Source organism: Trematomus bernacchii, unplaced genomic scaffold (genome assembly GCF_902827165.1).
Source record: "Trematomus bernacchii unplaced genomic scaffold, fTreBer1.1, whole genome shotgun sequence".
Taxonomy (NCBI): Eukaryota; Metazoa; Chordata; class Actinopteri; order Perciformes; family Nototheniidae; genus Trematomus; species Trematomus bernacchii.
The window spans coordinates 1,912,594-1,984,682 of NW_022987772.1; the positions used below are offsets into that span (position 1 = coordinate 1,912,594).

Here is a 72,089-nt window from a genome sequence, read left to right on the forward strand (position 1 = left end):
AAGCTTACCCTTCATATTTCCACTTGTTATAAATAAGCCTCTGTTTTAAGGAAGGAGCTGTAAACACTTTATGTAACTAATTAAATAAACCCTCCACCTTATTTTACACTTCATACTGTACAGGTCATAAACAGTGTGCAAAATATCTTATCTGTCGTCTCCTTGAACTGTCAGAGGCGGAAACAGAGAGAAAAGTCATCTCTAATCTCACTCTGAAAAGGACATTTCCAGAGCTCAATAAAGACATTACAGCATGACTGATTCCCAAAGAAGTTTAGTCATACCCACAAAGGGATACTTTCCTTTGAAATACCTGCACATTAAATGTATAACATATCTGTAATGCATCTGTAACAAAATCATTTCCCAAATTGGGATTAATAAAGTATATATCTTTGGAATTATTAAAGTTTATTACATGGTTTAGTTGAATACTCGATTCTGATTGGTCAATTCAGAACACGTGACACGTTGTTAATCCAGTAGTACAGACCGCTGTAAAGGATCTATTGACCGTTGTTAAGGACGCTCACATCTGCAGAAAGAAGTCCAGTGGATTTAACTGTATTTGACATGTAAAAATGTGTCTTTGACTGTGTACATATTTGCACACATATTTTAATATTTTATATACATTTGTTTTTATATTTGGGATTGTGGGAACCAGTATTTCGATCTCTCTGTCTGTACACACAAACTGAAAGATTGACAATAAAGTTGACTTTGACTTTGACATTCACCGGATCATAGTTTAACATATTTCACTGTTAATAAGTGTTTATTCCTATTTAACTTTTCTTGGTGTATATTCCTTGTGTAATATCTGTGCTTCTTATTAATCTGTTGCTGCCTTGTCACTTGAACTTGACACATTATTAAAGTCCATTTTATTTGATCTTAAATGTTAAAAACAGACGAGCAGTCACCAGCTTCTGTTCCCGCCTAAAAAAAACATGATATTTTTTTCACAGAGAAAAGTAGAGACAGTCTTTGTGAACCTTTCTGATTTATTTCTCCTTTGATATTTCACTTGGCAGACATTTAGAGCATCATGTAGAGAAATTATTTATAATCTACTCATCAAGATCTAAAAAAATAGACAAGAAAAAGCGTAATAAAAAACTAAAATAGAAACTTTTATCCTAAAACTGAAGGTCTATAAGTCTTTAATGCATTATAAACATAGGTATAATATGTGATAATCTGCTTAAAGCACTGTTTAATGAAAGCTTTAAGCACTCATAAATATTCAAAATAGTTTAAAACAAGATTAATAACACGTCATTTTAAAACTGACTCACACGGTCAATATTATAAAACCATTCATATTTCTTTAAAAGGTATTTTAAGGTAAGATATTTACTATATTTTCCTTTAATTCTCGTAGTTGTTATACACAATGCAGTATAATGTGATTTAAATGTAATCTAAGAAGGCATTAGGTGCTTCAAGTAAAGTTAAACATAATTAAGGTTTCTGCGTTGTTCTTGTGTGGATTCAATTATATTTTGTCCACTTTAATTAACATTACATTACATGTCACTTGTTAGACGCTTTTATCCAAAACGACTTACATACTCAATACTGTGGACAATCCCCACAGGAGCAATTTGGGGTGAAGTGTCTCAGGGACACAACGACATGCTGACTGCAGTGGGGTTTGAACCTGTGCTCCCCTGATCCAAACACCAACGCACTAGCTCACTGCGCCACACGCCTCAATTAAACCACCAAATGACTACTTAGTGTATCTGATTATCTAATTTTAATGCTTTATTAAACAACTGATGTCGATGAGTGACCAGAAATTATGAATAATTATAAAACAGGTTCTCTCAAGTTCTTATAAAATGATTTATCATGAATATTGTTATACATATTAATGAGTGCTTATAGCTGTGATAATTAAGTGGTAAAAGCTGGCATAATAATGCATTAAAGAGACATTATGAGAAGTGCACTTTCCCCGCTGTGGGACTAATAATGATTTCTGATTCTGAACAATAAAAGCAGTCGATTTAAAAAATACATGAAGTTAACATCCTATTATTAAAATGATCCTTAATCACAGTCACAGGCTTCAGGCACATTAATGCAAATAAACGTACATAAAGTGGCTGAATGCTCATGTTTATGGTATAAATGCATTGCAAACATCATAGTAAGCGGCAAAATATAATCTGAAGTATAAAAGAAAAAGACATGCCGTTCTGAGAATAAAGAAATGTGAAAAAACGGAAAAAACGGAAATGTTGACTTTAATTACATTTATTATGTCAACAGAGTTCACATAACTGTATTAGGTTAGTTTAAAACAATAATATAAAGTTTAATTAATAGAACACTTTAAAGTGCACCTATCATGCTATTTTTAGGCAATAGCATAGGTCTCAGATAATATATAAAAATATATTAAAAAACATGTCTATGAAGTGTTTTGCTCAAAATACCAAACAGATCACCCATTCTAGCCATGCCTCATATCCCTCTATTTCACTTCCTGTTTCAAAAGTGCTGATTTGGGTATAAAGCTTTAAAATAAATAAAAATTGATAACAATTTAAAAAGGAGGGGTCTGAGCTCATGCGGGACCCGGCAGCTACTGTCTAAACTAAATGCTGCCGTGATGAAACGCCATATCATGGATTATCAAGGATTACTTCTGAAACAGTATGGAGCTCAAAGGCTTTCTCTCTTGCCGGTTATACCACAAGGTGAGTTCCTTTTTATTTCCTGCTTCTTCACACACATGCTCTCCAGTACAGGTTAGCTCTGAGTGTTAGCGATGCTAATGTAAACACCGACCATATTACGTCCAAAACAGTCGGGCATTGTTTCTGATAGCAACTTTCTGATAGGGCCGTGGGTCCACATTTCAGATATTACGTCATATCGGACGCAAATCTGGATCAGCTCCGTTGTTCCCCCGTTTTTAGAGATGTGGGTACGGAGGAAAAGAGAGAGGGTTTTATTTTCTGACGCTGCGTGAGTTCCCCGACACACCGGGGACACATGTTTATGTATAAAAGACATAAAAAAATCAATTTTGCATGATAGGTCCCCTTTAACATTATTGATTTCAACTAACCTAATACAGTTATGTGAACTCTGTTGACATAATACATTTAATTAAAGTCAATATATCCGTTTTTTCCGTGTAGAAAAATGTATTAAAATGCCTTTTTCTCTGACAATCACACACTAGAGGTGCGAGTGTGTATCTATTTCCAGCTCTGATATATAATGATGTGTTTCCTCCAGCACTGACGTGGATGACCGGTGACGTAATTGTCCTTTTTTTGCGCAACGGTTACCAAGAAAAAGATGATTATAGTGATTATCATTCATTGCGTGTCCCTGTGTGTCATTTTGATGATTCCTCTGTACACCACTTCATCACAGGAGCTTTATTCTCCGTCACCCATTTGATGTTGGCCCTGGTTTTCTCGATCGCCTGCTCCAACGCCAAGGTGGCCGAGCCAAATCCAACATGGAGGTTGTCTTCTTTAAATTTCATCAGCTGGAGGAAGAAGAAGAAAACAAAGATGTTGAGAAAAACTGAATTTCTGCACTTATTTATCCTAATTTAGGATAATGGGGTCCTAACATATGGGACAAAAAACAAGTCAGTAACAAGAAACTAAAAGAAAACAAAATCACAATACAACCACTAGACTACTGCTATCACAACACAACAATTAAAGATACAAATTCAGACACATCCACAACAAGAGGCCATGAATAAATAGCAATACAAAAATAAATAAATACAAACATAGTGTTTTGTAATTCATCGAAAAAAGACAAAGCATTTTTAAACATTTAAAATAAGTTAAGAGTTGTATATTCGGTGGTAAGTTATTCCAGTCTGAAGGAGCTTTGAACTTAAATGATCTTAAACTGTTTTGGATACTGAGGGAGTTGAATTATCGTGTGAAGTTTCTCAAATTATATGTTATAGCTGCGTGAGCTTCATACCTCCTGTAACTCAAACTCTGTGGAGAACCTCCTGGTGATGCCGCTGATGAGATTAGAGAAGGAAAAAGATCCTTTTCCGTACCTAATAAGGAAAAGGAAAGAGGTAGTTAACTTTGTGATTTAATCGTGCTGATCAGCAGAAGGAAATCATTCAAATCCTGCCGTTGCCCTCCGTCTGGGACACAAGATAAACATCTGAAGGGAGGACTCTGCAAATAACTCAGGTGGAGAGAGAGAGAGAGAGAGAGAGTAGAGAGATGAGAGAGAGAGAAGAGTAGAGAGAATAGATGGCTAGAGAGAGTGCGAGAGGAAGATAGAGGAGATAGGATGTATGATAAGAACGATTCTAAGAGGGTCCGAGGCGATGATCTTCTCTCTTCCTCGAGATCTCTCTGACCGCGCATATCTCTCTATCTCTCTGACTGCTCTACGCTCATCTCTTCCTCCTCCAGCTCTACTTCTCGCTGTCACCTCTCATCTTGCTCTTCGCTGCGTATCTCTCCTCTCTCTCTCTCTTCTCTCCTCTGCTACGCTCTCGTCGCTGCTCTCTCTCTCTCTAACCTCGCTCTGCTCATCTCTGGCGGAGTTTATCCTCCGACCAATCACCCCTGAATCTTACATGTTGAAAATGTAGCTCCATCTCCCTCTGACGAAGTTCCAGGCGAGCGGCATCCCCACCACGTTTTCCTGCGATGCTCTCCGGTGGTCGAGGTGGCGTCCTGCTTGCGGATTTTCATTGGATCTAAGGTGTACTCCAGATACCTGGATCAATAAAAAAACATCAGGAGCATGAAATAAAGAGTGACACAGTTGTTAGTGTTTGGGCTAACTGTTATCCTGTCGATAGTCAATACAGCTTTTAATTAAGAATTCAGACGGCATGGTGGCTTGAATAAACTGAAACATGTATTATGTCACTAAACTGCACATAACTGTATTAGGTTAGTTGAAAGCCCCTAACCCTAATATTAAGTTCAACCTATTCAAACTGTAACCCTAACCCTAATACACTTAATTCAAGTCAATGTTTCAGATGTTTTTAATGAATGTTCACAGGGCGTAAGTCGCCCGATTGGTAACGTTTAAGTTTGCCTTTTGAATTGCCACAGAACAACCACTAATGGATGTTTCAAATGCAAAAGTAATTTCTGTGCATTTTATTGTCTTGATGACAGATTATAAAAGAACAACAGTTTTTTTTCTTGTCCTTTTTCTTGCCTCGTGCTAACCCGATGGTAAAAAACCATACGCCTTATACTTATTCGATTAACTTGAATTACACTAGAATAAAAGGAAGATTTACTATAAACCGAAAAGCAATCAAATAAATGGATAACTATTAGATAATATAAGTCCGTATATGGCTTCGTCAAATGTCTTGCTCCCGAAAAATGTATAGGAGTATACCATCATTAGGCTTTAAGCTGTATGTGATTTCCAAATACCCGCATTGAACCGATTATAATTACTCTTTATAATCTCTTTTTCAAGACTCATTTTGGGAAATAGGGGAAACGGCCCCTTTGCGGATTGCAGAATGCTTTTCTCTGACTGTTTACATTTTTAAGGCGGTCTTTTCGGGCTCGCCATCTTCTAACGTTACACTCAGTGACACCATTTTTCTTTGCTGCTCGACAGTTGTTTGATGACTTCGTTGATCACCATTATCTTAAAATTGGCATCGTAACTTCGCCTCTCTTGTTTATTAACTTGCCTACTTTTGATCCACTTTGTTGGAGTTGGTCTCTGTGTTTCTCCATCTCTATCTCTCCTGTTGTACTGTTACTTTAAGACGGTGTCTCACTTGGGGAAACACTCGTTTGGCGCCATCAGTTGTGACTGTGTAATTACATCAAATATCTAGACCCCAAATATAAGTATTTTTCAGATTTATTTACAGGAAAAGAAACCCGTCTTATATTCGGGTCAATACGGTACTGAGGAAATATATATTTAATATTTGGATTCTCCAACGTACCTGTTTAAAAGCCAGGGAGCTTTGGTGCAGGCCATGGCGGCACGAAGTCTGGAGGCTTCAGATGCTAAAGTGGCGTTCTTGAACATTTTCCAGGCAAAATCCCACTCCTCCACACCTCCGCGAGCTATAGCATGGCAGTAAACTGTGCTCTTCAAGTTGGGATGGATCCTAGTCAACATTTACAGTAGGTAAAAATAACCAGAAGATTATTCAAAAGAATGAATCTTGAACACAATGATAAGAATGCTACTGCTAACGTTTGTATAGTTGTTTACCTAGCTAACTGGGACAAATATACACAAACTATACAAACAATTTTTAACCATGCTATACGGCTTTTGGGAAGGCAATGTTTGGCTGTTAGTCTGGCTAAAATGTGCATGAATTGCCATGAAATTTGGTCCCCAGACATTAGTAATCCCCTGGCTTTTCATCTACACAAAAACAAAGGCTACATAACTACATTGCTAGCTACATGCTGCTAAAGTCCGTAGTAGAGTCGTTTCAATAGCTAGCTAGGACGAATTAAGACAAACAGCCAAATGTGTTCATATATGAGATCCTAAAATAGATGTAAGTGGTCGTTACTCACGGGTTTAATTGTGGATTTTCCATCCACTCTCCATACCATCTTTGGATTAGCTCCCTGCAGCCCTTCACCCCCATACTGCATGCCATTCCAATAGCATTGATCTCATTATACCTGAGAAGGGAAATGGTAAAAAAAACCTGCAATATAGCACGACCAAACCCAATGTTCCTGAGACAAAAAATGTAATATTGCATTGAATTAAATTGTGTCACCAACGGTAAGTCACCTGCTTCTAAAAAAATACATCTTCTGGTGCACGAATTCTTACTGGTCAGTGTGTCCTGTTGGTACTTTGGTCCAGTTAGCTGTAATCTTCTTGAAGTACTCAAACAATGGTTCGACTTGTCGCTTGAAGTATGGCTAAAATGAAGATATATGAGCAACTGTTTGAGGTCCATTTGATTTACACTTTGTCTTTTTACATTTCTACTGCTAGCTTCAGAATGAGAAGAATAGAGTGGTGCAGTGATGACCTATTTTATAACTTAGCATTGCAAGGGCATCTTTGACAAAAAGCCGATGGGATTTTTCCATTGGATTTCGGAATATTGCAGAAAATAAGATCTATGGCCAACATAGCTTTATGATACTTACACATTTTAATTAGCAGGATAATATCCACATATTAACAACACTTGAACGGGTTTTGAAGCGTAATTGCAAATATCCAAATGTAAGAAGCCAACGTTAGGCTTTAATAAAACGACATCACGGTCACATGACTTCACGTCACCACCGATAAGCTAAAGGCGGCTAACGTTAGGCTATAAAGGAACTGCAGCGCGGTCACATGACTTCACGTCACCACGGCTAAGCTAAAGGCGGCTAATGTTGGGCTATAAAGGAACTACAGCACGGTCACATGACTTCACGTCACCACCGCTAAGCTAAAGGCGGCTAATGTTGGGCTATAAAGGAACTACAGCACGGTCACATGACTTCAGGTCACCACCGCTAAGCTAAAGGCAGCTAATGTTGGGCTATAAAGGAACTACAGCACGGTCACATTAATTCACGTCACCACCGCTAAGCTAAAGGCGGCTAATGTTGGGCTATAAAGGAACTACAGCACGGTCACATGACTTCACGTCACCACCGCTAAGCTAAAGGCGGCTAATGTTGGGCTATAAAGGAACTACAGCACGGTCACATGACTTCAGGTCACCACCGCTAAGCTAAAGGCGGCTAATGTTGGGCTATAAAGGAACTACAGCACGGTCACATTAATTCACGTCACCACCGCTAAGCTAAAGGCGGCTAATGTTGGGCGTGATGACGTTTTAGTCGTCTCATTTAGACACAAACGCCGTTTTTATGTCACATAATAACTTCATATATTCACCACCACTTACTGAGGCATTTTATGTTATAGAACAAAACGTGATAATCTCTTCAGTTTATGTTAACCATTGACCTTATTTCAGGCTAAACACATTCAACAAATCATTGACTTACATAAGAGGGAACCGGGGGTGGTAAATGCTAACTCATTTCGGGTATTTAAGCAGTTTTACCTGTAAAGCTCCATAGACCTCCGTGCGGTCGAACATGAGGATGTAGTAGTTGAGGTTTCTCAGGGCCGACTCCCAGGGGATGTATTCTGTTTCATTGGACAGGTATTTGGTCGTTCTCAGGGCCAATGTTGTATCGATTATCTTGGCCCTACACAAAGGAAACATTATTTGCAGACACAGAATGTGTAAAGGATTTAATATTTTAAATACTTAGTAGTCTTTACCTTGCTAGGTTGAATGCATCATCGATGATCTGTGCTCTGTTGATGATTGATAAAGCCTGAAAAATAAACATGTTCTAATTCAACAGAAAACCAAGCCCACATGTAAACAGAACAGTCACTAGTTCTAAAAAACTTGTAAACATGCTTATACTATAGTCTTTGTGTCTGCAGTTTCAGAAATCACATTTTACAGGAACATCATTTGAGACCGTTACATCCAGAATGGAATATGCCAAAACCCTACCCTGGCACATTTTTTATTAAAAATAACCAATAAAACCTCCATTTGTGGAACAGGAAATTACTAGATACAGTCAATAAAGTTAAATTGTGTTTCATAAAGCATTTTTTCATTTCATCCAGACGTTGCCCTCTGACCATCTCTGTGCTATAGGTCCATTATCCTTCGTTGAACAATACTTTGAATATGATTTGTTTGTTTTTATGTTTGGGTTATACTGTAGTGCTACTGTATGTTAAGCCCAGCATCCATTTTCATATACAAATGCCAAAAATATTGAGTGTGTGAGTCAGTAACTGTTTTTAAAATATAAATTGTACATCCAAGTACAACTACTGCTTAGTTGACCAATCATTTAGTTCAATTGACAGAAAATGAATCACCAACTATAGGAATAATTGATTGATTGTCCCAGAAATGTTTCTTACAAAGTGGTGGAAAATGCTGTTTTCAGTCTCATATATAAGAATACTTGATGGTCTTTTATGTTGTAAATCAAATTTAACTGACAAAACAATACTTTTTTTCTACTATTTAACTGATATAGACCAATAAAGTAAACTAGAAAACTATCCGCAGATTAATCGATAACAAACATACAATATTTGTCTTTCTGTTTCGAGGTGATGTATAAGTGGTCACAAAGACAACTGTCAATGCATTGAATAAAACATTTTTGCTCACCTGATGGTTGGTGTTGAGCAAGGTGAGGAGACGATCCCAGTTTTCCGGATCATAGTTGACCCTAAAGTACCCGGAAACATTAGTGTTGGCCAGAACCCAGTCCTCTCCTGAAACTCGCATCATCTCATGGGTGTCTGGTGGAAAATATGAAAGATAGATACTCAGATGTTCAGTTCTTCCCATGACCAGTGGTTTGAGTCCAAGAATCTGGTAGGAAGTTCTTCTCAAATCTAACATAGAAGTATGTATTACAACCATATTACCTGTCTTTTGAAGGAGCCAGTACTGTTGCTGCTCTACGCTTGTCTTCATCCATTTGATCGGGACAAACCATGTGTAACTGGACGGAAACAAAGATAAAGACAGTCAGTTTTTAGTCGTGCGAAATGTCTTTTGGGATGGCAATGTTTGGCAGTTAGTCTGGCTAAAATGTGCATGAATTGTCACGATATTTGGTACAGATATGCATGTTCCCTAGAGGATTAATCCTACTGACATTGATACTCCTCTGGCTTTTCATCTAGAACTTTTTTGAGTGAAATATGGTGCAAATGATGTGTCATATCAGCATGTTAGCATACCCACTCTGGCATTTCATTTTTAGGAGTAGAGGACTGTTTTCACACTCTGCCTGGAGCAATAACTAAAAAAAGCTGTACCTTGTTATTTCCAACCAAATCAATTGGTTTATATATAATTAATTAAATGAGATTGACGTCAGTGTAGGGAAGAGTTTGGGGTCCAACACTCTTACTTTTACCCAGAAGATAGCTTTATGCCAGAAATTATATATATTTCTCAGTAAGGCAAGGCAAGGCAAGGCAAGTTTATTTATATAGCACCTTTCAACACAAGGCAATTCAAAGTGCTTTACAAAAATGGAAGACATTCAGAAAATGGCATTTAAAATCAGTAGTTTTAAAGTAATACAACGTTGACTTTTTCAAAACCTAACCGTCTAGTTTTTGGAGTTAACCTCACCAAGTTGTTTCCGGTAAAGACAAAGAAAAGGAAAACATTTATTTTGAAAAGACTGAATGCGTGTTGCTGCATATTCCCAGGAAAACAAACACAAATTTAAGGGAATTTCATTTTGTATACAAACTATTTGACAAGGAAATGAAGGAGTACAGTACCAGTTTGTGCTTAAGCCAGTAGTGGTAGACTATAATCCAAATGATGGATACTACGTGAATTAATCTCTTAAATTATACTTTGAACTAGCAGGATAAAGGTTGAATGGTGTTGGGAAAATACTGATTGTAATCTTCCAATATGAGAGTAACATGATAACAAAGGTATCCCAACTGTAGCTGAAAAAGTCGGAATTTTTTTAAAAAGTCCGATTTTTGAGATTTTGAGAAAAAGCCAACATTTTGAGAAAAAACTCAGTATTTTGTTCATGACGGGATGTATGATTACCTACAAGAACCGGTATTCCTCCATCTTGTGACTGTGTAACTCCCTCTCTTGTATACCAGCATGTGAAGGACACTGTTCAGGAACTAGTTCTAGTACCAAATGCTCTGTATGTGATGACTACTTCCATTCTTGAGAGGATCATAAATACATGGATCCTGATATTGAAGCTCAAGCCGGTGAGCAGTGATATATTTCTAACAAATGGATTCCTACTTGAACTGAGAGGGTCTCTCCACCACAGAGTCAGGATCCACCAGGAAGTGCTTCTGGGTAACACTTCCTGTCCGAGTGTCGATGGTGACGACAGGGAAGCCCATCTGAAGAGTCCAGCGGTTCATAATGTCGTGGACGGTGTGAGGAATAACGATACTGGGTGTGTTTTCAACTGCCTGACAATAAACAGAGAATCACAGGAACTGGGATGAGGGCTTGCCTTTTTCAGAAAAGTTAGAAAGATAATCACGGATTTGAACTTGATTCAAGATTTCAAAGGTTTTATTGTCACATAAGCTACAGTGTAGGAATAGCAATTCTTCTGACCTGAGCTCCTCCAACAATGCAACATATATCATAAAATAAGAAAATAAAAATAGTGCAAAAAGTCTATACATGTAAATAGAATATGATATGTACAAGAACATAATTTAAAATTAAATATTGTATATTAAGACGAAATTAAATACGGTTTATTGCGGTGATAACTATTTATATAAATAGGTAAACACAAACCATTCTGAAAAACATGAATAATGTCTCTTGACAACCGTAGCATTGTCAACAATGAGCTACAAACTTATTTCGATGAAAACAAGCAGATACGTGCCGTCAGGAGCGTTTCAAGACACTCTGGGTTAGAAGACACCTGCCCAAACCGTCTGTGGGTTTCCCCTTCCCAAGTAGCATGGGGACCCTTTTTCTGGAGATGTCATTGCAGTGTGTTTTACATAGCCATTTATTTCCATGTGGTCATTGCTGTGGACCGATGTGATTAACCCCCCCCCTACTGGTCTGGGGTCCCAAGCAGTTGCCTGCCTTGCCTGTTGGACGACTTTTATCTGCAGCCGAGTGAACAGGGACCGTCTACAAAGTGCGAGGCAGAAAAGTTCTACCAAATGAGGTTTTGTTTGGTACCTCCTATTTCCAAGTATATCAAAAACTTGGGTACATATACTTTGTTAATTTCCACCACTGCACATGTGTGACTATACCGTTTTTTTTAAACACACTGACCTGCTGCAGATGGTCCCACAGGTCTGTGTACACCGTGTTGCTGAAGGCAAACGTGTTCAGGTAAGACTGAGAAGAGAAAACAGTTATTATGAGCAGGTCAAGCATCAACAGTGCTATAATTAAGATGCTAAAGCTGCATTAGACCAGTGGTTCCCAACCTTTTGTGAGTTTTGCGGTGATTGCAACCCCCCTCCCTTCACATGCAAACACATTGTTCATTCATAAACTGTCTGCAATAATTTAGGGCAGCAAGATTTTGAGAAAATTACTTTTTGACAGATATTGCAATTGGGATATTATATATGGCTCACATTTTTTAAAGAAATTATCACTTTTGCATCATTACTGTTATTATCATTGAAAAATATAGGAGTTTTCCGTACCAAACAAATACTTTTTCCTAAAATTGCACGTCAATTTGGATGTTGCACCATCCCGTTTTGCAATTTGGCTAAATTTCTATTAATTGTGCAGATCTACAATTCTTGCAAGTGGTTTAATGCCTTTTTTCGAATAAACATTTGGCATATAAAGCAGTTACTGTGGGCCTTATCGTTCAGCACATATTACTTGTAGAGGCAATATAATGTATAAGCTACTCCCCATTCTAAAATATGTTTTACTTTTTATTATTAGATTTGTCTCCACAACCATCTGGTGTGGAAATAATTTTTCGGGAACCACTTTATTAGATCACATGTTTTAAAATCATTGTGCTATTAGTCAGAGTCTACAGCATAGAGGAAGTCACGAATCATTTAAAGATACATCAGACTCACACACACACACACTTCTGTCAGATTAACAGTAAGGATGTGGTTTGATTCATCATACCCTCAAACTCTGTCAATTTTCCACACACAGACATAAACACACACACACATGTCTGTCAGAGTAACAGTAACTAAGGATGTGGTTTGATTCATCATACCCTCAAACTCTGTCAAACTCCCCACACGTGACTGTGTAAATAGATGTAGGTCCCCACAAGTATAGTAATGCTAGGCCACACACACCCACCCACCCACACACACACACACACACATACACACACACACACACACACACACACACACCTGTCAGAATAACAGTAAGGATGTGGTTTGATTTATCATACCCACAAACTCTTTCAATATGACACACACTTACACATAGAGACATAAACACACACATACATAAACACACACAGACATAAACACACACAGAGACATAAACACACACACACTTCTGTCAGAGTAACAGTAACTAAGGATGTTGTTGGATTCATCATACCCACAAACTCTGTCAATATTACACAAACACACACACGTCACACACACACACACTTCTGTCAGATTAACAGTAACTAAGGATGCTATTTGATTTATCATACCCACAAACTATTTCAATATGAAACCCACTCACACACAGACATAAACACATGCTCACACAAAGCACACACACAAACACTCCCAGTGGAAGTAGTTCATGAATAAGCAGTCTTATTACAGTTTACACTCACACTGAGTCCTTTGGCGAACACCGGCTCAGTGAGAAACTCTGAGAGCATCCTGAGCACCGCGGCTCCCTGAGAGACACAACAAATAACCAGTGAAGAAGTGGCTGGTTTAAATTCTTATAACAACCAGAGGTGGGAAGTAGTGGAGTACAAATACTTTGTTGTTGTACTTAAGTACATTTTTCTGGTACTCCACTACTTATTTTTCTGACGACTTTTTACTTTGACTTCTTACATTTTGAACACAAATACCTGAACTTTCTACTTCTTACATGTTGAACACAAATACCTGTACTTTCTACTTCTTACATGTTGAACACAAATACCTGTACTTTCTACTTCTTACATGTTGAACACAAATACCTGTACTTTCTACTTCTTACATTTTGAACACAAATACCTGAACTTTCTACTTCTTACATTTTGAACACAAATACCTGTACTTTCTACTTCTTACATTTTGAACACAAATACCTGAACTTTCTACTTCTTACATTTTGAACACAAATACCTGAACTTTCTACTTCTTACATGTTGAACACAAATACCTGTACTTTCTACTTCTTACATGTTGAACACAAATACCTGAACTTTCTACTTCTTACATTTTGAACACAAATACCTGAACTTTCTACTTCTTACATTTTGAACACAAATACCTGAACTTTCTACTTCTTACATTTTGAACACAAATACCTGTACTTTCTACTTCTTACATTTTGAACACAAATACCTGAACTTTCTACTTCTTACATTATTAACACAAATACCTGTACTTTCTACTTCTTACATGTTGCACACAAATACCTATACTTTCTACTTCTTACATTTCCCAAACAGGCTGGTTCCTTTAGTTTGAATGTGTGTTTGGTGGCGTGATCATTATTATTTAGAGTCATTGCGTGCCTATTGATTTGAACACGATCCGTGTATCCATCATTTCCTGGTCTTCTCTAAAGAAGAGGGACCAATGAAAACGTTGTCATGTTGCCGTTGTTCAGCATGGAAACATTCATTAGCTAACAATGACATTATTGTTCTGTTAATATAAAGGGAGGTCAGGTACTCTTTAAAACAGCTGCTAGTTATGGGTACTTTTTACTTAGGTACATTTCAAAGCCCTCTTTACTTTGACTTGAGTAAAGAAGTTTAGTCAGTACTTCTACTTTTACCAGAGTATGTTTAAACACGAGTATCTGTACTTCTACTTGAGTAAAGGATGTGTGTACTGTTTACATGGAGTCAGAGGAGCAGACCTTGCTGTAGGAGATGGTGTTGAACATCTCGCTGATCTGAGCCGGGGTGTTGACCTCCTCTTCTCTGCGGGACAGAGGGTGAGAGGAGGCGAGAGCGTCCACAGCGAACACTTTTTGGACATCAGACAGGACGATGTGATCTTTCTGTAGACAGAGAGAGACAGAGAAACTTTATAGATGCTATGAGACTTTTACAGATAGAGATGAGTAAGGGGGCTATTAGTTAGTCTTTGAAATGAACCGTGCGTATAAAAAACATTATTTTAAAAAAGAGAGAAGGTGGTAGATTTAGCTGTTAGCAATTTCCATCTGCAGTCCCTGGGAAGGTACACACATAATCAACATACAGTATACATAAAAAAGCATAGATAGTCTCTATTAAACATCCACAAATAAGGGCCAGATTAAAGCATGAATCAACATATAACTACACATTTATCAGTATTACATTCCAAGTTCATTCATTTGACGCTTTTAACCAACCATAGAGTTACAACTCATTATTTCTGACATAATAATAATAATACATTTCATTTGTATAGCACACTTTAAAAACAACGTCATCTCAAGGTGCTTCACAATGCTATGAGGAGAAGATAGAAGTTATCTAAGGAGCATATTGAATAAAATATTGTAATCTAAAAAAGGTTAAGAGCATAAAAGGTTAGAATAAAGAAATACAAATAAAGGACAGTCAGTAAAAACATGTCTGTGAGCTGTTTATCATCTTGTCTGTCTTTAATAGTAAATTCTCTCTGTGTTTGAAGGTGTTAAATGTTCTCACAATGTTCCAGGTGGGCTCTGCGTAGTCCGCCCCGAGGTATTCAACGAACGACGCAAAGCCCTCGTTCAGCCACAGGTCGTTCCACCACTGCAGAGTCACCAGGTTCCCAAACCACTGAAGAGAAGACGGGAAAAACATAAATCAGTTAAGTTTGAGCAGCGCAGGGAGGACCCAAGAGCACACAGACGACGGTTTGAACTGAAAACAACCTTTATTCAAGGCAAGGCAATTTATTTATACAGCACCTTCAAGTGGCAATTCAAAGTGCTTTGGAAAAATGAAAGACATTAACCTGTGAAGCCCCGAGCCTGTTTTTCAGGCCTCAGGCTCGAACATGACATTCCCAGAACAAATGACTATAACTTCACTTCTAAAAGGGGTAAATTAATAATCTTTTTTCTCAAAGTAATGATAAACTTGTGAGTTGGATGTAGGAAAGTCAGAATCAATATAGATGTTTTTATTTTAAAGTAAATTCAGATTGAACATAGTAAAAAACTGTAAATTATAGTGTCCGTCCAAAAATAAACCATTACTTATAGTTAAAACCACCCTTGAATTATGGGATCGGAGACTAAACACTTTAGGAATCCAAACTATAACAAGTAATAAGTACCCTGTATCAAGATTGATGCAAAACAGGTGACATTTGACCTTTTTAGAGAGGTTTAGAAAAAGAAACCCACTTCTGGGGTCATTTGGGTGGATTTTCCATATCTCTGGATCCCATTGGTCGATTTTGATGATTGAAACGTTCCACCTACACGTTACCCATTGAGGAGTGAGAGTGATGCGCACGCAGTTTGCCCAATCCGAAAGCTACGTTACGCTCTGAAAACTATTTATTGCCATAAATATGATGATGGATTATCAGTGATCATTTCAAAGTGACACAGAGACATTGGATTAACCTTCAGCAGCGTTTATATGCGTTGAACACAACCTTTGATCAGAAAACAGCAACGGTTCATATCGTCAGTTAGCTGAGTTTCTTCCCGTTAAGTGGGTATGACACATTCATAGGTTGTTAAATGTTAAGAAGCCCTGAGACACAGTTTCGTGAATATTGTTGTGTTTGCTCCCGCCGGGCTTAACAGGTTTTAAGAGCATTAAGAAACATATTATAATTAAGCAATAGCTCATGACAGGCCGTGGTATATGCTCATTATATCACAGCTAAGGGGCATGGTTCGGCCCGACGCGAAGCGGAGGGTCGACAACCCCCTTAGCTGTGATATAATGAGCATATACCACGGCCTGAAGTGAGCTATTGCTTTTATAAAACGGTTACCAAGTGTGGCAATATGAAAGAAAAATACACACTCTAATTTAAATAGTTTTTATTAGTAAATAATGATGTTCAAAATAAAATAGTCCCTCTGTTGCCTTCTGCACGAAACATAGTGCGAGGTGGTTGCTATGCAACAACACTAACAACAGCTAGCGAACATATTAGACAGAGAGCGTTGATCCATTATTTGGCTATTTATTTACATTAATGTGTATGTTGCCGTTTATTGTGCACCCACTGAAAAACTGTCCAGCATCAGTAGCATGGCTTACGTGGTTACTTGTATAGGCTGAGGTTGTTCTAGGCTGTTGCTTGGCGTGGCGAGAATATTGCTCCACTTTCTCCGGTCCCCGAGATTCGGCTTCCAGTAGCTCTGGAGAGAGCTTTCGCACCTGTGGCCACTAACGGTCATCATTTCTCTGCTTTGTTTCAAGACCCGCATCAGAAAGCTTTTGAATGGTGATACTTTTCCAGTTGGTCTATACCTGCTCTTCACGTAGCTCTGCATGTCGTCGTTTAGGTGCTTTTTGTTCTGGAGATAGGCACTCCTCAATCCACTCCTCCATAGTAAGACCCCCCCCCCCCCCCCCCCCGGAGGTCGAAGTTAATCTTAAATGTTTTTGCGGACCTTTTTGATTACAGATTTGAAAACATCGTTGCTTGCTTTAAAAGTAGCACAATTCATTATGTCAAACCTTGGAAAGTATCTAAATATCCCTGCCCTAATGCCAAAGGAACTGCACACTGAATATGTTTTTGCCGTTTGATGTCTATGTCTGGACCGCTGCGTAAAAAGGAGGGTTTCTGCTCCGTTACTTCTCCGCTGCTTTCTTGTTCCAGTTTGAAAAGCCCAACTGTATACTGTTTATCTCAGACGCGGAGGGATACTGAGTTGTTGTGAAAAGTAACTTACAATTCTACCCGTGGTATACGCTCAGTATACCACGGCTAAGAACCAATCAGATTGCTTGATTTTACTTGTCCGTTTTATAAAATGGCATTTAAAAACACTAATTTAAAAGCAAAGATAATAAAACATGAATAACAAAGGCACATGAATTATTAAAGTGACAGTGCAGTGTGAGATACACACATCTGAAATGTTTAGCTCTGACTCTCAATCATTGCTCACTTTTTAGCAGAAATAGTTTTCTTTGACCTCACTTTCTTTCTACTTTCTTTTTTAACTTATCCTTTAGTTATTTCAAGTGTGTCATGCTAAACGAACGCCCCTTTGGAAATGTTTTATCTGCAACCCAATATTCAGAAAATTCAACGGATCCTGGCCGTATCTGTGCAGCATATCAAATGTATTTTCTCCCAGACATTCATGTGGCTTGCTGGTTTTGGACCCCGTCCCCATCTGTAATCTGCCTTTTGCATTTTGAAACACACATATCTTTTTCCAAAAAGCATGACCCAAGTTACTCAAAAGAAATAGCTTCATTTTGGGACTTATCAGCCAACGATTGAGCGATCTCGTTTCTAAATACTATTACTATTAATACAATTATGACAATAAAACCTTTGAATCTTTGAACAAATAAATAGCTTTGGAGGTGAGAAGTACTTTTACATGAACTGTCCAGAGGAAATTCCCAAACTCATATTTCCACATCCCTTCTGATGACAGGCGTTCAACACATTTCTGTGTGCACTGAATGAATGTTTCCCCAGGCGAGGGTCTATCATCGAGTGCTTTGGCTCATCGTGTGTTTACACAAGCTGTATTTACTTTACACCAAATTAATGTCCTACGATTACGATTTTTTCTCATGATTATAAAAACTGAAACACATAATATAAGATAAGAATAAGATAAGAAGTACTTTACTGATGCCAATTTAGGAAATGTTTGCGTTGCAGCAGCATCAAAAGACAAGGCGTTGTTCAGTACAAATTCAAAGACTAGAAATAAACATTCCAAAATGTTAACATCTCAATTAAATAGAAATCTGAGGAATGGAATATTAGATTGGATATAAATGTAAAATGTACAGTGTGATTTTAAAGATCTCCTATCATGCTATTTTAACCATAAGGACCCAACGTGACACGGGTGTCACATGACCTTTAAATGTTCTGGAAAGTTCCTTATTCAGCTTTAGCCTTTATTTTATCTCATGAAGTCCCTATGTGACACACCGTGAACAGTCTGGTGGGTCATGGTCCAGGACATTTTGTGTTCCCATGACAACATGTCCAAGATGTCCATGTGCCAGACTAACACATGTGACCGAACTAGCTACGTTTCAAAAGCTTTTTTTTTGTTGCTAAAGGTCAAATTCAAGCCATTTAAGAATGAAAATGCTTACATAACATGTCCTTTATTACACTTAACATGTTGTGGAAACATTTATTGATCAAATTGATATGAAACAAATGAGACAAACATCTGACTGATGTCACATCGGGACTTTAACCCTAAACTTTCACAGTAAACCCGGAGTCACATATATGCACAATTAGAAATATTATTAGGATCTGCTCAGTTAATTTAGCTGATTCAATTATATTGAGTTGATATGTTCTTATTCTTCAATTCAAAGAATGTTCAAACTAATTTAAACCAAAAAATCATCCTCATTAATTAAGTTAAAAATAAGAGTTATTTTACCTTTAAAGCCCAATGTGACATATATGTCACATTTCAGATATTTGACACTAGGGGGGGTTACTTGTCAGAAATGTGTTCTAGGTGGTCTCTTTAGTCTAAATTATGTTCCCCTTAATTGTCCCAAAAGTAGAAATGGGTCTGGGTTCTTATGGGTTAAGGCATATATTATAGGTCTCAGATATATAAAAATATATAAAAACATGTCTATGATGTGTTTTGCTCAAAATACAAACAGATCATGCATTTGAGACATCCCTCATATCCCTCTATTCCAGCCCTGTTAAGGCCCGGACACACCAATCTGACAACAAAGAACTGACACAGACGGACTCCGACTGTTGCGTCGCCTCGCGTCTCTGCGTTTTGGCCATGTGTCGCACTGGAACACACCGCAAAGACTTCAGCCGACGGCCAAGATGCACGTACGAACTGCGCATGTGTGAGTGGCAATAACTCTCCTTACCAGCAGGCGGCGGTAGTGTGTATTCGTCATTCAAAAGAGGCAACAACCGGAAGACAGACTGCGTGATACACCGAGAGAAGAAGAGCAGACTGCGTGATATAAACAAATAGTCTGCCAAAAAGGCGTCGGCCCGGCTGAAAAGACCCGACGGTGCGGGACACACCAATCTGAGTAGGGCGTATCGACGCTCATCGTCGGCCTGACGCCCACCGACGCCGATAATCGGCCTGGTGTGTCCGTGCCTTTAGAGAAACGCTGATTTTGGGTCCTTAGCTTGAAAAAAAAAAAGAGGAGGGGGAGCTAATGCCTGCTCAGAATTATACTGCAGATACAGTTAAATGCTGGCGTGATTAAAGGCCAAATCTGGATCAGCTCCGTTGTTCCCCTGTTTTTAGAGATGTGGGTACGGAGGAGAAGAGAGAGGGTTTTGTTTTCTGACACTTTGTGAGTCTCCTGACACACCGGGGACACATATTTATGTATAAAAGACATCAAAAAGTGCATTTTGCATGAAAGAAGACCTTAAAGTCCAGTTGTCTAAGAGAACACGATGACAGGGATGTTATTTTCTTACCATGTGAGCGAGTTCATGTGCGATGACGGTGGTGACTCTCTCTTTGTTTCCAGTGGAGGACATTAAGGGGTCGAACAGCAGGGCCGTCTCTCTGTAGGTCACCAGACCCCAGTTCTCCATCGCCCCGGCGTTAAAGTCAGGGAGAGCGATCTGATCTGGGGAGGACATCAGAAAATACATCAGAAAAAATATCAAAAAATACACCAAATGTCTTGAATGGGCCATCAAAGCCCTGATGTTCATTGTTCTTTCTGTATGTGGTGGTTTTCCCAACTTTTTGCATATTTTTGTCTCTTTTTTTGCTTGTTTTCTTGTCTATATAGTTGTTTTGATTTTCTTTATGGTTTGTATGAGTTTAATGTGTATAAGAACTGTCTCACACAACCATTAGCATGTTTATGGACCCATGGTCTTATTAGGCGCTTTCACTGAAACCTACCAATCAGAGTAGGGGCGGGTCTTCACAGAATACGTTTGGGGAACAAAATCAAGCTTTTTAAAAGGCGAGTGGATTTTGGCAGGCAGTGAGTGCGGACCAACGATTGAACGATAAAAAGAACGGCTCTCACCAAGTACGACTCAGTTCCCCTCGTTCGTACCAAAGAGCCGTTCAAAACAATCGGCTCGTTCGCGACCGACAAATCCCTACTTCACGGCGTATACTTCCACCCGAAGTCCCCGGCCGGAAGTCCCCGGAGTTGGGGCCTGGCTTCAGTCCCCAACTCCTTCCGAGTAAATCACCAGAACGCCGACACCTCCTCATCACTCCACCGCTCCCATGTTTTATTTTGTGTTGCCATAAGTTAGTCTCTCTCCCTTGGTGCGCTGGGCTAATGCTAATGCTAATAATGCTAATGCGAGCAAATAAAATGGCGGCTTAAAAAAGTTTACGGGGCGTGGTTTGCAATTCGTCCAGCCAATCAGAAATTGGAACCTTTTTCTCCCCAGGAAAGTCCCTAACTTGGAGTGAAAAGGTTAGCAAAAACTAGGTTCTAGTTCCAGATCTTTTTGGTGTGAACGCAAAATCCCAGGAACTATTCCTATTCGGAACTATTCCTGGGAAAAGTACTCCGGTGTGAAAGCGGCTAATGATTCACTATTTTGTGTTCCTTGTAATGTTGTTGCTATCTAAAAAACACTAAAATATGATAATTTCTGGAAGTTATTCACTCCAACAATTGTTAAAACGTCCACCAGCAATGCAAGAAAGGTTTATGTCTTTCCATTTGAATTGAAATACATAATGCTTGGCTAAGGGAGATGAGAAAGGTCCTTAATATTTCTTTCTTCACAGGAAAATGTTTGCATTAACATGTTGACATACCTGACTTTGAGAGTGGGTACGATGTGTTGTAGTATTGTTCATAGAAATGAAGGATCGGCCCTGTGACGTTCAGAGCGTAATCTCCCTGTTTGTCTTCTATCGCTTTCCTGCGAGCCCAAATTCGGATCTGCAAAAAAAAGAAAAATAAGATAAGATGGAACTTTATTTATCCCCTTGGGGAAATTCAGGCGTTTATAGCAACAATAGGGTCAGAGTGAAAAACAGGATTTACCCAAGGTACAAATAAAGACAAAGTGATGAAGTAACTGTTGAAACAAGATATCACAGTAAAACATTGAGCATTTGTATGAACATGTTAAATATATTTAAACAGATTCAGGTCCTACTAGCTAGCTTACAGCAGATCTGCAGTAACATCAGAAGGAGTCATGTGATCACATTGTTCAAATAAGACCATAAAACATTTTAGGTGAGTTTCCAACAACAGAGACAGTTGTCCAGCTTTATAATCCTGAACGTCAACAAACGCTCCAGTCCCAGCTGTGTGCGTCAATTTTTATTGTCCCCTGGTGTCCCAGCTGTGTGCGTCACTTTTTATTGTCCCCTGGTGTCCCAGCTGTGTGCGTCACTTTTTATTGTCCCCTGATGTCCCAGCTGTGTGCGTCACTCTTTAGTGTCCCCTGGTCTCCCAGCTGTGTGCGTCACTCTTTAGTGTCCCCTGGTCTCCCAGCTGTGTGCATCACTCTTTAGTGTCCCCTGGTCTCCAAGCTGTGTGCGTCACTCTTTAGTGTCCCCTGGTCTCCCAGCTGTGTGCGTCACTCTTTAGTGTCCCCTGGTCTCCCAGCTGTGTGCGTCACTCTTTAGTGTCCCCTGGTCTCCCAGCTGTGTGCGTCACTTGTTAGTGTCCCCTGGTCTCCCAGCTGTCTGCGTCACTCTTTAGTGTCCCCTGGTCTCCCAGCTGTGTGCGTCACTCTTTAGTGTACCCCAGCTGTGTGCGTCACTCTTTAGTGTCCCCTGGTCTCCCAGCTGTGTGCGTCACTCTTTAGTGTCTCCTGGTCTCCCAGCTGTCTGCGTCACTCTTTAGTGTCCCCTGGTCTCCCAGCTGTGTGCGTCACTCTTTAGTGTCCCCTGGTCTCCCAGCTGTGTGCGTCACTCTTTAGTGTCCCCTGGTCTCCCAGCTGTGTGCGTCACTCTTTAGTGTCCCCTGGTCTCCCAGCTGTGTGCGTCACTCTTTAGTGTCCCCTGGTCTCCGTTGTGTTTTGAGCTTCTTGCAGCGTTTCGTTTATGCAGCGCTTTAAGTAAACGCTGCTCATGTTTCCTCAAGTAGCTGAAGATGTTTCTTCATGAGTTCTGGCACATTTGTGTATTTATATTTGCATCGCTTTTGAAACTGCAGCAGGTTGTAACGAGTTTGCACCTGTCGGCCACCGTAAAAAGCTCTCAGATAAACGTAGTGGAGTCAAAGTATAAAGTGGCATAAAATGGAAAGTACACATAAAGCAACTGGAACGTGAGTGAATGTACTTCCTTACTGAGCACACTTTTCTATATATCTCACCTGCAGGTTGCTGTCTTTACCGATGCTAACGAAGTCACAGACGATGAAGGCCAGCAGGTATGTGGACATCTTCGCCGTGGGCTCGAACGTCGTCACTTTGACGGGAACGCCGTCGATGATGGAGTCTGCAGAGTCTGTTCAGAGAGAGAAATCATCTAGTTAGGTTATGTTGCTGATGTTTGCTCACTTTCAAACATGTCAGATATCTGTACATGTTATACTATCCTATGTACAAGTAACGTCCTGTAGTGTAAGCATATATAACTGCTAAAAACTGCAGTATTTTTGACTATATATCTAACTTGTAACATTTGTTTTATTAAAATTAAAAAAGTTACTTGTACTGTATAAGTTACTTCTTCTTCTTATTTTTAAATAGCATTTCAAATATCCACCATATAACCACCAAAAGTGGCCAAAAGAGCTCATATAAAGGTTGAACTACAGCAAAGCTGCCCTGGGAGAAATGTAGTATAGTTAAGCAAATATACATAGAAAGAAAAAGGTCAGACTAAAATACTGAAATTGATCAAATCGTCATATGTAAATGTTATGACATTGACGATATTTAACGACTTAATTAACTATGCAAATGTGTTTTTAGTTGAACTACAAGGAAGCTACAGCCAAGTGTAGTAGACTTGCTGTACATGTAGTTCACCTCCCAACACTGCGTTCCTATTCTGATCAGATTTTACTCTTTGTTTTATTCCTGAGGAACCAACCGGTCTCGATGCCGTTGGACAGAGCCACGGTTTCTCTCTCGTGAACGATGGTGACGTTGAAGGAAGCTTTCATGGCCGGCTCGTCGAAGCAAGGGAAGGTTTTCCTGGCATACGTAGCCTGCATCTGTGAGGTAGCAACAACTCTGCAAAATGTTCAAATTAAACATTAACAATTCAATTCAAGGTTTTATTGTCATATGCACATCAGTGTAGAAATGGCAATGACATTCTTCTGACCAGAACTCCTCCAACAATGCAACATATACAATAAAATACAACAACAAATAGTGCAAGAAGTCTTTATACATGTAAATAGAATATGATATGTACAAGAACAGAATATGAAATTAAATAGCGTACATTAAGACAACATTAAATACGGTTTACTGCGGTGATTTCGATAAATAAATAATCAACCAAGAGGAACACGGTGTGACAATTAAAGGGGACATTTCCTAAAAAACTCACTTCGTCCGTGAACAAACATGTGGGGTTTAGTACATTTTTGGTAAAACCTTGGATTCAAACATATTCTAGTGATGTCCTTAATATGTTTTTGATCAGCTCATGACCCTGGCTAACTCCTGGCTAGTTAAAAAGTGTGCGTCATTGGTAAAGCTGAGCAGTTAGTGACCTCAGATGACCTCTAATAATTATTAACTGTAAGCGAAAGTAATTTTAACAGGTAAAAAACCACTCCAACAAGAATGGGCAAATTAGCTTTAAATGTGTCATGTTTATTACTGTTGTTACGTTTTAAAGAGGACATATAATGCCCATTTTCAGGTGTATATCAGTATGTGTCTCTATTTTAAAGAGTCCTCTCGAGCTGATGGTGGTGCGAAACTCCCTCTGGAGGGAACACAAGGATTTTAGCCTTTGCAGACCATTTACATGCACTAAAACCCATATGACACACTACAGGAAAGGGAAAACTCGATTTTTTCTGGGAGAGGGCCTTTAAGATACAGGCGCTAAAACAGTGCGTTTCAGACCGAGGGTGAATACAGGTTCAATTAGACTGCCGACATGATCAACTTTTTCTTTTTTGACAATAAAAGCATCTAAACATGTTCTTATAGAAACCTAAAATAGAGGTTTAAAACCCAAAAAAGAGTATTTCATGTCCCTTTCAAATCGTACTTTTAAACTATGATCATGCACCGTTAAGCTTCATCTTTACTCACTTCTTCACTCCGTCATCAGTGTATTCGCTCCTGTAGAAACCCTCCAGGTCGTCTGCCAGCTCGCCCTGAAACTCAGTGTGCAGAACATACATCGCTCCAACACTTAATCTGCGACTCAACTGAAGAACCAAATACTCCGTCTTCACAACGAGCCACGACTTCAGAATCGATGGAGAAGATGCTTCACCCACGGCGCTCAACTTGGCGAGGAACCCATCGAAGTTGGTGAGGTTCAGCTTGTTGGAGTGGATGATGATCAGGTCTGTTTCCTTCACACATTTGAACACCACTGTCGATTCTCCAGTGAAGATATAGAGTCCGTTAGCGTCGGGTTTCAACCGAGGAAACAAGGTGACGTTATAGGAAACAGGAGAAAGGGATTCTGGGAGTCTGTATTTGTCCCACGGCTCTTTTGGGGTGAAAAGTGTAGTAATGGGAACACTGGTGCTGCCTGTTGCTCCATCCTCACTGTTTCCTCCTCGCTTCTTGGCCTTTTCTTTATCTAAGGCGGCGGATAAAGCTATAATTATAACCAGAGCAATGGCCGCCAGCACCAGAAGCCCCAGGCCCACATTTTTACTGACGTGGATGACTTTCGCCATGTTTAAGGCACCTGGCTGCTATATCTTCAGAACGGTTACAGGATGTGTATTTTGTAAATTGTCTAATTTTGTCCTTAGTATGTTTTGTTATGCTTCTTACTTAACATGAAGCTGTGTTTGGCTCTTTTCTCGCTGTAACTAATGTAAATGTCCCCTCTGAGGGACGAATAAAGGTTTTCTGATTCTGATTCTGAGGCTGGAGGAGATTAACTCTCAGGGTTTTCAGTCGGTGTTCGTGCAGCAGGTCTTCTCCCTCCTCAGTTAATAGTTCAGCTATTTACGTGGCAAATAAGACATTTTCAAAACACCTGAGGAGACAGAAAAGAGGGGACACGTTATTTATCAAAGTCAACTTTATTGTCAATCTTTCAGTTTGTGTGCACAGACAGAGAGATTGAAATACCGTTTCCCACAATCCCGAATACAAAAACAAATATATATAAAAATATGTATGCAAATATGTATATACCTATATATACACAATCAACAGACACATTTATACATATGCACACATTAAGACCTAAATAAAAACACAACAATCAATATATACAAAATAACAGTCACTTCAATATCTTTGGGAAAAAAAAAGTGTCTGATGCTGGAACTATTCTGCAACTCAGACAGGGAGGATGCAACCATGAGTGTTGAGATCAACTAGCTTTGTAGCTGTATTGTTAGTGTTAGTGGTGCAATGTCACTACAGTAAGTTCATGCACTCAAGTATTGAACTCTTATTTTGAGGGAAAAGTTTAAAGAAATACAAAGATTTTTACAAAGACAATAATACTCTTACTATCTGTATTATTATTATGTTGCATTGTTGGAGAAGCCTGTGACATACGATTTTCAACAACATAATTACTCTGTAGCTATGTCAGTTTGACAATAAAGAACCTTGAAGATAAGCAAAACACTTCTGAATATTAGTTTTTTGGGGTCCAGCAAGTCACTTCTTGATATCTAAATGAGGAAACATTTCCATTTGGAAGATATTAACCAGGGATTTAATACGTGTTCGACCTTCTTTGAGAAACACCATGCATACATCTTTTTGTAATGATCTTTTTGTCGAAATGTAGTGTCAAACATAACAGCATACAGTAAATGACATAAATCTGTTCCTAGTCCTTTTCAGCAATACACATGCGGACACAAATAACAGATGAAAAAACATTAGAATATATAAACTAAAGAAACATAACATGAAGAAAAGTGACATCAACAAATAGGGAGTATCATATCTTTACCGCAGAGTTAAGAAAACTAAATCAGGCGTATAGGGCATTACATAGTGAGTCCACTGCTCCCAGTATGAAGTAAATTGCTCCAGTTTATGAATGAAAAAGCTGTTCTCTCTTTTCCATTTTATAAATGTTCATCCATCCATTCAGAGTCGAGCTTTCCTTTGATGACCGTTTCCTGGTTAACGCTTTTTTTAGCAGACAATGCGTTCATTTTTGATGAAAACTGCTTTTATTATATTTTAATCTTCTTATTTTTTTAACTGGTTTTTCAATATTTAAATATATATTTATGTACATTTTCCATTTTTAGATTTTTTGCGTATTTAACACGTATTTATTCTGTATTTTTGTTTATATTTTATTTAATAATAATAAATTCGATTTATAAAGCACCTTTCATTGCTAACAGCAATCCCAAGGTGCTACAAGAGGCATAATAAAAAGAAACAAAATAAACAAAAGTTTAATCAAAAGCTTTTTTTAAAAGAAAGGTTTTTAAGCCTTTCTTGAAGGCGTCAGTGGCCTGTGGCGTCCGATGGTTAGATGTGGAGCGGAGGTTGCGTGTGGAGGTTTGATTGATCTTAATTATCAAGATTTGTTATCACTGGTCTTTCGGGCTTTCCTTTGATAACCATTTCCTGGTTAACGCCTTTTTTAGCAGACAATGTGTTCATTTTTAATGACAACTGCTTTTATTTTAACCTTCTTATTTTTTAAACTGGTTTTTCACTATTTAAATATATATAAAAAACGTTTCTATATGAGTTCATTTTCCATATTTAGAGCTAACTTTTTTGCAATTTACATTACATTACATGTTAGACGCTTTTATCCAAAGCGACTTACATACTCAATACTGTGGGCAATCCCCACAGGAGCAGTTTGGGGTGAAGTGTCTCAGGGACACAACGACATGCTGACTGCAGTGGGGTTTGAACCTGTGACCTGATCCGAACACCAACGCACTAGTCCACTGCGCTACACGCCTCCCTACTGACCGTGCAGGTGGAAGATAACAGTCACGATATTATCTAAATTATTTTACAAGGAGGAAGTGTTCAGCCGAGAACAACTTGATTAGAGCAAAGATCACAGTGTGACATTATAGAACTGCCTGATATGCTACAGACCATAAAGGGTCTTTACAATCTCACACAATATAAAAGGTCATAGTAATAAAGTGGTGGCTTCACAGAACTTGTATATCAGTGAGTAATATATATATATATATATATATATATATATATATCTAGTCAAACCAATTCAAAATCTCCATGGCAATCTGTCTTAAAAATGTCTTTGACCTCATCAAACGCGTTCAACAACCCAAAACATTTCGATTTAAAGAAACAAGCTGCAGTTTCAAAAACGATGCACATAAAAACACAAATAGGCCAAAACATGACGGAGAACTTAGTAAATATAAGCTAAAATCCCTCTGTCCCACACACTCAGAGGACTCTTTAAAGTAGAGACTCTACATACTGATATACACCTAAACATCAGCAGGAGAGGACTCTTTAAAGTAGAGACTCTACATACTGATATACACCTGAACATCAGCAGGAGAGGACTCTTTAAAGTAGAGACACTACATACTGATATACACCTGAACATCAGCAGGAGAGGACTCTTTAAAGTAGAGACACTACATACTGATATACACCTGAACATCAGCAGGAGAGGACTCTTTAAAGTAGAGACACTACATACTGATATACACCTGAACATCAGCAGGAGAGGACTCTTTAAAGTAGAGACACTACATACTGATATACACCTGAACATCAGCAGGAGAGGACTCTTTAAAGTAGAGACTCTACATACTGATATACACCTGAACATCAGCAGGAGAGGACTCTTTAAAGTAGAGACACTACATACTGATATACACCTGAACATCAGCAGGAGAGGACTCTTTAAAGTAGAGACACTACATACTGATATACACCTGAACATCAGCAGGAGAGGACTCTTTAAAGTAGAGACACTACATACTGATATACACCTGAACATCAGCAGGAGAGGACTCTTTAAAGTAGAGACACTACATACTGATATACACCTGAACATCAGCAGGAGAGGACTCTTTAAAGTAGAGACACTACATACTGATATACACCTGAACATCAGCAGGAGAGGACTCTTTAAAGTAGAGACACTACATACTGATATACACCTGAACATCAGCAGGAGAGGACTCTTTAAAGTAGAGACACTACATACTGATATACACCTGAACATCAGCAGGAGAGGACTCTTTAAAGTAGAGACACTACATACTGATATACACCTGAACATCAGCAGGAGAGGACTCTTTAAAGTAGAGACACTACATACTGATATACACCTGAACATCAGCAGGAGAGGACTCTTTAAAGTAGAGACACTACATACTGATATACACCTGAACATCAGCAGGAGAGGACTCTTTAAAGTAGAGGCACTACATACTGATATACACCTGAACATCAGCTGGAGAGGACTCTTTAAAGTAGAGACACTACATACTGATATACACCTGAACATCAGCAGGAGAGGACTCTTTAAAGTAGAGACACTACATACTGATATACACCTGAACATCAGCAGGAGAGGACTCTTTAAAGTAGAGACACTACATACTGATATACACCTGAACATCAGCAGGAGAGGACTCTTTAAAGTAGAGACACTACATACTGATATACACCTGAACATCAGCAGGATGTCTTTGTATGTATATATATATATATATATATAAATATATATATATATATATATAGTATTTTATTTAAACATGTTGAGCTTTTAATATCTTTCTCAACTTTGGACCCTGCCTGAGGTCACACACTCATCACGTTGTGAAAACTGAGACATCTTCATAACAATGGAGAAAACGTGATCAGCAAGGGGCCGTTTAAAGTCCACAGCTCACGTTCCTGTGAAGCTGTGATTTAGTAACATTAACATCTCCAGAGTGTGCACTTTGCTAGCTGTGTTTGGTTATACCTTACTTAAAGGTCCCATGGCCATTTCTACTGATCATAATTCCATTGTTGAGGTCTACTAGAATAGATTTACATTGTTCAATGTTCCAAACTCACATTGGTTTCTCAGCATCTCTGTATAGTATGTGTATTCTTTCTCTGTCTTAACCAGCTTGTTGGAGCTCCTGCCCCCCCCTCCCTATGAGCCCACTGTGCTCTGATTGGTCAGCTCGCCCATTCTGATGAGTCCACCACCGTTACAGCGGAACATCAGTGATTATGTGTTACAATGGCGTTAGCGATCCTGCGTGGGGTCTGGGCCGTGTTGGCGGCACATTGCGGGGCTCGCTGCTGTGAGGAGCGGACAGTGTGAGCTGGCTTGCTGGTGTCGCTTCCTGGTTGCTGCGTGCGGTCTGCGAGACGGCGAGACACGGCGTAGCCCGGCCCGAGCACACACACACACCCGCAGCCTGGCTGTGGGTGTGTGTGTGTGCTCGGGTCGCCGTGTCCCGCTGTCTCAGGCTGAGAAATCCGCAGAGCTGCAGCTGAGAAAAATAAGGCCGAGTAAGTGTGTGTGTGTGTGAGGAGCCACACGGATTGGTCCAAATGGACCAATCCGTTACGTCACTTATGCGGCTTTCACACCAGCGCTTTTCCCTTTCTAGCTCCTAGCTAGAGCTTTTCTGGTTCAGCTCCGGTTTCCCTTTTCAGCTCCCGCTCTGTTCACACCGCCCAGCTGCCGCTGCTGCGTCATGACGTCACCGTTTACATCGCTGATTTTCTTCCCAACGGAGCTCACAACAACAACGGGGGGGGACTGCGTCGGGTCGATGATCGTGTTGCTTTTAATCATATGAAGCCAGATTAAATTAAATAACGACTTCTCCAACCTTATACTTTTCTCCAGAGTGCCGTGGTTCATTGTTTATTAATGTGTTTCAGCGGCATTTACCGACCGCTGCAGTGCTGGCTGCTCTTCCACGGGAGTTTATTCTCCCGTTAGCTCCGGGTTAGCTCACACGGCTCTAAAGTATTCACTGTCTGACTGTCACACAAGCAGCTGATACATATCCCCAGTTCCCCTTAAGTGAATGTGTGTCAGTCTGAATTGACGCTGTTTGGCATCACAACGCTGTTATGAAAGTTTCTCTGGTATAACATGGGTGATGTTAGCATAGCAACCGAAGCTAAACTGACTACTTGCTAAACCGTTTTCTACAGGCACATTTTACCGGCGTATTTTTCATTATGATTCTACTTGTGATAGTCGGACATGACAACCTGTGCAGCCAACACACTCTCACTCCCTAAGCGTCCAGGAGCGACGCTTGGTCAGGGTCCCGTGGCGTCCAGGTGTGACGCGCCGAGGCTCCTTCAGCTTCATAAACGGACGCAAAGAGCTTTCAACTGATTGCAATGTATTCCCATCGGCGTCGGTATTTGACGCTTAGGGAAGCACGGCATTCGTTTGTGTCGGAGGCTGTTAAAGGCAATGTGAGCGTCCATTCCCATTGGATAACGGAGAATTGTACACCCGGAAGTAAGTATTCCCCTTACTGTCGATTGATTTGACAGTGATATCTCCACTACTCATCAACTCAAAAACACCAGATTATCCTTGTTAATTAAACGACATTGATAGGTTTTAGTGTGTGTACAATGCTTTTGTCACGTTTTCCCCTTCAATTCTGAGAAACAAGTCGTTTTCTATGAGTTTTGGATGGCCGAAGACATTACATTACCCAAAATCCTCTGTAGCAACCATAGACTGTATACAAAAATTAAATAATACATTATTCAGAGTGTGCTTGCTTTTCTCTTTGAAAGTCATCACATAACGGCATTGTAATACACGTTTCGGCTGCATTAAATATTACATATCTGCCGTAATTAACTCTATGTATAGAGCCCTGATGACAAGACTTCTAGACCAACAGGAACTGCCGCCAAAACTGAAAACTTGATGTGGATCTTAAATATATAAGCAATTAAACAACATCTTACATTTCTTTTCACACAATACGTCTCCTTGCAGTATCAACACTAATTCGGCTGACTTTTATATTTGATCCAATTGGTAGATAGGCTGTATTTACGCCATAACGGTGCACAGCTGATAGAAAGGGACACCTACTGGTTAAAGCACGTTATTGCATTTTATAATTGTATTATTAGATATTAATAGGAGGATGTGCAAAACAGACAAACAAATAAGGCTTTATTTAAACATTAAAGAATACTTTAGGTTAAGGTCTTCTTTTGAATAAGAAAAAAGCTTTGGGGGTATAGAAGATGAATATGGAGGGATGAACCCCTCTTTGATGGTCACACATGCAGAGCACACAGCACACACAGTGACATTTGAATCTACAGATAAATATTAAGCCTGACAAAGAACTTAACGTCTAATATATTGCTTTCCTGCAATGTTAACTATGTTTAAGCACTTATTTTAACTGATATTATACATATGTATACATTATACTCTTAAGATATATGTAGATAGTATAAGAAATGTGCAGAATATGACAGTGTAATGGTGGAGGTACACACATATTGATAGATGTCTTGTAATGCACTGTTGAGGAACCTGCGACCCAAGTTTTTCATTCATTGCATAACTACACCGTAGTTGCGTATATGATATGTCAATAAACCTTAGAAAATCTTGAAATCTTGAAAGGGATGTGCAATAGAGTCATTATGTACAGTCTTTAATTAACTATTAGTAGAGAATAACGACGAGTAAAGAATATACTTTATAGGGATCCTATTAATATCTAATAATAATACAATTATAAAATGCAATAACGTGCTTTAACCAGTAGGTGTCCCTTTCTATCAGCTGTGCACCGTTATGGCATAAATACAGCCTCTCTACCAATTGGATCAAATATAAAAGTCAGCCGAATTAGTGTTGATACTGCAAGGAGACGTATTGTGTGAAAAGAAATGTAAGATGTTGTTTAATTGCTTATATATTTATGATCCACGTCAAGTTTTCATTTTTGGCGGCAGTTCCTGTTTGTCTTGAAGTCTTGTCATCAGGGCAGAGTTAACTACGGCAGATATGTCATATTTAATGCAGCCGAAACGTGTATTACAATGCCGTTATGTGATGACTTTCAAAGAGAAAAGCAAGCACACTCTGAATAATGTATTATTTAATTTTTGTATACAGTCTATGGTTGCTACAGAGGATTTTGGGTAATGTAATGTCTTCGGCCATCCAAAACTCATAGAAAACGACTTGTTTCTCAGAATTGAAGGGGAAAACGTGACAAAAGCATTGAACACACACTAAAACCTATCAATGTCGTTTAATTAACAAGGATAATCTTGTGTTTTTGAGTTGATAAGTAGTGGAGATATCACTGTCAAATCAATCGACAGTAAGGGGAATACTTACTTCCGGGTGTACAATTCTCCGTTATCCAATGGGAATGGACGCTCACATTGCCTTTAACAGCCTCCGACACAAACGAATGCCGTGCTTCCCTAAGCGTCAAATACCGACGCCGATGGGAATACATTGCAATCAGTTGAAAGCTCTTTGCGTCCGTTTATGAAGCTGAAGGAGCCTCGGCGCGTCACAACTGGACGCCACGGGACCCTGACCAAGCGTCGCTCCTGGACGCTTAGGGAGTGAGAGTGTGTTGGTGCAGCCCATGTATTGATTCCATCCGATAGCTGCTATAATAACAAACAAAACGTCTGCCTGCTCTCCACAATGATCAATAACAGCAAACGGATGGTCAAAGTAAGGTACAAATAAACAGAATCACACGAAGCCTGGTTAGTGTTGCCCGACTTTATAAAGTGTGTTTTTTTTTTATAAGTGTGTGGTTGCCTTCTAGTCACTTTGCTCAGCACTACTGCTTGTAGGCAGGCATGACGAGACTCTTCAGTCGACCCATGTTCAGGGGAGGTGGGTTTAGTTTCCTGCACGCCTCGAGAGAGACGTAAGCGACGCCGCGTCATAGCTCCGAAGCTCTTGCCTCTAGACCGACAATTTTTTGGAGCTGGAAGTGAACCGCATTCCGGAGCTATAACGCGGCGCTGCTGCGGTGTGAACAGGAAAAACCGGTACTTTTCCAGCTCCAGCTCCGAGCCGGAGCTGGAAAAGCGCCGTTGTGAAGGGGGCATTAGCCCCTTACGTCACTTGGTACCCGGAAGTCTCCAACGAGGCGTTCTGGGGCAGCATAGACAGGTCTTTTCTGTGTTAGAGTTTTACTCGCTACAGGGTGTACTTTGAGGGTTTGTGACTCTGCAGACCGTTTACATGCAGAAAAACCTTCATAACACACAAGGGGACGGGTAATAACCAGAAAAGCATGACATGGGAGCTTTAATAATTATCAGAGGTGGATTAAAGCAAAAGTAGTAACACAGCGTAGAAATAATCTGTTTTGATTTTTAGTAGAGTGTTCTATAGGTTTTAATGCATGTAAATGGTCTGCAGAGGCTAAAATCCCTCTGTCCCAATCCCCAATCAGGGCCTCCATAAAGGACCTGAGGAAGGCTGCAGTCTCTCTCTCCCTTCTCCTCTGGGCTGCATGTGTGACATGTGCAGCATGTGTGGTGTCTCTGTGTGAGACCTTAGAGTTTAACGTGTGTTTTGTTCATTGTTAGGAGATGTGCAGTGTACCTTTGTACTTTCGACACTTTCTTTAATAAGAAAGTTGTTTTTTGTTTGTCATGTCTGGTGAGCCCTCTTTACTTTCTTTGACTGATTAAAACATCACCTTGTCGCTTCAGCAATCAGTTTCTTCTCCTTTTTTCTATCTCCCGGTTATTTTATATGTTGTTACTTCCCTTTGAACATACAGTCCAAACAGCTGTGCGTTATATAAATGCTTTTCTCATGTTCCAAATGTCCCTTTTGGCCACGCTCCTAAGAAATATAAGCCAAACTAATGCTTTCCCTTTCCTCTAGAGAGCGGGATAATCTTGTGAGTGGGAATGTTTATCCTGGGAAAACAACATCACATATTTTCCTGGAGTAAAAAATTAAAAGAAGAGAGTCATGTGACCTCCTCCTTCATGGTGTAGTTTTAACACACTGCACCCTGCAAGGACAGTGTATTCTTATATAAGAAAATACCTCTTTTATTATCATATGATCAGAAACATGCAAGGACACTTAGTCAGAAGAAAGTACCTGTATTTCCTCACAGTTACATACAAAAATACTTGCGTAAAAAAACGTCTAATTGATGCTGTACTGCATTTTATATTGAGGGTATAATCAGGGTACAGTACTTTTATATTTTGATACTCAGATTAGGTTACTGAATGCAGGTTTAAAGTAACCCTCCCTCCCTGTGGACAGTTTACATGCAGCCAGATGTGGTTTGGATCCAGTTCAGCCCACGCTGGGTGTTGACAGCCAAGAAGTCAAACCGGGATACATATTTGTATGATAACTGCATTGCACAAGTGTTATTTACTGCTTGTGTTCTACTGAAATAGCTGATACAAGATACATGGGCCTTTAGAGAAACCAAAAAGAGGAATGAATTTAACTTGATATTTTAAATAAACAGCATTTCAGAGATGATTTATTATGAGATGTTATAACATTATCTTCTTTGGCTCCCTGCGAGACAAGTACTGTACATTCTACTACTTGGAAAACCTGTGGAAGGATTTTTGTTATCAATTTATTCTAAATACGCATTTTTGTACATCAAATTAGGAGTGGTTAGTTACGTGTTCTGCTTTGACTCTATAGAACAAATGTAAACTGGACACCTGCTTTCTAAAAAAGTTAAAATAAATAATTAATTTAAAATAAATTATATATTTAAATATTATTTTATTTTCTTCATTTTATCTTTAATACTTATAGAAACATAAAAAGTGTAATACATTTGAATTAAAAGTGGGGTATGTAATTTATTTCAGAAACACTTTTTGTTATATTCCATGGAATGCTCTTAACATCCCGATAGCAATGAATACATTAAATGCTTTGACAATAAATACATAAAAAATGTCATCTGTGGAAGCCGTAGCGCTGTAAAAAGCACGACCAATCATCTGAGCCGGCCCGGCTAAAATAACTGGATGGCCTACCTGCCTGTCAGCCTTCCATCTGGGCACAAACTCATCTCGTGCCCTCATTGGTCATGTGCGCGTTCGTGTGTGTTGGAGGAGGGGCTCTGTAAGGAAGTCTGAAGGAAGGGGCAGATTTTTTTCGGCTGCGTACTTTCAAATTCTAGCGCACTCCAGCTGGTTTCTCCATTCTTACCTTCCTTACCTTTAAAGTATTGGTACGAACATAGGAAGGTAAAGTAAGAATGTGTAATAAAAAAATCAAATGAAAAGGTATTTATATGAAAACAAGTAAAAAACTCCAATAAAAAAGTTAGTAAAATAGAAGTGTTATTATAAACATAAGATGCTAAAGTAAAAATGTGCACATTGTACTACAATATATGTTTCTTACAATCAAACAATGGTTTGTTATTATTAATAATATATCATTCTGTATAGATATGTAATGTTAAAGGTCCCCTATTATACTGTTTTACATCAATATATTACAGGTCTCAGATCTATACAGAGCCTGTCTCTGATTGGCTGAAACACCAAACAGATCATTGCAGCATCCCATAATCCCCTCTGTTTCAGCCCTGTTTCCAAAGTGCTGATTCACTGGGTGTTTCTCAATGTTGAGGAAAGCTGCTCCAGAGCCACTATTTCAAGGGTGCTACGTCATCGAGTCCCGCCGAAGGACTGTTCCAATGTCCAGGATGCTTGGAATTCTACCGAGGCCGGCGTCCTTTGTTGAGGGAAATTTCGAGGCTGCACATGTGTAGACTCCGCGGTCTTAAAATCCCCACAATGCTTTGCGCACGGACCAATTTCCAAATCTTTGGCGGAAATCGCGTTCCATTTATTTTTTTATAGAAATGGATCAGGACAAAAAGAGAGAGAATCTTTGTTCCTGAAACTTTCAGAATCTCTTTACACAGAGGGGACACATGTTGATGAAGAAGAGACATGAAGAAGAGGGGACACATGTTGATGAAGAAGAGACATGAAGAAGAGGGGACACATGTTGATGTAGAAGAGACATGAAGAAGAGGGGACACATGTTGATGTAGAAGAGACATGAAGAAGAGGGGACACATGTTGATGTAGAAGAGACATGAAGAAGAGGGGACACATGTTGATGTAGAAGAGACATGAAGAAGAGGGGACACATGTTGATGTAGAAGAGACATGAAGAAGAGGGGACACATGTTGATGAAGAAGAGACATGAAGAAGAGGGGACACATGTTGATGTAGAAGAGACATGAAGAAGAGGGGACACATGTTGATGTAGAAGAGACATGAAGAAGAGGGGACACATGTTGATGTAGAAGAGACATGAAGAAGAGGGGACACATGGTGATGTAGAAGAGACATGAAGAAGAGGGGACACATGGTGATGTAGAAGAGACATGAAGAAGAGGGGACACATGTTGATGTAGAAGAGACATGAAGAAGAGGGGACACATGTTGATGTAGAAGAGACATGAAGAAGAGGGGACACATGTTGATGTAGAAGAGACATGAAGAAGAGGGGACCCATGTTGATGTAGAAGAGACATGAAGAGGGGACACATGTTGATGTAGAAGAGACATGAAGAAGAGGGGGCACATGTTGATGTAGAAGAGACATGAAGAAGAGGGGACACATGTTGATGTAGAAGAGACATGAAGAAGAGGGGACCCATGTTGATGTAGAAGAGACATGAAGAAGAGGGGACACATGTTGATGTAGAAGAGACATGAAGAAGAGGGGACACATGTTGATGTAGAAGAGACATGAAGAAGAGGGGACCCATGTTGATGTAGAAGAGACATGAAGAAGAGGGGACACATGTTGATGTAGAAGAGACATGAAGAAGAGGGGACCCATGTTGATGTAGAAGAGACATGAACAAGGGGATTTTGCATAATAGGTGACCTTTAAATAAACATAAGAAGTCAGGGTAGAATGTCGAATATAAATAAAAATTATATTTGTAAATTATATTTATATTAACATAAGAATTGGAGCAAAAATAAGTATATTCAAAGATACAAAAATAAAGATATTTATACAAACATAACACGTTATAGTTAAATGTCTGATGAAATATAAAAATAAAATAAATTGAAGTGTTTATACAAACACAGTGAAAGTAAGAATGTGTAATTAAAACAAAAGTTAAAAACTCTCCAATAAAAGGTTAAATAAAATAGAATTGTGACTTTAAAGATAAGAAGGTAAAGTAAAAGTGTTGTGTTGTTTAAATGAGATTTATTCTGTATACATATATATATCTTTCATTTGAACTATAGCCAGTGAAATCAGAAGAGGAATAACAGACACTCAGTTTTAAGCTTTTCACAGTGCATATACTCCGTCTATACTGCCTTAATGCACCATTTTGCAAAACAAACATTGAGTTATGATTGTTGTTGTTTTCGACCGGTTCTGGGAAAGCCTCTTCAGAGGAACAGAAGCTTAAAGCACCAGATGCCAAACACTGAAAACGCTGAAACACACACACGATCACAGAGCAGTGAGGGAACACACAACCTAAGGAGTGTGTTGGCATGCAGCATGTTGGATAAATGACCCCGTCAAACATGGTGGAAAACAGCACATACCAGACCTGGAGCTGGACGTCCGCTGAGCTCTGATTTAAGTCCGAATGCAGCGAGGAAGTGGAATAATGTGAGGGTGGAGGTAAAGGTTTTTCCTGGTGATGAAGGGAGGGAACAACTCCACAAAAAAATCCCTAAATTACCAGGAAAGGGGGCTGGAAGAATGCGGCTGAATCAACAAGACTGCTGACTGCTAACTCATTGTGGTGAAAAGCTGCAGACGGTACAGACCGGTTTCATTAAAGAACTCCCATGATGCAAACGAACCAGTCTGGTGACAACGTTAAAAAGAGGAAGAAGATAAACAGACGCATGGATTTAGTTTTCATTTTAATATTTTACTGTAGCAAGGAATGTCTTTACAATGGCTAGTTTCAACCACTAAATACCAACAATAAGACACTTTATACAAACACGTAACAGATGTTGGACAGATCTTATCGCGGCACATTGAACCTGGCTTCAACTTAAAATGCATTTTCTGAGCACAGCCTGCACCCGGGAGATTAATAACACATTCACAAAGCACAGAGAAGTCTGAGACGCCGTATATATTACAGCAAGGGGAAGATTAATTGTGTCTACTGTATGTGAGAAATAATAACCTGATACAAAAGCCAAAAGATTGGATTACAGGGAACTGTGCCGAGTCCAAACAAGTTTTGAAACCTTGGACGCTGATGCATGTTTGAGATTGTGCAGAGAGGAGGAGAAACAACAGAAAGAAATACATGGTAACACTTTATATTAAGGTACACAAATTAACCATCAACTAGTTGTTAATTAACATGCATATTAGCAGTACATTGGCTCTTTATTAGCCATTATAAAACACTTAGTGACCGTATTCTACAAGTAATAAGCCATTAGTTGAGAGTTTTTCCTCAATAACCCTCTAAATAGTGCTTATTTATTGCAAGTAAGGACGTTGATGTACATGAGATTGGGTTTTAATATGCTCAATATGGGCCTAATAAGGCAGTAGTACCACAAGAATAGTAATTCTCCCTTAATAACACCTAACAAATATGATCTATTCAACAAGAACATGTAACAAGACATGAAACTACAAGTGTTAATTGTGTCAAAATAACTTAATATGTTCATTAATAAGCTAGAAGTGTGGCTCTAATATGATAACTAGTTGATGGTGAATACCTTAATCTAAAGTGTTACCAACAAATACATAAATATGAACATTAATGACGCTTTAAAGAATCAAACTTTACATTATTGTGCAAATCCTTCAACAGGAGTCATTTGTTTCATACAAACGAACTCTGCGTGAGGAACGAGCGGGACAGGATTAAGCTGCCCTGGTTTTTATAATACACGAATATATAAAACAGGTTTTCTCTTAGTGTTTACAGCAGAAATGGGCGGAGGAGCATCAGAGCCCGGCAGGAAGTCCTCTCAGAACGGGGAGAGGCTCGGCACTTTGATGTTGATGTCTCCGATGTTGATGTTTCGGGGCATTTCGGGCAGATTCATGTTCTTCACGGCAGAGACGGCGCGAGCGGGGGCCGCCGATAACCCTCCCTGTCGAAAAAAAACACACAAAAAAAATTATTAATAATTATGTTATTAATAATTAAACATTTATTTTCTAGCTGTTTTTGTTTTTATCAAATCAATCATTATTTACTGTAATTATTTTAGTGAAACTGGTTCTCTATGCTTTTATTTTGAAGGTGGTTTTAGGGGATTTGCGTCTACTTTAAAGGGGACCTATCATGCAAAATGCACTTTTGTACGTCTTTTATACATGAGTATGTGTCCCCGGTGTTCCAGGGAACTCACCAAGTGTCAGAAAACACAACCCTCTCTATTTTCCTCCATACCCAAATCTCTAAAAAAGGGGCTGCAACGGATCTGATAAAAACTGATCCAGATTTGAACACTGTCCTGACGTCAGGACGGTGGCGCTACGGCTATTGGGCCAACTCCACCAATCAGGAGGAGACAGCCACGGCCATTGCCGTTCGAAAGCGCTGGAGACGCTGTAGTACATATGCCAGGCCTATAAGTGGCGCTGTAGTCTGCCACAAAAGCAGCGAAGAAGACTCGGTTACCATGGTTACCCTTCTGTTTATTCTCCGCTGTGGCTTTTTTTCTCCCTCCCCGAGGCAAGCGTTTGCTCCCGCTGCTTTAATTCAATGCAATCCCTCCCCGTCGAGGCAAGTACTGTAATTCTCTCCGGTTAGTCCACCAGCAGATGACAAACACCCACCTCTCCGCCTCTTCCAAGGAACGAGGGGACCGTGTGGCAGAGTTTCAGTTTCAGTTACTTTCGCCGGTCAAGATGTCCGTTAAAGTTTAAATCTTCCGGACAAAATTAGAAAAGTGCCGGTCAAAGGTCTTCTTTGTTATTTATTGAGCTTTAAAACAAATGAATAACGACTCTATATAATAAAACACGGAGGACGGAGATCTCTTTTTCTCCCCCTCTTCTGACAGCCCAGCAGCTGATCAGAGCACGTCTCCCCTCTCCTGCAGGGGGGCGTGGTCAGCAGAATCAGACCCGTAGACAGCAAACAGCACATAGAGCGAAATGAGGCATGGCTAAAATGCATGATCTGTTTGGTATTTTGAAAACAGAAACGTATAAATATACCTTATATAGGTATGGCCCTACAATATATCATTTAAATATAGCATGATAGGTTTCCTTTAAAGAGTCCTCTCCTGCTGATGTTCAGGTGTATATCAGTATGTAGTGTCTCTACTTTAAAGAGTCCTCTCCTGCTGATGTTCAGGTGTATATCAGTATGTAGTGTCTCTACTTTAAAGAGTCCTCTCCTGCTGATGTTCAGGTGTATATCAGTGTGTAGTGTCTCTACTTTAAAGAGTCCTCTCCTGCTGATGTTCAGGTGTATATCAGTATGTAGTGTCTCTACTTTAAAGAGTCCTCTCCTGCTGATGTTCAGGTGTATATCAGTATGTAGTGTCTCTACTTTAAAGAGTCCTGTCCTGCTGATGTTCAGGTGTATATCAGTATGTAGTGTCTCTACTTTAAAGAGTCCTCTCCTGCTGATGTTCAGGTGTATATCAGTATGTAGTGTCTCTACTTTAAAGAGTCCTCTCCTGCTGATGTTCAGGTGTATATCAGTGTGTAGTGTCTCTACTTTAAAGAGTCCTCTCCTGCTGATGTTCAGGTGTATATCAGTATGTAGTGTCTCTACTTTAAAGAGTCCTCTCCTGCTGATGTTCAGGTGTATATCAGTGTGTAGTGTCTCTACTTTAAAGAGTCCTCTCCTGCTGATGTTCAGGTGTATATCAGTGTGTAGTGTCTCTACTTTAAAGAGTCCTGTCATTTAGTAATTAAATATTTATTTTCTAGCTGTTTCTGTTTTTATCAAATCAATCATGTTTGTAATTGTTTTAGTGGAAGTGGTTCTCTATGCTTTTATTTTGAAGGGGGTTTTAGGGGATTTGGGCACCTGGTGATTCTTGTATATTGGAGACAGGTGGTTTTTGTATGAGCGCACATGTGTTTTTAATCGGGGAAAACCGAGGAAAAGCCACAGGGGAGTCCATTGTTCTTTATGTATTGTAATATTTAAATAAAAACGAGCACAGAGGATTATCTGGACGTTGAACATCTCGCCTGGGTAAGATTTGCATTATCTTTTAACTGATGTGCAAATGTTTGTTATGTCTGTGGAAGTGTGTGTAACTGAAGACCAGAGGTGGGAAGTAGTGGAGTACAAATACTTTGTTAATGTACTTACATTTTTCTGGTATCAGTACTTTACTCCACTACATATTTTTCTGACAACTTTTTACTTTTATTTCTTACATGTTGAACCCAAATACCTGTACTTTCTACTTCTTACATGTTGAACACAAATACCTGTACTTTCTACTTCTTACATGTTGAACACAAATACCTGTACTTTCTACTTCTTACATGTTGAACTCAAATACCTGTACTTTCTACTTCTTACATGTTGAACCCAAATACCTGAACTTTCTACTTCTTACATTTTGAACTCAAATACCTGTACTTTCTACTTCTTACATGTTGAACACAAATACCTGTACTTTCTACTTCTTACATGTTGAACTCAAATACCTGTACTTTCTACTTCTTACATGTTGAACACAAATACCTGTACTTTCTACTTCTTACATGTTGAACCCAAATACCTGTACTTTCTACTTCTTACATGTTGAACACAAATACCTGTACTTTCTACTTCTTACATGTTGAACCCAAATACCTGTACTTTCTACTTCTTACATGTTGAACACAAATACCTGAACTTTCTACTTCTTACATTTTCCAAACAGACTGGTTCCTTTAGTTTGAATGTGTGTTTGGTGGCGTGATCATTATTATTTAGAGTCATTGCGTGCCTATTGATTTGAACACGATCCGTGTATCCATCATTTCCTGGTCTTCTCTAAAGAAGAGGGACCAATGAAAATGTTGTCATGTTGCCGTTGTTCAGCATGGAAACATTCATTAGCTAACAATGACATTATTGTTATCTGTACTTCTACTTGAGTAAAGGATGTGTGTTCTTTAGCCATCTCTGCTTTTAAGTGATGTGCAAATGTTTTTTATGTCTGTGAAGTGTGTGTCCTCAATGTGTCCAACACACTGACCTCTGACTTCTCCATGCGGTTCTGCAGCTCCACCTGAGCTACGATGTCGTTCATGTTGGTCTCCAGAACCATTCCTCCCATCACCACCTCCTGCAGGATGTAATGCACCTGCACACACACAGGAGAAACAGCAGGTAGTTAATACACCTGTAAACATCACTACAGTCGTAAAAACAGGTCCAGTACACTGCTACTAAAGAAACAATAAACATGATATATAAATGAAATAGTGCAAAGTAGTTTACATATTGCTGCTCCAAATGACAGCGAGATGCAAGTGTTTAAAGAGTCTCTACTTTAAAGGGGACCTATCATGCAAAATGCACTTTTGTGCGTCTTTTATACATGAATATGTGTCCCCGGTGTTCCAGGGAACTCACCAAGTGTCAGAAAACACAACCCTCTCTATTTTCCTCCATACCCAAATCTCTAAAAAAGGGGCTGCAACGGATCTGATAAAAACTGATCCAGATTTGAACACTGTCCTGACGTCAGGACGGTGGCGCTACGGCTATTGGGCCAACTCCACCAATCAGGAGGAGACAGCCACGGCCATTGCCGTTCGAAAGCGCTGGAGACGCTGTAGTACATATGCCAGGCCTGTAGGTGGTGCTGTTCTCACAGAATCTGCCCTTGCAGAGCAGAGCTAACATTTCAAATTGAGCAAAATGAGGCATGGCTAAAATGCATGATCTGTTTGGTATTTTGAAGAAAAAAAAAAGTATAAATATGCCTTATATAGGTATGGTCCTACACTATATTATTCAAATATAGCATGATAGGTCCACTTTAAAGAGTCCTCTCCTGCTGATGTTCAGGTGTATATCAGTATGTAGTGTCTCTACTTCAAAGAGTCCTCTCCTGCTGATGTTCAGGTGTATATCAGTATGTAGTGTCTCTACTTTAAAGAGTCCTCTCCTGCTGATGTTCAGGTGTATATCAGTATGTAGTGTCTCTACTTTAAAGAGTCCTCTCCTGCTGATGTTCAGGTGTATATCAGTATGTAGTGTCTCTACTTTAAAGAGTCCTCTCCTGCTGATGTTCAGGTGTATATCAGTATGTAGTGTCTCTACTTTAAAGAGTCCTCTCCTGCTGATGTTCAGGTGTATATCAGTATGTAGTGTCTCTACTTTTAAAGAGTCCTCTCCTGATGATGTTCAGGTGTATATCAGTATGTAGTGTCTCTACTTTAAAGAGTCCTCTCCTGCTGATGTTCAGGTGTATATCAGTATGTAGTGTCTCTACTTTAAAGAGTCCTCTCCTGCTGATGTTCAGGTGTATATCAGTATGTAGTGTCTCTACTTTAAAGAGTCCTCTCCTGCTGATGTTCAGGTGTATATCAGTATGTAGTGTCTCTACTTTAAAGAGTCCTCTCCTGCTGATGTTCAGGTGTATATCAGTATGTAGTGTCTCTACTTCAAAGAGTCCTCTCCTGCTGATGTTCAGGTGTATATCAGTATGTAGTGTCTCTACTTCAAAGAGTCCTCTCCTGCTGATGTTCAGGTGTATATCAGTATGTAGTGTCTCTACTTTAAAGAGTCCTCTCCTGCTGATGTTCAGGTGTATATCAGTATGTAGTGTCTCTACTTTAAAGAGTCCTCTCCTGCTGATGTTCAGGTGTATATCAGTATGTAGTGTCTCTACTTCAAAGAGTCCTCTCCTGCTGATGTTCAGGTGTATATCAGTATGTAGTGTCTCTACTTTAAAGAGTCCTCTCCTGCTGATGTTCAGGTGTATATCAGTATGTAGTGTCTCTACTTCAAAGAGTCCTCTCCTGCTGATGTTCAGGTGTATATCAGTATGTAGTGTCTCTACTTCAAAGAGTCCTCTCCTGCTGATGTTCAGGTGTATATCAGTATGTAGTGTCTCTACTTTAAAGAGTCCTCTCCTGCTGATGTTCAGGTGTATATCAGTATGTAGTGTCTCTACTTCAAAGAGTCCTCTCCTGCTGATGTTCAGGTGTATATCAGTATGTAGTGTCTCTACTTTAAAGAGTCCTCTCCTGCTGATGTTCACGTATATATCAGTATGTAGTGTCTCTACTTTAAAGAGTCCTCTCCTGCTGATGTTCAGGTGTATATCAGTATGTAGTGTCTCTACTTTAAAGAGTCCTCTCCTGCTGATGTTCAGGTGTATATCAGTATTCAGTGGAGGGAAACCAGGGATTTTAGCCTTTGCAGACCGTTTACATGCACTAAAACTTTTATAACACACTACAGGAGAGGGAAAAGGGCCTCTGTAAAGCTTTTAAAGTTGGATTATTTCCAATCCTGCAACTCTGCTCGTTTGTGTTTCTTTACACAAAATGATACAGAAAACATGAGCGAGGTAACACCTGGAGAGTTCAGTCCTCTCTCTGGAACATAAACAGTTTCAATTTGACTTTCAAATTGAGATTTGGGGGATTCCTTTGGGCAGGATGATGGCAAAACGACTCTGAAGCTTACTGTAGTAGGATAAACTGGAAAAAACTGTGCATGAAAAAGCTTTTAAAATCCCTAACGTATCGTATTCCATAAACCTATATTCCATCAGTTTCTATATCAGACTCCGTAAAAAGGGGATTTAAAGCAGCGTTAAAGTTATTTATGAATCTGCATATATCCACCACAGACAGGTATTATTAAACCAGTTAAACCTTGCACTGGTGTACATATTGTATACATTTAACGATGAGTTGTACAGCGAGGAGAGCTTTTTCTCTCCTCTGGGGAACATTCCTCAGGCCAAACCCCACCGCGCCACATGACATCAATTTCCTGCTGGGAAAATTCAATCAAGATGGCCGTACATGTGTGTGATTAGTCTCCTGCAGCACTTTGCACTTGTTGTAGTTCGAACAACCCAGAGCTTCCTTTTTCAAAAGAAGCAGCCTTCACTCTTTAAAATCCATCATCTGGACTTTTTTACTCAAGATGTGTTTTTCACTAATTTCTTCCAAAAAAAACCCAATTTTTTACAACTACAAGCAGGCGAGAAATCTCAGAGCTGCAGAATCACTTCTCCCTGATTTACTGTTTTATGTCCGGGGGCTACTTTGATAAATAGCATTACTATAAATACTGGACTTACGGCCTAGAAGAAGCTGGATCACTTACAGCTGTTCCTGAAAAGCATCGGGATATTGGGAACACACACACACACACACACACACACACACACACACACACACACACACACACACACACACACACACACACACACACACACACACACACACACACACACACACACACACACACACACACACACACACACACACACACACACACACACACACACACACACACACACACACACACACACACACACACACACACACACACACACACACACACACACACACACACACACACACACACACACACACACACACACACACACACACACACACACACACACACACACACACACACACACACAGTGTCATGTCACTCTACAGCTCAATCCTAACTCCTCTGAGCCTTTTATTGAACATAACAAAACAAACTATGACAAAGTGCCGTTTCAGAGTTGGCACACACAGCTTATAATGGAGTAAACATGAGGTGAGTTGCAACTCTTTTAATGGGAATAACAGACTGGGAGTGCAAAGGCTTGCACTTTCCCACAGATGCAGTAACATTGTGGCAAACCAATTTACTTTAGGTGCATGATCGCAGCTACAGGGTCATTTAGACTAGAGAGTGTCCGATTCTCGTCATCTCTTCACTGGGGTCCCACAGGGCTCTGTCCTCGGTACCCTTCTCTTCCCTCTGTACACAAACTCTCATTCGCTCACATGGCTTCTCCTATCACAGCTAAGCAGACGACACACAGCTGATTCTGTCTTTTCCCAAACCCAGGTGGTCACATGACTTCTTCACCAGCACTAACTATGGTATGATCTTGCTTGAAGTGAATATATCTGCACTTTCCTCGTTGTTCGGAGTTTGATCTTTATGTTTTTCGCTCAGAACCAAACACGCCGAAGCTTCCTATGCACCCCACAAATGGAACAAACTTCCCAGAAAACCTGAAGTCTTCACCAACGCTGAGCTCTTTTAAGTCGAGGCTAAAAACATTACTTTTTTCAGCTGCTTACCCAGAAGTCTTTTAACTTGTTTTAGCACCAACCGTATTTACAATGTTGTTTCTGAACTATTCTGTATCTCTTGTATGCATGGTTTTTATGAACCTGTTATTCCATTGTGTTTATTTATTGCGTTCCTTTCTTTTGTCTTCCTATTATGTTGATGTAAAGCACTTTAAATTGCCTCTGTGTCTGAAAATGTGCTATATAAATAAACGTACCTTCCCTTTTGCACTTATTGTAAGTCCCTTTGGACAAAAGCATCAGATAAATGATGTGTAATGTAAATGCATAAAACTCATTGAAATATAGTAACCATGTAGATATTGACCTCCTGGCCTCAAATAACCTCTCCTTCTGAAATCCCTGCAGCTGCTACTCAGTGAACGTTTTATTATAATACTTTTATTGCTTAGTTTTATTGCCTGCCGTTAAATGCAACAGTTTTTAATGAGCTGCTCTCTTGCAGGTAAAAGGCCCACGTGAGACAACGTTTTACTGAGACTGAAATGTCAGATTACCCTAAGGCTTAAAGATAAGAGGTTTTCACGATACAATATTATTATTATTGTGCAATTTACTACAAGTAATGCAGTTTGTCAGCATATGTATTATCTAGTGAGATTATGTTTCGATCAGTGTTTCCGCCAGACCAGGGCTGAGAGGGCGTCCACCCCGAGAGGGGGGGGGGGGGGGGGGGGTGTGACGTCACATCGTGTCACGTGAATTTTGAATAGAGCCGTCCCTTATAGATACTATCTCTTTACGTATTAGTGATGGGAATTCCGGCTCTTCTTAGTGAGCCAGATCATTTGGCTCGGCTCACTAAGAAGAGCCGGCTCTTTCGGCTCCTAAACGGCTCTTCAGTTTACCACGGAGCCTCAGTTTCGCCGCTGCGAGGCTCAGGCGCTCGCAGTTCACACGCGTGCTCCACTAGCACCCCCCATCAAGGCTCGCCGGCAGTACACTTTCCGTCACAGGAACACGCTTTGCTGGCGGTGAAAAGAATCCCACCAGACTCCTTTGCCCCTCCAACAGAGGGATGTCCTTGTCCTTTTTACTTTTCGTCATTTCAAGCGATAAAAACTCGATCTTCTCTCGAATTATTATTTTTTTTGGACGCCCTCAGCTCGAGTTCAGGGCGTTCCGAGCTGAATAAGAGCGTCAAATGACGACAAGACGCCCCCCTGGCGGAAACGCTGGTTTTGATCATTTATTTCCTGGTGTTTTATATGATGTGAAATGAGAAAATTACTCCCAAAAATATTGAAATGTGTTTGTGCAATATTATTAAAGAAACCGTGTTACGCTTTTCTTGAGTTTTCTCTTTGCTGTAGTGTGCTATATGGGTTTTAGTGCATGTAAATGGTCTGCAGAGGCTAAAATCCCTGAGTTCCCTCCAGAGGAGTTGATGTCTAAGTCAAAGTTACTCCGTGGCACTTACAGAAGCAAAGTGCAGAAAGAAAAACGTAAAGATGCTCAAAGAATTAAACTGGCTGCCCGCTCACCTTGTCCATGTGGAAAATCAGGTCCAGTTCACAGACGTTTTCAAAGCATTTATCCAGCGTTTCCACAAACACCTACAGGGAAGAACATTAGGGACAGTTAAACATCTCATTTCTTAAAATAAAACACCTTTATAGTTGACCTTTAAACGTTATCAGAAAGCAAAATATTTTATATATTAGTACTTGAAGCTTCATCAGCTTCCTCCACCAGGCTGTCAGGAGGCTGAACCCTCCCACCTCTATCTCACCTCTCCACCCTGCCCCACAGGACTGGGACTTTAACACCCCCCCCCCCCCACACACACACACACACACCCACACAAAAGAGTCCAGCACCAGTCACAGTCACTTTTATGCTGCTATGGACAATGTTGCACTCCCATTTGCACTATGTACACCAGGGCTATTCAATTAGTTTGGAATGGGGCCGGTTGATGATCCAAAGCAAGGGCCCGGGAAAAAGATGGCTTGAAATATGAGCAATCATATTAAGAGCTTCAGATAAGGTTAATATACAACAGCAGTGGAGTGCATATATTGTGTTTAATTCAAATCAAACAACATAGCCCCAAGGCCTTTATAGATGCATATGGCAAGTTCAGAACTCAGTACATGTGAAGCTAATTTAACCATCAACATAATTTCATTTGATTTAATTTAGGTGAAATGATCTAATCATTCACGCAGAGATGCAATCAATGACAGGAGTTGTCACTACAGTAGCTAGTAGGTGGGTTCGAAACCCGAGCCCGCCAAAGTTTTCAGGCAATGTCTTCCCCTCTATCTCTCAATGTAACACCCTCTCTGGAATAAAGGCACTCTGGCCCAAAACAAATTCTTTAAAAAATATTATACTCACTTGACTGACTTTGACTGACTTTGACCTGACTTTGACTGACTTTGACTGACTTTGACTGACTTTGACTGACTTTGACTGACTTTGACTTGACTTTGACTGACTTTGACTTGACTTTGACTGACTTTGACTGACTTTGACTGACTTTGACTGACTTTGACTGACTTTGACTGACTGACTGACTTTGACTGACTTTGACTGACTGACTGACTTTGACTGACTTTAACTGACTTTGACTGACTTTGACGCACTTTGACTGACTTTGACGCACTTTGACTTGAAAATGTGACTATATTTAAGGGCGTGACAAATGCTGGATCCCCTCCTGGTATTTGTTAATAAAGACCATTCTTAAAAGTCAAATGAATAAGTAAAAATGGTCACAAACAGGAAGTCAGTGGATGGTGCAGACTTAAATAAAATGGTGGCTGGCTTTGAAAAGATAACCATCATCACTGACAATTTTAAAGGTGACGCCAAGAAGGAGGATCAAATCAAACGGTGCAGGTCATCAAAGATTCTGAATAACCCGTAAATATGACATCTTTACGGGTTATTCATTGAAGGTATTTCTGCTTTTGTATCATGTGTTAGTCAATGTGAAAATGAGCAGTATGTTCAGATAGACATCGAGCATCAGCTTCTAATTTTAGAATTTCAATCTTTAACCACTTAGTCATTCCTCTTTTATGGATCCTGCAGTAATTCTCCTTTATCGACGATGACGCAGAAGGGAGCTGATAAATAGCTGATAAATATCTGATGATGGTGATTAGGAGAAGTGAGCAGCTTGACTCACTCAAAACTCACTTTTTAGGGCACTAATTACGTCTTTATGTGTTATCAGAGGTACAACAAAGTTATTATCTTCTTTATTATTCGCCTTACCCAGGAAGAGAGTAAGTTTCACTTCCTTGATAACCAGCATTATCTACATTTTATACAATCGACAAATACACATTACACTGGTAGTTTATTTCGCCTTTAAGTTTGTTTGATTTTATATTTAGAGAGGTTTCTGTCTGTCTGTCTGTCTGTCTGTCTGTCTGTCTGTCTGTCTGTCTGTCTGTCTGTCTGTCTGTCTGTCTGTCTGTCTGTCTGTGCGTATGTCTGTCTGTCTGTCTGTCTGTCTGTCTGTCTGTCTGCGTGTGTGTGTATGTCTGTCTGTCTGTCTGTCTGTGTGTGTGCGTGTGTGTGTGTCTGTCTGTCTGTCTGTCTGTCTGTGCGTGTGCGTGTGTGTATGTCTGTCTGTCTGTCTGTCTGTCTGTGCGTGTGTGTGTCTGTCTGTCTGTCTGTCTGTCTGTCTGTCTGTCTGTCTGTGCGTGTGCGTGTGTGTGTGTATGTGTCTGTCTGTCTGTCTGTCAGAAGGTGTTGAATGGTTTTTCTTAAAAAACCACACATTAAATGTGTCTATAAAGCATTACATAATGCTGACCTGGATCAGGTCCAGGATGCCGAGCTCACTCTCAGACGAGTCCACGCAGAACACAAAGTAGAGCGTGGCGTAGTGTCGGTAGATCAGCTTGTAGTCGGAGCCGCCAATGAGACTGTAAGAGGACAGAAATTAGACTTTAGACTTAAAGAAAGTATAGGTGTGGATTTGTGCTGCGTCACTCGTGGATTTGATACAGCAGGAATTAAACTCAACTTAAATGTAAAAAGAATATTTAAAATATTAGCTATTTAATTCACAGTGGGGGAAGAAGTCAAGAGACTGTAAGAGGAGAGAAATGGGACTTTACACTCAAAAGTAGTTTAGGTGTATTTAGATGCATGTGGAATCCTGAAAGTAGGAATAAAACTTGGTCAAACAAATAATTGTATGCTTTAAAATTGTTAATGATTTGATTATACCAGTGGTTCCCAAACGGTGTGCCGCGGCACACTGGTGTGCCGTGAGGCAAGTCCGGGTGTGCCGTGGGATTTTGTGACAACCATACGTTATTATTGCAATATACAACTACACAAAAATAATTATTTTTTAATTTACTATATCAGTACTTTGTATGCACTCATTTCATAATACAGAGGCAAACTCTATACCTAAAAAACAATTCTTTAAAAAAAAATCCTCACAGAACCCCATATTTCGCTGTTAACGCAGTTGCAGGTGGGAATTATACGACCGTGACACATCGAAGGCTGAAGGACAACATTAAAACAGAGAAACACGCAAGAGGGGAAATGGAGCGCTTTCTTGTGCGGAGCAAACCACCAACCACCAGTGCAGAGACTGCCGACAACCCACCACCGAAAGAAAAGAAGAAAATAACTGTCAGCAGACAGTATCATGAAAGTTACCTGTCTTATGGCACTGCAGGCGAGCGGCAGATGTTCCCTACAAATAGACGAATCTACTGACATAAGTGGGGCTGCCCAACTTCTGGCAAACGTCAGATATGTTGATGCTGACAAAGAGACGTTTTTCTTTTGCAAAGAAATGGAAAGCCATACTACGGGAGAAGAAATATTCAGGGTAACTAATAACTATTTAAAAGAGAACAGTCTGACCTGGAATAAGTGCGTCAGTCTTTGCACAGATGGTGCGGCAAGCATGACGGGGAGAGTGAAAGGATTTATTGCTAAGGTGAGAGCACAAAACCCACATATCGTGACAAACCACTGCATTTTGCATAGAGAGGCATTAGTTGCCAAAACCATGCCCCCGGAGTTGACTGAGGTGCTGAATCAGGTGCAGATGGTGAATTACATCAAATCAAGGCCCCTGAAATCTCGCCTCTTCTCCCAGCTGTGCGCCGAGATGGGAGCCGACCACCAAAGCCTGATCCTCCACAATTTTTTATTTTGTGACCTGTCTGGTTTAAATGAGTGTGTTGCTGCTTTGATGAAGCCTAATTTGATAAAGTTTCAAATTAATTTCTGAAATATTTCGTTAATAAATATTTCATGAGTAATATAGTTGTCTTTGTCACATTTTATTTGGCATTAGTAAATAATTATGCACATTTACAGATATTTTACATGATATGAGTGATAACACGTGTTATAAGGGCTATTTCGCACAATAGGTGTGCCTTGAGATTTTCTACTTGTCCTTTGGTGTGCCTTGGGCACAACAAGTTTGGGAACCAATGGATTATACAATGGAAGAAGTGAGTCAGAGCTCTACTTCTGTGGGTTTGCCTCCCTCTAGTGGTTAAAGTGAACTATTGTATCCACAGTCAGTTGACATGACACTAGTTACAGGTCTGCCTTTCAGTCTCTGTCTGCATGGACTTTAAACTCGCTAAAAATATAAATATGATCACATGTTCAGCTGTATCCATACAGTCAGTCTATGCATTAGAAAAACTAGAAATGCACTGGTAGAGCACATTGCTCCGCCATGGCCGAATGCCTTATTTTATAATGCTTACAAAGTAAAAAATGAATGTGTGTGTCTGCCCTCTCATTCTGATCTGTTTCAAACTTTACTTTTCCACCAAGTTTCATTCAAATCCAGTGAATATGTTGTCTTTAATCCTGCTTAAAACAAACCCTTGGAAAAAGCAACAAGTTCAGTTGCAGCAGCTTTTCTGATAGAGGCGCATCAACAACAACAACAAACACATGAAATAATCTTTAAAGATGTACTTATAGTATAAATACATGGCTAGTTATTGACTTATGCACATCAGATTTTCCCACAGCAAACAGCAATACTCGCCTTCCTCCCTCCAAGAAGTTGCAGACGTTGTCGTCTCTTTTAGAAACCAGATGGAAAGTCTCTCTGATGATCTGCTGCTGCATGTCCTCCGCCTGCAAGAAAACAACTCGTCAGCTAAAGTAATGTAGTCTGTGTTCGGTAAATACACTTCCTCTACAGACACACAATAAGGTTGGGAGGGATTCTTACTTTTAACACTTTGCTGATATAGTAGGGAAAGTTAAGAAAAGGACATCATGCATTTAAAAAACACAAGGATGATAAGAGGAAGTATTCCGATCTTTAAGTAGAAGTATTAACATGGAAATACTCAAGTGAAGTACAAGTAGGAACAAATTGTACTTAATTACAGTGCTTGAGTAGATGTATTAGTTACTAAACACCACTGGTAAAAAGGGGAAACTAGTTATATTTCCTCTTTTGTAACATGTGTTTTTATTTTACCAGTAGTGTAAAAGCTTAGCTGTTTACTTCCCTACAACATTGAATTGTATCTATATTAAAACACAAAGACATGTCGGCATTAAAGCACAATCTGAGGAGAGCAATAATGAGCCAAATTACAGTAAAGACAGTAAGTAAATAAACACAAATTGACCGTGAAAAATGTAAATCTGTTGACTTTCTGACAAATAAACACTACGAAGGGCCAAGTTACAGCTAACAACATGTATTTGATTTATTTGTAGGTTAATGACACATATTAAAAGACATAACATCACAAATACATGTCAGCATTAATGCACAAAGTGTTGAAAGCAAAAACCAAAGTCACTATAAACCAAATGACAGTATAAAAACAACAACAGAGAAATGCTAATGTTTTGAACAGGAAATACTTACAAAATACTGATAAAACCTGATCAGCCGCGGCTTCCCGTGGTTGTTAAATATCAAAATGGATTTAATCATGTCTGTTCTTTGGTGTTGTCAAATTAAAATATGAAATAACCTTAAAATATAAAGGGATTTGAAGGTTTAAATCACGTTAGCTCGAATGCTAAGTGCTAACCGTCCTCTCAGCTGTCAGAAGGCTTATCGCTACATCCGGTTGCGTCTCTACATTCAGCATCCGACCTCCAACAAACACTTTGGTTCCGAGCAGGTCATTGAGTGCGTTTACGTGATAGTTTACAGGCGCACTACTAATAAATATGTTCTATAAATAACTTACTGCTAATACCCTGCTTATGATCAGGTTTTTAAGTATCCAGGTTATGTGTTGCAGATGTAAACATCATCAGAGTTGGATCGTGTCTGTATAACAACTCACTTCTTCTGGCTTGAAAATAACTCACAGCTCGCTCCACAGTTTCTTCTTCTGTTAACTGGTCTTATAACTTTCTCCACACTGTACATTTTACATTTCATTTAATACGCCATTCCTTGCACACTTAATGTAAATAATATCCTACTTTTAAATTGTGTTAGTTGTAATTAGGCCCTTCATAGTGTTTATGTTACGCTCAACTTGTATATATTTTACTTTTAGTTCTGTTTTATTTTCTATTATGAGATGAAACACCAATACATATTCTTCATCTGTGTTAACCTACTTGGCAATACACCTGTTGTTATGATCTGTATGAGTTTTCCCTGTTTGATTTTGTCATGTTAAGACCTGTCTCTGTGTTCCCTCCTGGTTAATTAGCTGATTGTGTTCACCTGGTGCTCCTTGATGTGTGAAGATTATTTAGAAAGAGAGAGTTTGGGTTTTGGTTAGTTTACCTCGCTCTGTGAATTCTGGATCAATCAACAATAAAGGATTTGTATTTAAAACCCGTCTTCTGCACTTAAGTCAAATCTACTCTGCTCTCCAGCTTTGACATCTGTTTCTGATTTAAATGTTATGTTTGTTTATTTTTCTACTCTTTTTATTTTTCAAAGTATGTGCAATTCCTTGTTTTAACATTATTCTGTCAAGTCAAGTTTGTTTATATAGCACATCAAAAAAAAACCTCAGTTGACCAAAGTGCAGCTGCATTTTGTACTAACTGCCAGGGATTTTGGGCCCCATGAAAAGATAATCACATTGGTTACTTAAACATCTTTTTCTTAATGTTCTAAAATTGTTTGGGCCCCTGTCAGTCATGGGCCCTTAGAATCGTCCTAACTTTTCACCCCCTTACTAACTGTAAAGGGTGAATTGATGACTGGTCCAGACCAACAAATTGGGAGTTACAGTAATCCAAACGTGACGTAACAAAGGCATGTATAACCGTCTAAAAGGTATTTATTGGGAGGTAAACCTTAGCAAGCATTCCCAGCTGAAAGAAGTTCTACTTTCTCATTTCATTTCAATTCAAACCTTTATTTATCCAGGTGTATCCCATTGAGATCATTGCTCTCTTTTTCAAGGGAGACCTGCTGCTTTCTGCTTTTCAAACCAATAGGTAATTCACTTCAGAAACACTTTTTGTTATATTCTATGGAATGCTCTTAACATCCCGATAGCAATGAATACATTAAATGCTTTGACAATAAATACATAAACAAATTTCATCTGTGGAAGCCGTGGCGCTGTAAAAAGCACGACCAATCATCTGAGCCGGGCCGGCTAAAATAACTGGATGGCCTACCTGCCTGTCAGCCTTCCATCTGTGCACAAACTCATCTCGTGCCCTCATTGGTCATGTGCGTGTTCGTGTGTGTTGGAGGAGGGGCTCTGTAAGGAAGTCTGAAGGAAGGGGCAGATTTTTTCCGGTTGTGTATTTTTAAATTCTAGCGCACTCAAGCTGGTTTCTCCATTCGTACCTACCCCACCTTTAAGTCCTTTAGTTCTGCAACAAAAACATTTCAACATTTGGGATCAAGTATATCTTATTTTATCAGATTGTGCTTTCATATGTAGACAGTCAGTGAATACACATACTGTGACAATTCTGAATAAAGTTAATGAGTAACATGAATTACAAACAAATAAATGTGATCCAATCATAATACTTCTTTGTAACTGTGCAATCAAACAGGAAATATTGCAATTTAGACTAAAAACATGGACGCAGTCACAGAAATTTGAGCTCCACCAATGTCATTTTTCCTCTTAAAACATCTCACAATAAATAAAATGCTTTTTGCATGTGAAGCATATACAATTGGATGAATCTCCTGACGATTAAAAGTAATATTCTGGTACCAACTACAAGAGTAATGTGTGTCAAATGTGGGATGCTGTTTCTTTTTATGTTTTTGTTGCTGCTGTTTTTAATTAAATGTCACATTGAGGAATTGCTCTACTTTTTAGAGTATTGGATTTTAGTGATGCTCATATATTTCAGCCTTTTCAAGTCAACATCCCGTGATTTCGTGACACCACCGGTGAGGGTTTACACCAGGGGTGTCCAACTCAATTTCATCGCGGGCCACATTCGCATAAAGGTTGCACTCAAAGGGCCGGTTGTAACTATATAGATATATAATATATATATAAAATAATTTATAATATTACATTATTGCCTCTGAATTGGATTATTATCGGATAGGATAATAACTTAGTAATTAACTACGTCTGAAAGCAGAAGTCCAGGGCAAATAATTGCAAGTCTCTTCAGTGCGCATGTCACAAAACGAGATGCATTGTGGGACATGTAGTTTATGGGCAACCTGCTTCTGTAAAGTGGCATGTAACCGTATAATAAACGTATTATATTCTTTGCAAGCTCTTGCGGGGCCGCATAAAATGAAGTCGCAGGCCGGATTTGGCCCCCGGGCCTTGAGTTTGAGACCCCTGGTTTACACAAACGCTTCTCTTCTTCTGTGTTTCCCGTTTGTCAGCAGAAGTTCTGAGACTCTTTACCGCTGGATTACATCATTTAGCAGTCTTTGTGACTAATGCACCGGCAGCTGAGGCACCACATCATTACTGGACCCTTTGTACCTTTGTCTTCAAACTGCCTTAGAAATCTCAAAGCCGTGGCGACACTCTTCACCTTTGTTCAGATCTGCAACCTTTACAGAATCTGATCAAAGGCCATCTTACATAATGCAAGAGGAAATACCCTCAAAAATCTACAGAATATATAACTGTGCGAAAGACAGAAGCATTGTGATAGACAGTGGGTAAATGTATTTACAGTGTTTTATTAACAGTTACATGTTTCGTATTGTTAAGCATTTTAGTCCATGCCTGCATGCAAGGGATGAATTTTAATAAACAAAGTAAAACCTAAACACGTAATGAATTGGGACCCCCTCCCCCAGCCCCCAAATATATCTCCATATGATATACTGGGAAATTGTTATGATACCATCAAGTTTCATAGATTCTTGTATTTATGTTTTTTTCATAATGGGAAGTTTCTCCCATATAACATCACTATGTAACACTCGCGTTTCTATAGAGCGGTGCAGTGATGAGTCATAAAACCCATTTTACCACTTCCTGTTCCCTCGTCTCAGAGCCAATGGGATTTCTCCATAGGATTTTGGAAAATAGCTGGAAATAAGGTCTGTGGTTGACACAAATTTAAGAGACGGATCACGTTTTGTTCTAGGACATTAAATACATCAGCAGTGACCACACTGGTGATTTCTGAAGAGTTTACGTGTCTGAAAAACGATGGTTGTTAACAAGTGGCTGAATAGGACTACAGAAGTTGTGGAGGGCGTTGTACGTCATTACACCGAACACGTAAACACTCCTCTAAGTTTGTTACACTACATACTGATATACACCTGAACATCAGCAGGAGAGGACTCTTTAAAGTAGAGACACTACATACTGATATACACCTGAACATCAGCAGGAGAGGACTCTTTAAAGTAGAGACACTACATACTGATATACACCTGAACATCAGCAGGAGAGGACTCTTTAAAGTAGAGACACTATACTGATATACACCTGAACATCAGCAGGAGAGGACTCTTTAAAGTAGAGACACTACATACTGATATACACCTGAACATCAACAGGAGAGGACTCTTTAAAGTAGAGACACTACATACTGATATACACCTGAACATCAGCAGGAGAGGACTCTTTAAAGTAGAGACACTACATACTGATATACACCTGAACATCAGCAGGAGAGGACTCTTTAAAGTAGAGACACTACATACTGATATACACCTGAACATCAGCAGGAGAGGACTCTTTAAAGTAGAGACACTACATACTGATATACACCTGAACATCAGCAGGAGAGGACTCTTTAAAGTAGAGACACTACATACTGATATACACCTGAACATCAACAGGAGAGGACTCTTTAAAGTAGAGACACTACGTACTGATATACACCTGAACATCAGCAGGAGAGGACTCTTTAAAGTAGAGACACTACATACTGATATACACCTGAACATCAGCAGGAGAGGACTCTTTAAAGTAGAGACACTACATACTGATATACACCTGAACATCAGCAGGAGAGGACTCTTTAAAGTAGAGACACTACATACTGATATACACCTGAACATCAGCAGGAGAGGACTCTTTAAAGTAGAGACACTATACTGATATACACCTGAACATCAGCAGGAGAGGACTCTTTAAAGTAGAGACACTACATACTGATATACACCTGAACATCAGCAGGAGAGGACTCTTTAAAGTAGAGACACTACATACTGATATACACCTGAACATCAGCAGGAGAGGACTCTTTAAAGTAGAGACACTACATTCTGATATACACCTGAACATCAGCAGACCAGTCCTGTATTTGTACACCTTTCAGGGTCGGGGGTCATCAGTGTACTGCATGATGGAAATTGGGTTTCTTTAGTACCTCGATTGGGAACCACTGTAGATCTAATTCCACAACATCATGCATTACCAGTCAGATTGGTGTCATGCCAAAGGTCTCCATTGTCCGTCCATCAGAGGATTATCGAGACACCACAGGGTCACATGACCTTCAGTATCTCTGTGTGATCAGACGCAACAACAATTTGAAATGTCAGACCACATTTCCCCCGATTTCATATCCATTAATCCAGGGTTTTTCATCATTAGTGTCTCACAATATTAAAAAGCCACCCGGGCAGTTTTCCTGCATATCATCTATTATATTATCCGCCTGTAAATTCCCTTCCTCCTGCATGAGCACGGTGGAAAACAAACAGACGCTCATTAGCATGTGCGACCCGTTGGTGGTAAACAGGCTTATTTCCACATGAGTGCAGCGCGAGAATGGATTCCAGCGGGACGTTTCGAGGTAGGTGGGCCCGCCTTTAATTTGGATTTAACAAATGCAAGTGGACAGGCCGAGCATTCACAGGCACAGCGAGGTCATGTTGGTACAGTGAGCACTTGTTAGAGGGTGACTCACTGTATCAGGAGTCCTGGGTGGCATTTTGGATGTGCTCAGAGGTGAAAGAAGTACTCAGATCTTAAGTAGAGGAAGTACCAGAGTGTAGGAATACTCTGATACAAGTAAACAATGTGCGATTGAAATAACTTATAGAAATATTAGCATCAAAAAGTAATTTAAACAAAAGCATAATTATCAGAGGCGGGAAGTAACTAAGTACATTTACTCAAGTAATGTACTTAAGTACATTTTCGAGGTACTTTACCTGAGTATTTCCATTTTTGTTCTACTATTTAATACTCTTAGTAACTTTACAGATGTGGATGAATGATGTGAAATATAACCAAGTGTTAAATCAGACTTTAGTTCCACCTGGAGTAAATCCACAAGCTACCCTGCAGTATACAAAGTCATTCAAACTAGCTGCACCTTTACCAGCTTTGAGAACACTTTAATGATCAATCATTATAAAACATATCATATATATTATTCTGAAATGGACCAATCTGCACAATGACTACTTTTACTGTCGCTACTTTAACTATATTTTGATGATAATACTTTTCTACTTTTACTTGAGGAACATTTTGAATGCAGGACTTTTACTGTAACAGAGTATTCCTACACTCTGGTACTTCTACTTTTACTCAAGAACAATATCTGAGTACTTCTCCTTTTACTCAAGAACAAGATCTGAGTACTTATACTTTTACTCAAGAACAACATCTGAGTACTTCTACTGTTACTCAAGTACAAGAGTACTTCTCCCACCTCTAGTAAATTGCAATATATCGGTTAGCTGTTGGACTCAAAATACTTTTACTCAAGAACAAGATCTGAGTACTTCTCCCACCTCTGGTAATGATTGATCATGAAAGTGTTCTCAAAGCTGGTAAAGGTGCAGCTAGTTTGAATGACTTTGTATACTGCAGGGTAGCTTGTGAATTTACTCCAGGTGGAACTAAAGTCTGATTTAACACTTGATTATATTGCACATCATTCATCCAGATCTGTAAAGTAACTAAAGGTATTAAATACAAGTAGTGGAGTAAAAGTACACCATTCACCTCTGAACTGTAGTGGAGTAAATGTACTTAGTTACTTCCTCTGAATGTGCTTTCTTCCCCTCTTTCTCTCTCAGTGCTAATTGTTGGATTGTGTGTGAGCGCTGTGTGCCAGAGCTGAGGTAATGTGTGGCGTTCAGATGATGCCTCTGTGCTCTGGGAAGTGATGAAAGCGCCCTAATTACAGGGATAATCAAAACTGTCAGGCTCTGTTTACGGTCTGCTCTCTCAGACTCTGAGCACGGTCTATACTGTACCTGTGAGAGGACAGGCAGTGGAAGTATCTCCGTGTACATTTGTAAATGTAAAGAATTGTGTTTTGTTTTTCTCTGTCTAAGAGCGTTGCCTTTACGTACAGTATCTCTGTTTTTCTTGCCATGTGTGTCTTTGAAAATGTACAATAACATATCAAAGGTGGTGCAAGCAAACTATTAAAGTTAAATCCTCAACTGATGCATAAAGAAAAAAGGAGAAATGCTTTTAGTAAACACTGCATATTTTTCCTCAAGTTTTTGAATGTTTTCTAAATAAAAATAATAATAAATAATTATTCAAAAGCAGCCCAAAGTGCTTTACAGAAAACACAACAACAATATTAAAATAATATTAAAATGAATACAAAACAAGATAAAAGATATAAGTGATAATATGTTGAAATAAAACAATTTAGAAAACAAAAAATTTAAAATAAAAGCAAAACAGAAAAATTAAATACAGTAAAGCATGGATAATGGTACTAGTGAGAATTGAAAGTTAACCCAAATTAAAAGCCATATTAAAAAGATAAGTTATTAATTTGCTTTTAAACATTTCAAGGGAGTTTGCTGTTCTGTTTGGCTGTGGCTCAGTGGATAGAGTGCTGGACTTTGAATCAGGGGGTAGCAAGTTCGAGTCCCACTGCAGTCAGCATGTCGTTGTGTCCCTGGGCAAGACACTACACCCCAAATTGCTCCTGTGGGGATTGTCCACAGTACTGAATGTATGTAAGTCGCTTTGGATAAAAGCGTCTAACAAATGGCATGTAATGTAATGTAATTCTAAGATCCACTAAATGCTGCATGTGTTGTCAAGTTGGAGAAGATGTTTTGGCACATTTGTGTTTCTATATTCAAATCATTTTTGTTAAACTGCAGCACGTTTCTCCTAATTGAAGTGTTCGCCCCTGTCAGCCACCGTAGTTAAATGTTGTGTAAAACATTCTTAAGTCAAACATCCAGAAGAGCATTTTAGTGCAAAAGCATTTTGTTCTGGTTTCCTCTGAAAAGACACCGAAATGCTGCCATCTTATAGCTCCATTATATTGGGGAAAAGGCAGACAACTGTAATCTCTAAAAAAATGGCTTGACTCTCATCAAGTTGTATTACCATTCTGTAATGTTTTTACCCCAAAAGACTCACACATTTTCGTAGACTGCAGCTGGATCAGCTCCCCTGAAGATGGCAGCATTTCGGTGTCTTTTCAGAGGAAACCAGAACAAAATGTTTTTGCACGAGTTGCTGCAGAACCAGCTTCAAAAGACTGCGTGATGATTTCTCTGATTTAATATTACAAGGCAGATGCTGACGTCTAAAAACAATGCATTGTTAGTGCAAAAAACACATCAAATAGCATTACATCACAATGTACAGAAAATTGCGTGTACAAATGTTTGCATGTCTAGAAAACAATAACAGAGACAACACACACTTGCAGGTTAATCCCCAGATGCAATAATGTGCACGCGATGTTGAATATTATGGGATGTTTGTGCATGATTGACAGGCACTAATAGAGGCCCAGCTGCGTGGATTCAGGAGTGTAATTACAGGTGGTGCAGACAGACAGGAGCTTTGTGCAGCTGTGTTTCTGGAGCAAAACAACCCTGATCCCGGATCTTTTTCCCGGGGTTTCCCGCTCACCGGGGCCGTAAACAGAGCCTCTTCGGCGGGGAATGGAGAGCAAGATGTCTCACTCTGTCGGTACTTCTAAAAACTGATACTGGGATTTGGTGCTCAGAATTCATGCAAAGGTCACATTGGAAATTGTGACTGTTTTATAGGATACTGGTACTTATTAGTAGGCCTACTACTAACTTACTAACATTTATGCTATTCCTGATTACATTTTAGTTAATTTATTTGCAATACTGTCTACCGCAAGAATGAACAAGGAACTTTGAAGTAGAGATGTGCGTTGTTGCTCAAAACAGAGACACAAAGAGACACCAAAATGACTAATAAGAGGCCAAAACCAAATACAAAGAGACACAACATGACCACAAAATTACACAACAGTACTACAAATAGGGCAAAACCACCACAGACAAAACAAATAAATACTAAAAGACCAAAACAACTACAAAGAGACTCAAAATCACTAGGAAAATGAGGAACAACATCAATAAAGGAAAAATTAAAATGCAAAAATAACAATACGATTACAAAGGGACGCAAAAGGTACTACATAGAAACACAAAATGACTAAAAAGAGACAAAACAATGACTTCCAAAAGGGGCAATTCAAGTACAATGAGTTTTTAAATGACTACAAAAAGACTTCAAAGGCACAAAACCAGTACAAAAGGGGAACCACAGACAAAAAACACCCACAAACAGACCAAAAGGAAAACATTAACACTCAAAATGACCACAGAAATGGGGGAAAATAACAATAGACGTAAGATAACGTTCAAAAAGAGCAAAACAATTCAAATCAGACACAAAGTTACTACAAACTAAGAGAAACAAAATGACTACAAAGAGACACAGAGTAACGACAAAGACACTCAAAATGACTACAAAAAGAGGCAATACAAGTACAATGTGATTCAAATTGACTACAAAAAGACTCAAGTGATACACAGGGTAAGGAACTACAATAGTTTGACTTTTGAATAGCTGAGAAAAGGTGGTGGTACCTGCGGCCCATTGTCTTCCAGAATCAGGATCAGGATCAGGATCAGAATTGAGTTTATTGCCACGTAAGTTTGCACATACAAGGAATTTGCTGTGGTGTATGGTGGTGCAATCATAAACAACATAAGGAAATAAGTTGTAAGAGGTCAAAAATATAACGATTATAAAAAGAAGATATTTAAAGAAACTATTTAACATTAAAAAAGAGTAAAGACTTTTAGTATTTACACCAAAGAGGAAGTAGAAAACCAAAAAACGTAGTAAAATGAATACACAGTATGACGATATATTCCCTACTGCTCTGTCTCGTATTTTAAAATGGAGAGCTGTGCAGAGATGTGTACAGAAACGTGCAACATGTAGTTAGTATAGATAACAGTTTATAATACACAAACAGAGATTAACCTGACCTTGTTGTGAGTGCGATTGTCTGAGCAGTCACTATGGTAACAGCTCAAACTGCAGTCGGAGTGACACCCACCTTTTTTCTCTTCTGGAGGCGGATCACTGGATTCTGGCGGAGTGATACGTCTCTAGAATCAGAGAGGATCTGTGCACAGGGCGCCGTGTTTACAGCAGCAGACTGCGTGTACCTGAGCCTTTATCCGTCTAAAAACACCACCTATTTAACTAAATATCGACGGGAAACATCAGATACGATCATTTCTGGACATTTCCCGGAGAAAAACGCTGGAAAAACGTTCATTTCCCGCTGATATGAGGCTGAATTACTCCCACCACAACAACGTGATGAGCGGCTGAAGAGGAGGAGGAGGAGGAGGAGGAGGCTGCGAAACTACATTTTATCCTGGATATTTCCAAACAAACGTCGTGTATTTAACACAAAGAGACCATGCATTGATTAAAGATGCCTCTAATCTGCCTAGATACCCTCTTTCCATCCCGATTTTAAGGGTTGTTCCCCCCCACTGAGGACCCTCCAGCAGCAGCGGGACGTTGAGCGTTTTTCCCCCAGAAATGGAGTGCGAAGATGCGGATTACAGAGGAATCCCCGCCGCTAGTGTAACCGCATTGGTTTCATTATACAAACGTTTACAGGGATAAAACTGGACTATGATTTCACATTTCCTGGCAAGAGGAATAAGTCGGTGATTGCATTTTTTATTTTTTTGCATTGGACTCCCTTAGCTACCCTGCAAGCTTGTGTGCAGAATTAGCTATTAGCTCCATTAGCCGGCTAACTGCTAAAAGCTGCAGACTGGAGATTAAAAAAAAGAGGGGTTTTATTATTCCTCTGCAGGTTCTGCGTCACGTTTCCTCCTCTCCACATATTTATTTACAGGATTTGGGAGGATTTACGCATCCAGGAATGGGGTCTGGTACGGAATGGAGAGATTTGACCTTGTTTTGGGGTCTGATGCTGGGGCTCATCCTCCGGCCCGCCACCGCAGAGAGTGAGTACTGATGCCCCAAAACACCTCACCACACACCGGGGAGAACACTGCTCATTTCAGGCTCTAATGCTGTGCAAACATGGGGAAAAGACACATGGTTAGATACTTTATTCATGACAAATTGGGAACACATCTTGCAGGGTTGTCAAGTTGTCAAATAACTGTAGATTGGGTTATATTTGCTGTTTATTTTAATTGTATTAGGTTTATACTTTAATCCACCTTATAAATAGTTGTATGCATGAACATACTGCTGCTGTGACAAATCTATCTATCTATCTATCTATCTATCTATCTATCTATCTATCTATCTATCTATCTATCTATCTATATACAAACATAATACACAATTCAAATGAACAGCAAATATATACATTTTCCCTGTTTAAAAGACATGTATCACTAGAGTAAATAATACATAAAATAAACAAAATACTATATACATTTGTATACTCTGCAATATACATTTTCACTAAGCAACAGACACATATAGACATTGGATAATACACTGTCGTTTTCAGGCTCTAATGCTTATTAAATATGGGAAATAAGGTGAGCTGTTGCTGCTTTTATACATCAGTGCATCACTGTCAAAAGAGAAAACATGTTTTCTGAACTGTTTCTGCATTTAAAGGTGGAAGAAGTACTCAGATGCTGTACTTAAATAGAAGTAGAACTAATGCTGTTCAAATATGGGAAAAAGATGGATAGATAGATACTTTATTCATCCTAAATTGGGTAGTTATTATGCAGTGTTGACAAGTATTACACATGAGATAGATAGATAGATGGATACACAAAATAAAAGTACTAATTCTGCCCAATGGCTAATTTCACAATACAATTAAAGTACAGAAGTATAATCAGCTAAATATACTTGAAGTATCAAAGTTAAAAGGATCTTATTATGGTTATTATTTTATCCTGTTATCCATATAAGAGCATTTCAGTTGTGTAGTTAAGGTGGAGCAAATTGAGGTACTTCAAGGCTAGTACCTCAGTACAGTACTGCATTATACCACATTATGTGTTTTTATATGTACAAAGTACCTGTGAGTGTTAATATAAATGTAGTGGAGTAAAAAGTACAATATTTGCTTCTGAAATGTAGTGCAGTAGAAGTACAAGGTAGCTTTAAAATGGAAATACTCAAGGAAAGTACCTCAAAATAATACTTAAGTACCGTGTATTGTGTACTAAAGGTGAAGCAGAAGCTAGTATACACTCAGCAAATAAAGAGAGCAATAAAAACACTAATTTTATTTAGGTTTTTGACGATACAAAGTAAACACAACCTTGATTTTCAATAGTCATTACTTTGTGGGATGAAAAGGCTTTCGTTTTTAATAATACTCCCAATGTAGGAGCCTTATTTTGTTGTTGTTGTTGTTGTTGTTGGTCGTTTCTATTATATCATCATTTGTTTACCCCACCATTTCTGGTAATTGTCACCTGGGTGTAAGTTATTGAGTCCACCTGTTGTGTTGCTGGGTTTTTGTAGGAAGAGAAAGAAGGTGATTTGGTTGGGGTACTTTTTGTTGACCGTATAGTTCTGGTTATTGTTGTTTATTTTCTTTATCAAACATCATGAACTTCATCACACACTTCTTATTAGGAACGAATCACAACGATGGACTAAATTTAGCCTCTGAAGCAACATCGTTTATTAGACGTTTGCGTCGCTACACCCAGTATTTATTCTGCTTTACTAAACAAACATGGGGATACTTTGACCTTGGAAATGTGTTGGTATTGTCGGCAGCCATCATGCATACATAGTCCAAATATTATCTATTAAAACAAACTATACTTCTTACATTCTGACTGGTCTTCGAGAAACACCAACTGGTTTCACAGATGGCTTACGTAGGAGGACTCACTTCATCAAATTGAAGCTTCTGTCAAAATGTAAACTGCAAATCAGCAGTAATACCTTATGAATACTAATACATGGTATATATTGTAATTCACAAGTTTTATATTGTAGTACATTCACATCTTATAATTATATAAAAATCTTTATTTAATGTTATCATTTTATTACATATACTTACCTTAACTTGTTATGTTCATATAACTATTTTATTATATTCTATTTTATTTTAATTTTATTGTACAGTTAGTAATTAGTTTGTATGTTATTGGACATTTTTACTTCAACATCCTACATTTGAATAAACAGCTATTTACAATTTTCTATATTTTTACACAGAAATAAACATATTTTTATTGGATTGTATATATTTCTTATTTCGTATTCCTTCTCAAATGGAGCTGAAACCGTCACATAACCCAATTATCCTGCCGATAAATAAAGTAAAATATTAAAATGTTGATATAACCTTGAAAATGTACCAACTCTAACCCTCCTATATGAACTCCAAATGTATATTTTCCCCTGTGTTGCCACCTGAAACGTTTCCATGTTTCCGTTTGTACCGTAAACTAGGGTTTCCTGATTCATCCCATTCATCATGACATGTTGGGGAGGGGGCGGGGGATTGAACCAGGGTCTGGGTTTTAAAATAGAACAAGCCAAAGTACATTCGCAAGCAAAACAGACTAAGTTCTGTTGATTGGAAAGAGTGAGGAGCTTGTGAACTGTGTGTCGGAGAGTTTACTGTTAGCTTCGGTGGTTACAGGACAAACCTGGGAGAGTTTCTCACATCGAAATCCTGCGTTTATTCCCCGCTTAAACGACTTAAATAAGTGTTTTTATTGCTCTCTTTATTTGCTGATTGTATACTAGTTTCTGCTCTGCTTTGGTAAACAATACACGGTACTTAAGTATTATTTTGAGGTACTTTCCTTGAGTATTTCCATTTTAAAGCTACCTTGTACTTCTCCGGAGTGGGAACGTTTAAAAAGATTCCTTGTGTGGCTAAACTCGTTAGCATTCCTGCTGGTTTCCAGTATCAGTCAGGACTAAAGGGCAGAGGTCACCAGGCTCATCTTCAAGTTTCAAGGCTTTTATTGTCATGTGTACACAGCTAGTGTAGATATGACAATGAAAAAAAATCTGAGGTCACAGGCTCCTCCAACAGGGCAACACAATAAAACAGATAAAATAGTGCAAGTAAATACAAACTAAATAGAATAGTGCAAGGAGAGTCTACAAGTAATTGGAACATGATATATTAGATAAATAATTTGTAAGTTGCAAACAGATGAATGTTTATGGATGTTCTTTCAAAGGTTCAGGTGTTTAACAGTCTTATGGCCTGTGGGATGACGTCTGGTGGTTTGACAGCGCCTTTTAGGTTAAAGAGGCCCTATGATGCTTTTTGGAGGTGTTACCCTTTCCTGTAGTGTGTCATATAGGGTTTTTAGTGCATGTAAATGGTCTGCAAAGGTTAAAATCCCTGTAAACCACTAGATTCCTTTGTTGACTTCCTGAACAAAGTGACATCAGTATGGAAAACAGCGGCTCCTATTGGCTAGCGCTCCAACACATTGAATGTGTGTTTGGTGGCGTGATCATTATTATTTAGAGTCATTGCGTGCCTATTGATTTGAACACGATCCGTGTATCCATCATTTCCTGGTCTTCTCTAAAGAAGAGGGACCAATGAAAACGTTGTCATGTTGCCGTTGTTCAGCATGGAAACATTGATTAGCTAACAATGACATTATTGTTCTATTAATATAAAGGGAGGTCAGGTACTCTTTAAAACAGCTGCTAGTTATGGGTACTTTTTACTGAAGTACATTTCAAAGCCCTCTTTACTTTTACTTGAGTAAAGAAGTTTAGTCAGTACTTCTACTTTTACCAGAGTATTTTTAAACACGAGTATCTGTACTTCTACTTGAGTAAAGGATGTCTGTACTTTTGCCTTCTCTGGAATTGAGGAGTAAATAAGTTTGTAGTGAAGAGCCTCGCTGCAGTGTAGTGGCTGAGGGTGTTTACAGTGCGTAGTGCTTCCCTATTTCTTGTCTTGTGGGACTTCCGGTGGATTTCCTCTGATTATCTGCACATAGGGCAGCTGGAGAAAGGGCATCAAAAGTAAATATGTGATCTGGACGCTCATCAAAGCTGCACAGATAGGCTTGTGTACTCAGCTGTTTAAAAATGTGTCGCTGTGAAAGAGGAGAGAGTTATTAAGCTGCTTCACCTGTTATCATTATTTCCAGAATGAAGCATTGTGGAGCTGCAGAGAGGCCTGATTTTTGCCTTATAATGTTGCGTATCATATCGCAATTCTACCAGTCAAAGTCATCGCACCTACGACTGCACGTTTAGGACAAAAAAGACTTACTAGGATTATTTGTGACTGATATTGCAAGTGCCATTCATCATTTTAGAATCATAATTCTTATCTCAAATGATAACAATTACTATGTTATGATTATTTAAGAGGATCTGTACCAAACACTTATGTTCTGTTATGTCTAAGTGTACCCAGTCATGTCTTGCTGGTTTAAATATACCGCTAAAATACAACAAATTGACTTTTGAATTAAAATAAAAAGGAACTTTAGCAGCCCTAACTGCAGCTAGTTATTTTGAACCATACTGAATCAGAATCAGGTTTATTTCCAGGTAGGTTGACACGTACGAGGAATTTGACTTGATGTCATGGTGCATACATAAAAGTTAAAAATTAATAAAAAACACAGATAGAGAGCTATTATAAGAAAACTATAATAACATTAAAAAATTAAATATAGCAGTATTTACATTGGGCTCTAAATGTACATTCTTTACTAGAAACGTGTATTTCCATCACGAGTGTGTGGGAAGCCGTTCACTTCAGGTTCTGTATATATCTGAGACCTGTAATATAATGTTTACGAAGAGTATAATAGGGGTCCTTTAACACATATTCGGCCTTTAGCAAATATTTAGCTTACTGCCATTTGGGTATTTTGGGGGAGTTCGCTACAATTTTGATGAATTTTGCCGTCTTAATGTACATGTTTGATCCGAAACCTTTTGTTTATTTTCGTAACGAGAGTGTAGGGGAAGCACTTCCCATGAAAGAGGTCCATGCTGGCGTAGCTTTGAGGCTCCAGAGGGTGATTTGACGTCACTTGGCATGTATGTCTTACTACAAGAGGTGGGAAGTAGTGGAGTACAAATACTTCCTTACTACTAAGTTTCTGGTGTCAGTACTTTACTCCACTACTTACTTTTCTGACGACTTTTTACTTTGACTTCTTACATGTTGAACCCAAATACCTGTACTTTCTACTTCTTACATTTTGAACACAAATACCTGTACTTTCTACTTCTTACATTTTGAACACAAATACCTGTACTTTCTACTTCTTACATGTTGAACACAAATACCTGTACTTTCTACTTCTTACATTTTGAACACAAATACCTGTACTTTCTACTTCTTACATTTTGAACACAAATACCTGTACTTTCTACTTCTTACATGTTGAACACACATACCTGTACTTTCTACTTCTTACATTTTGAACACAAATACCTGTACTTTCTACTTCTTACATTTTGAACACAAATACCTGTACTTTCTACTTCTTACATGTTGAACACACATACCTGTACTTTCTACTTCTTACATGTTGAACACAAATACCTGTACTTTCTACTTCTTACATTTTGAACTCAAATACCTGTACTTTCTACTTCTTACATTTTGAACACAAATACCTGTACTTTCTACTTCTTACATGTTGAACACACATACCTGTACTTTCTACTTCTTACATTTTGAACACAAATACCTGTACTTTCTACTTCTTACATGTTGAACACAAATACCTGAACTTTCTACTTCTTACATGTTGAACACAAATACCTGTACTTTCTACTTCTTACATGTTGAACACAAATACCTGTACTTTCTACTTCTTACATTTTGAACACAAATACCTGTACTTTCTACTTCTTACATGTTGAACACAAATACCTGTACTTTCTACTTCTTACATGTTGAACCCAAATACCTGTACTTTCTACTTCTCACATTTTCCAAACAGGCTGGTTCCTTTAGTTTGAATGTGTGTTTGGTGGCGTGATCATTATTATTTAGAGTCATTGCGTGCCTATTGATTTGAACACGATCCGTGTATCCATCATTTCCTGGTCTTCTCTAAAGAAGAGGAACCAATGAAAACGTTGTCATGTTGCCGTTGTTCAGCATGGAAACATTCATTAGCTAACAATGACATTATTGTTCTATTAATATAAAGGGAGGTCAGGTACTCTTTAAAACAGCTGCTAGTTATGGGTACTTTTTACTGAAGTACATTTCAAAGCCCTCTTTACTTTTACTTGAGTAAAGAAGTTTAGTCAGTACTTCTACTTTCACCAGAGTATTTTTAAACACGAGTATCTGTACTTCTACTTGAGTAAAGGATGTGTGTACTTTTACCATCTCTGCTTTCTGCAGGTGTTGGATTGCATTAGCAGGTATGTGCTGCTGACAGTGTGACAAGTAGATTACAGAGAAAGACATACCAGCACCCTGCCTGCCTTAAATCACTCCAAAGGCATTTCATAACACTCACCAGAGGCTCTCTGCAGAGAAGAAATCAGCAGTTGTGGTAGAAAAGCTTATTTTTTATGTGAGAACCGAATTATCCTCAATTAAAATGAAAGAAAAGCAAAACAAGTTAATTATTTTCTAGCTGGGTGTACAGTACAAGCCACAAACTCCAGTGTGCTTTGGAAAGGGTTTGACAGAGGTCAGCCGTAGTAAAGTTTGTACTTTGGTTATATTTGGTGTCTGTAGAGTTCACTGTGGTAAAACAAGCTTTAGGGGAAAGAATTATAGGGCGAATTAAACTTGTTTTCGCTAGTTTGCTTACTTAATTTGCACGAAATGGCCATCTTTTTTAGTGTTGTGTTGTGTGTTTCAGTGAGGAGATCTTTGTTTTTCTAACCCCTTTTGGTTGGTGTTTCGTTGATAGTTATATGTTGTATGTAAAAAATGATCATGGATGGTACCAGTTGGAGCAAAGTGGCAGATATTTAATGTGTCTAAAATGTGTTAGTAAAGAGAACAGATGCTTATGTTCAGGTGTATATCAGTATGTAGTGTCTCTACTTTAAAGAGTCCTCTCCTGCTGATGTTCAGGTGTATATCAGTATGTAGTGTCTCTACTTTAAAGAGTCCTCTCCTGCTGATGTTCAGGTGTATATCATTATGTAGTGTCTCTACTTTAAAGAGTCCTCTCCTGCTGATGTTCAGGTGCATATCAGTATG

General features: G+C 39.0%; 3 protein-coding genes across 4 annotated transcripts in view; 1 reads left to right on the plus strand and 2 right to left on the minus strand.

Annotated features, from left to right (window-relative positions):
* Positions 1 to 3,133: 3,133 nt before the first annotated feature.
* On the minus strand, positions 3,134 to 38,789 carry LOC117496993 (aminopeptidase N-like). Its single transcript, XM_034148875.1, is given in 22 exon segments — positions 3,134 to 3,520; positions 3,979 to 4,060; positions 4,598 to 4,677; positions 4,680 to 4,740; positions 5,957 to 6,124; positions 6,549 to 6,659; positions 6,817 to 6,908; positions 8,063 to 8,210; positions 8,287 to 8,342; positions 9,212 to 9,345; positions 9,475 to 9,551; positions 10,847 to 11,022; positions 11,864 to 11,929; positions 13,365 to 13,430; positions 14,618 to 14,761; positions 15,402 to 15,515; positions 20,347 to 20,501; positions 21,671 to 21,797; positions 23,190 to 23,323; positions 23,915 to 24,057; positions 25,102 to 26,011; positions 38,567 to 38,789. Coding segments are annotated over 21 exon segments (2,892 nt in total). The 5' UTR covers positions 25,704 to 26,011; positions 38,567 to 38,789; the 3' UTR covers positions 3,134 to 3,364.
* An 85-nt stretch (positions 38,790 to 38,874) lies between these two features.
* ap3s2 (adaptor related protein complex 3 subunit sigma 2) lies at positions 38,875 to 54,322 on the minus strand. Its single transcript, XM_034148876.1, has 6 exons — positions 54,121 to 54,322; positions 53,278 to 53,369; positions 51,046 to 51,157; positions 48,755 to 48,826; positions 43,175 to 43,282; positions 38,875 to 40,102 (listed from the first exon to the last, which is right to left on the minus strand). Exons 1-6 carry the CDS (start codon positions 54,187 to 54,189, stop codon positions 39,977 to 39,979), a joined length of 579 nt encoding a protein of 192 aa, XP_034004767.1. The 5' UTR covers positions 54,190 to 54,322; the 3' UTR covers positions 38,875 to 39,976.
* Positions 54,323 to 64,054: 9,732 nt separating this feature from the next.
* LOC117497008 (insulin-like growth factor 1 receptor) overlaps positions 64,055 to 72,089 on the plus strand; it is an 87,298-nt gene continuing 79,263 nt past the window's right edge. For both annotated transcript variants that reach the window (XM_034148893.1, XM_034148894.1), the window contains exon 1: positions 64,055 to 64,908. In XM_034148893.1, the coding sequence (XP_034004784.1) occupies positions 64,824 to 64,908 (85 nt within the window). In that variant the 5' untranslated portion in view covers positions 64,055 to 64,823. The remainder of the gene's footprint in view (positions 64,909 to 72,089) is intronic.

What these genes read in the sequence shown, in the direction of transcription:
- ap3s2 (XM_034148876.1), bottom strand. Translation starts at nt 54,189, where the DNA reads ATGATTAAATCCATTTTGATATTTAACAACCACGGGAAGCCGCGGCTG. An exon ending in TCAGGTTTTATCAGTATTTT is followed by an intron (nt 53,370 to 54,120) that starts GTAAGTATTTCC and finishes GTTTTCTTGCAG; the next exon opens with GCGGAGGACATGCAGCAGCA. An exon ending in GCATCCTGGACCTGATCCAG is followed by an intron (nt 48,827 to 51,045) that starts GTCAGCATTATG and finishes TCTTCCCTGTAG; the next exon opens with GTGTTTGTGGAAACGCTGGA.